Below are 67,196 nucleotides of genomic sequence, written 5' to 3'. Positions count from 1 at the left end.
CCGATACAAAGGAGTGCAAAGTTCGTGAGCACTAAGAGAGAAAAGAGAAGAGTGGCATTTGTGCAAATCTTGTTGCTTCTCTCATATGCAACCGAGCTACCGTCTCTCTTGTGTTGGCGTGACACCGAGCTTATAGTCTTCGTTAGGACCATCTTGTCACTTGCTCACTTCCTTGGTCGCGCTAACCCCATTGTTCTTCCTCGTGTGTGTTTCCGTGTTTCCTTGACATAGATCACCACTTTTGACATTTGACTTTGGATCTTACCCACATTTGACAATAGACTTTTTCGTTGATCTTTTTCGTTTGCTATCCACCCCTTACCCACCACATATAGAGTTCTTAGCCTTTTGCGTGTGCTTTGAGTGTGTGTGTGAGTAACCCCGATACATTTTGGCTTTGCTCTTGACTTGAACCACTTTTCCGATACTTTCTTGATAGGTGAGATACTTGTGTAGTTTTCCTTCCACCATACATATACACCTATCCTAGTGAGAGATACACATGATGACCCCACTAGAGCAAGCCGAGATGAGAGCATACTTCGCCGAGCTAGATGCTCGAGAAGCCCAAATGACACCCAAAGATAAAGCCGAGTGCAACGCATACATCAAACACCTTGAGAGCAAGAGTGACACACCCCATGAGTTGAGTGAGGACACTTTGATTTCTAACAACTTAACCTCTACTCCTCTTGTGTTATCTTCCTCTTTGCTAGGTTGCTCGGACATCGACGACGCCATTGCCATGGAGATGAGGGACTCCACTATATGTGAGATGAGCGACTCCACTATATGTGAGATGAGTGAATCCACTATACATGAGCTTGAGTGCCTCCACCTTGAGGACATGAGTGATACACCGAGTGAGATGAGAGTGGTAGTTGATAGGTCATGTGAGGCCATTTCGATTTCTCACAACTTACCCTCTACCTCTAGTGTGTTCTCTTATGTTTCCTTAGGTTCCATGGATGACGAGACGCCGATCATGGAGACGATGTACATGGTGCATGACGATGATGATATCACACCATGCTTGCTTGAAGATGAACATGGAGGCCACATCGAGCCTACCTCTTCCACAACACCTACCTCATATGAGCGGGACTACAAAGGTACCTATATGGGTGTTGATGATGCCATGATCCCACTAGTGGACATGATGACTTATGAGTGCATGCATGATCTTGATGATACAAATGCTATGTCATATGCTTCATTCATTTTCCCATGTGATGCTTTGCTTGATACCAACATTGTTGATCATGTGGACTTGATTGCTTGTGATAACATGACCATGCCATGCTATGAGTGTTTCAATATATTTCCCATTGCATCCAACTTGTCGAACAATTTCTCTTTCCCATGTGTTGATTGCAATGAGGACATTGATGCTTGTGTTGTGACAACCTTGCCGAACAATTGCTCTTTCCCTAGGTTTGTCGACAACAATGATGAAATTTTGAACATGTTTTGTGCTACATGCTTGCAATATTCTCCCATTAGTGCAACCAAAATGTTGAATACTTGCTCTTTCCAATGCTTGGTTTGCAATGATGTTAATATGCTTGTGAATGAGATTGCCCCCATAGCTCTCTCACATTTTGGAGACTTTGCATATGTCCATGATGAGCATGTTCATGTGTTCACCCCGCATATTCACCATATCTATTATGATGCTTTGCTTAACGCTAATGGTGATGTGCAAAAGAAATGGAACATCATGATGGATGATGTATTCATATACCATGCACACACGTTCTTTGCTTTGGCTATTGTGTGTGTAGGTACACGGAAGACAAGGTCGACCTCGATTGAGCACGAGTTGACCAAAAGAGCTCTTGAGAGCATGATACAAGTGAGCTCCAATGAGTGGTTTTGCCCGCACACTTCCACTACACAAGATCTCTCAATGAGAGCACATCGACACTTTGATAAGGTGACCTCCTTCTACTTGCGCCCTCTTCCTAACTACATTGAACTTTGGCTACGCTTTGATTGCTCCTTTGCTTCTCTTGTGCTATTCATAGGGATCTTGACAAGTGAAGGGACATTCAAGTGCTGGTGTCATCTACCTCCTCTACACATTCATGAAGACTCATCGTCGAGGACGACTCTTTTTCAAGTGGGGGGAGATGATGCAGCCCGACCTACGGTCCTCGCTTCATCATGTGCGCCAACGTCAAGAACCACACTCGAGGCCGAGGTCACGGAGGCATGGAAGAGAAGAAGGAAGAAGAGCGTCCAAGGTAGCCAAGAAGAGAAGGCGCCTGCCACAAGTCAATTCGGGCCAAGGCCCATGTACCCCCTTATTTCCCTAAACTACCCCTCCTTAGTGGCTCCCTATATATAGGCTCCCACTTCCCCCTTCATTAGGTAGGAATGAACTTGAGAGAATTAGGCTCATGCCTCCACCATCCCTTTGGGATTAGGGAAACCCCCTCCTTAGATTACCATAATCTATTGTACAAGGCACTCCTTATATGATTAGTCTCTCAGACTTGTGATTCTACCACCGGTCTCTCACTCGTGTGATTCCACCGATCGTATACCGATCTTCCTCTCGGGGATTCTACCGCGTGTCTCTCCCTTGAGAGATTCTATCGGGATAGTGGTTCGGGCTATCGGGAGTAAACCGGAATTGTATCGGGTTGGTGTGTGTTTGCGTGTGTTCATCGTGTTCATCGCCGTGTTCTTCGTGTTCTTCCTCTCCCCCGCCTTTCCCTCGGTCAATTCGTGAGATCGGGCAACCCACGTGGCCTTAGGCCTCATCAGCGGTAAAAATAAAAATATAGTGACTTTACAATATAGATCATATACAAGAAACAATCTTCGGAACAAGTTTATCTTCAAGGATTTCCCAATATATTGTCTATTGTTAAGCGTTTATTATTTACAGCACGAGTACTATGCTCAGCATAGCTGCCCTTCACGAAGAATTCAGCATCCATCCGAAGAAGTTCATCCATCATATCTTCGGCAACGGGAGTAACAATATCGTCATATTTGCCGAAGTTTCTATTCCTCTTCGACATCTTGGCCAAGCACTTGGGAACAATCGCTTCACGTCCAACTTCGGGTAGCAAATCTTTATTATAATCATAGCAAATCTTGCGCCGGCAGCCCAATTGGGCCCGCACAAAGCCGTGGATCCGAGGAGCATCCCGAAACTTATCCATTAAAGCAGGAAGAGTCTCTGGCATCTTGTTCCGAGGAAACATGGTGCCATAGACCAGAGACAGAGTCCTTGTACAGAAGTCGAGGTAATCGCGAACCTGGAGTGCACGATCTTGAAACCTGACAATCTGGCGAGTTCGTTCAGGTGTACCCCAAAATAATACTCCATGATCCTTGGCAAGACGAAGAAGTACATTGGATCGAGCTTCGACACGTTCATCTTCAGTAGTAGCATCCAAAAAAGAACCTATTTTTTACAAGAACCAGTGAGCAATGAGAAGACAAGCAAAAAGGAAAAGGAAAAGCACGACAATGAAGCACACCTGCCATATCCAAGTTAGCATCTGTCAGCAGTTGAAGCATAGCATTTTCGCGGGATGTAGCCGCAGCAGCTTCAGCAACTGCGGCGTCCTTTTCAGCTATGGCATCTTGAGCTTGTTGAAGCGCAATTTTTTCCCTCTCAGAAGATTTTCGACACTGTTCCATAAGCATAAGGGATTGTTTCTTCATGGATTGAAGCTGTTGTCGAAGTTCTTGCAAACCTTCCGACAAATGTTTGCCTGAAGAACCTTCAAGGGGATTATCATCGGCTAGTATTTTCTTCGAGAAGGAAGACGCAGGTGAAGCATCGGGAGAGCAAGGGTTGGTCGAATAATTATCAAATATTAACTGGAAAAGAAAATTCCAGGATCAATAATAGTACCAAGAGGAATTTCATTGATTTCTCGAAAGTTTACACGGACATTACAAAAGAAGTTCTCTAAAGGGACTAGCAGGGTAATTGTCGCCAAGGATAAAATGGCGACAACAGCAAAAGAAATAGAGAAAGCAAAAGATAGAAAAAACAAAGGCATTCAACTAGACCTCCGGCCTTGACGAACTGGGAGTTGAAGATGGCTTGATCCCGAGATAAGCCAGGATTTTCTTCGTGTTGGGCTTGGCTGCCTTGATTAGAGACCTCCATTTTGATTGCTCTATTTGCTCGGTATCGCCTACCTTCACCCAGTCAACAGTTTGTTGACTGTCGGCGACCAAGGCAATAGTGTTCTCCACAGCAACCTTCATGTTCTCTTGACGCATCTTCAGACCAAGATCTTCTGACGTATTGAATTCCTTGGCAAGGGCAAGGAAAGTCTTCGGCTCCTCTTTCTTTGGGAAGAAGTAGGGGAACAACTTCGACAATCCCGCGTCAGCATTTACCACGCCTTCGCGATCTTGGCCATGGAATTCCAGATAAGATAGTGCATCAAGCAGAGGATCATTGGTGGGATTCTCAAGGTCAAAATCTTGACTTGTTTGACCTGCCATAAAGATTATATATTAGCGACAGCAAGAAAAAACGAAAGACAGCAAGTCTTAAGAAAAATAGAGGGGATCAACAAAGTTACCGAGGAAACGACGATTTTGCGTGTTCAAACGCTTGAGGATCCCCCTTTCACGGCTTAGACTAGCTTCAGCATCATCAAGTTTCTTCTGCAACTCTTCGACACTAGCAGCTCTTGCTTTAGCTTCATCAGCCTCTATTTTTGCTTGGCTAGCTTCAAGTTCGGCTTTCTTGCGAGCCGTTTCACTTTGCTCCAATTCCTGAGCAAGAGTGTCGGCAAGCCTGTTGGCCTCGACAAGTTTTTCTGTCAAAATAGAAAAGAACAGTCAAAAATTGCGACAAGAATAAGAGCAAGAAGATTGGAAACAATGACAGCAAACAAGTTATTACCTTCAATTCTGCTGGCATATTCACGGTACCCAATGAATTGGGATCCAATGCGAATAAGCTCTTTGATCATGGGCTGTCAAAAAAGAATAGAGAAAGAAAATATCGGTACAAGAAAAATATGAGGGCACAAAAAGAAGTAAACAGAGGAAATATAGATACTAGTAGAGAAGTCAAAAACTTACATCATCTAAGAGCGAGTGAGAAGAGCTACCCAATTGAGGGGCGGGCTCGATGATTGTTTCGACCCTTGTCCTTTTTGGCGAAGGAACAAGGGGGCTTGAAGGAGGAGTAGTGGTGCCGACGTTTTGTTGAGGAGGCGAAGATTCTTCTCCTTCAACTGGCGTCTCTGACACAATTACAGTATGTGACGCGCTCGTCCGAGGAGCCACGTCACGAGTTGGCATTTCTTCCTCATCATCACTACAATTAAAGATCAACAACATTACAAGTAAGATGAGACAAAAAAAATTCTACAAGAAATAAGGGGGACATCAAGAAGACTTACGAGCTGACGAGGGATGCAAGATATGGATCATAAGTTGCCTTCTTACGCGAAGGATCAACTTCTTCGGCTTTAGAAGTGCCGGAATCTTCAACGTTTTCCCTTTTCCTGTTGCCTCTTGGAGAAACAGCGGGAGGAGGAGATTGCGCCGATGCAGTGCCTTCGGAAGATCCCGCGGATTTTTGAGAATCCACGGGTTCATTCACAAAAGACGGAGCTTCTTCATTGTCATCAGTGACAATGGCCCTTTCTTCGACTTCTCCACCTTCAGGAAGAGGAGGAAGCGAGACAAGGTCTGGATGATTCTGTGCAAAACAAGACAGGGAAAGATGTCAAAAAAGAAACTACAAAAAAGATAGCAAAGCAATAACAAGACAATAAACAAACATTACCTCGGGAAGAGGATTGGCGGCACTGAAAGGTGTCACACGGCAAGAAGAAGGGACAGCATCTTTTTTGCTGAGAGATGAAATTTTTCGGACAAGTCTCTCTAAATCCTTGACCTCCAAATCCACTGACAGCCGATCGACGTCCTTATCGTCGGCATATTTCCAAAGAGGATATTTGCGGGCCTGAAGCGGCTGCACTCTAGTCCTAAGAAAATATGCAGTGATTTGGATACCCGATAGTTCTTTGCCGCGAGTATTTTGCAACTCGTGGATACGAGCCATCAAGTTTTCTGTCGACGCCCTTTCTTCTTCGTTGGCATCTGCATCCCAGGAACGGCGGCGCAAGATTTTCTCGGCGCCATCAAAAGGAGGGATGTTGTCTTCTGCACATCCATGGTTCTCCTCTTGAATGTACAACCACTTCTTGCGCCACCCTTGAACTGAGTCAGGAAGCTTGACGTCGAAGTAGTCAACAGTGGGTCGAACATAAATTACAACGCCGCCTATATTATAGGCGACACTGGGCGAGCCATTGCGGCGGCAGAAGAAAATGCGCTTCCATAGCGCCCAGTTAGGCTGGACGCCAAGGAAGGCCTCGCAAAGAGTAATAAAGATGGAGATGTGAAGAATGGAGTTTGGCGTGAGGTGGTGGAGTTGCAAACCGTAGACGAAAAGCAATCCACGAAGAAAAGGATGAATGGGGGCGGAGAGACTGATGTCTACGGGTGCTTCTATTCTTGTAGACAGTGTTGGGCCTCCAAGAGCAGAGGTTTGTAGAACAGCAGCAAGTTTCCCTTAAGTGGATCACCCAAGGTTTATCGAACTCAGGGAGGAAGAGGTCAAAGATATCCCTCTCATGCAACCCTGCAACCACAAAACAAGAAGTCTCTTGTGTCCCCAACACACCTAATAGGTGCACTAGTTCGGCGAAGAGATAGTGAAATACAAGTGGTATGAATGAATATGAGCAGTAGTACGGCGCCAGAAAATAGCTTACTGGCGTGAAGTTGATGGTAGTAATATTGCAGAAAGTAAACATGCAGTAGAACAGTAAACAAGCAGCGATAACAGTATTTAGGAACAAGGCCTAGGGATCATACTTTCACTAGTGGACACTCTCAACATTGATCGCATAATAAATAACTCTTTCTCATATGTGCTACATATACTCTTGTTTGATAATGAACACCATTCGTTGCGTAGGATTACACGAACCCTCAATGCCGGAGTTAACAAGCTCCACAACATTCGATATTCATGTTTAAGTAACCTTAGAGCATAATAGATCATTGCAAAATAAACCAAGAACTAACATAGCGCACACACTGTCCACATTACACTATGAAGGAGGAATAGATCACATCAATACTATCATAATGACAATTAACTCCACAATCTACAAGAGATCATGATCATAGCCTACGACAAGAACCACACGGTGCACACACACTAGTCACCTTTACACCATGCAGGAGGAATAGACTACTTTAATAACATCACATGAGTAGCACATAACTAGTAGCGATACAAAGCTCATCATATGGATCTCAATCATGTAAAGCAGCTCATGAGATCATTGTATTGAAGTACATAGGAGAGAGATTAACCACATAGCTACCGGTACAGCCCTTAGCCTCGATAGAGAACTACTCCCTCCTCATGGGAGCAGTAGCGGTGATGAAGATGGCGGTGGAGATGGCAGCGGTGTCGATGGAGAAACCTTCCGGGGGCACTTCCCCGCTCCGGCAGGGTGCCGGAACAGAGACTCCTGTCCCCCGGATCTTGGCTTCGCGATGGCGGCGGCTCCGGAAGGTTTCGCGTACCGTGGCTTCCTCCGTAAGGGTTTTCGATGCGGGGGCTTTATATAGGCGAAAGGGCAGCCTCGGAGGGGGCCCGGGGCCACCACACCATAGGCTGGCGCGGCCGGGGCCCGGGCCGCGCCACCCTATCATCCGGGCCCACAGGGCCCTCCTCCGCGGCTCTCGGGTGTTCTCGGATGCTTCCGGGCAAAATAGGAACCTGGGCGTTGATTTCGTCCAATTCCGAGAATATTTCGTTACTAGGATTTCTGAAACCAAAAACAGCAGAAAACAGGAACTGGCACTTCGGCATCTTGTCAATAGGTTAGTTCCGGAAAACGCACGAATATGACATATAATGTGTATAAAACATGTAGATATCATCAATAAAGTAGCATGGAACATAAGAAATTATCGATACATCGGAGACGTATCAGAGACCACGGATAAGGTGATCGACAAAACTTACCCGGTACCCCATTGGAGGGGTGGGGTAGCTCTCCTCGCTGGGGAAGCGTAATGCCTGGGGTTTCTTGCTGATCCCCAGCTTCTTCAGAAGGTTGACATCTTGGGTGGAAATCTTCGATCTTTCCCACTCTGATGCTCCAAGATCCACGGCGGCCATGGAGGATTCCGGCGTATGGTGCCTCGTCAATCGGCGTGGCGGCATCAACGATGGCGCGGGAATTGCAGTGTGGAGGCAAGGAGCTCAAGAGGCTATGGATCGCAGGAAGAAATTTGCAGATGAGAGCAGAAGGACGGCGCGAGCGGAAGTGTTCAAGGAGGAAGAAGACGACCTTATATAGAAGTGCGGTGAAGCGACGGACCGTTGGATGGAAAAAGTACGTAGCAGATGATGTCCACGTGTATACAAGGGTAAAAAAGTACTTTAACATGGACGAGGTTACGGAGCGTGCCAGAAAAAGTGGAGAACATGTGTCCCCCACTTGCACGACGTGTCAATCAGATAAGGAATATGGACCCACAAGGTAGTGAGAGAAACGGTTCTCGCATATTTCAAAACAGAAATCGTGGCTATCATCAGCAACGACGTCATCAAGGAAAAAGAAAAGCTCGACTATGAAGCTTGCAGAGATTATCGACACGCAAGGATATTTCGGGAGCCTTTGTTCAAATACAAGTTTTTGCCCAAATGCTCGGGGGCTACTTTGGAAAAAATAGAAAATTCGAGTATGACAAGATAGAAATGGCGAGAGCCTATGACCAAATGCAAGCATTTGTTCATAGCCTCGGGGGCTACTCCCATCGGGAGCGCTGGTCGCGCACCCGATAAATAGAAAAATATCGAGAGGGATTATAAATATAGCGGCAAAGATGCTAATCTCTGGAGCCTACACCCAAGCACAAGTTCTTGGCTGTAGCCTCGGGGGCTACTCCCATCGGGAACGCTGTTCGCGTGCCCGATGAATTTTTATCAAAAGGAAAAATAGAAGTGAGTGTATTTCGAGTTACACAGATAACTCTACATATACTCCCATCGGGAAGACAAAATAAGTCATCAAATATGACTCAATAAAATGTGCTATTCCAACAGCCGAAAAGCACTCGACAATATATTCTCAGAGCGCTAAAAGTCGCGAATAAATCTCTGAATGCCGCAAAACTTTGCGAAGGTAAGACCCCGGATCCGTTCTGAGCGGCGTGGCACCGTCTCCGACGGCGGATCGCTACTTTTTTCCGTATCAACGGATACGAAGAAATATCCTAACGGACGCGTTAGGTACCCGATAAAATATGACCGGGACTCGACGGAATGGTAAGACCTTAAGCGGCACCTGTCGAAGTTTACACCAGTATCCCGAGATCATGTCCAGGGACGTGATCTTGAAGTAGGTTTTTGCGGATTGCCACTAGAGCAGTTAACTAGTACCTGATCCGTCAGATGAACTAGCCCCAACTACCGTTATCCCTGTACAAAATAGAATTTGCATATCGAAAGATTATGTAATGAGTAAAAGTTGGAGATTTTCCCTGATTCTTCGATTCAAGAAAAATCTCGGGGGCTACTGACATAGGCATCCCCAATGGGCCTGCCAAAGATGGTACCCGGGGTTTGCTAAAGGCCCAGGACTCGAAGATTTAGAAGACTTGGAAGCCCATTTAGTGTTAAGGAAAGATAGTTTGTATTAGGAAAGATAGAGATTTGTAATCTTACGGGTTGGGTACGAAACCCTCCCGAACTCTATAACTTGTGTATTACGAAACCCTCGGCTCCACCCTCTATATAAGGGGGAGTCGAGGGACAAAGAAAGGATCGAATCTACTGTCAACATAACCCTAGTTTTACAATCGTCGAGTACTTTTCGGCTGAAACCTTCGAGATCTACTTGCCCTCTACTTCTAGCAAAACCCTAGTCTACAATCTGTAGGCATTGACAAGTTAAACCCTTGTCACTAACAAAGTTGCCTTTGAGAACTACTAGCCTGTCGCGCGATGCTATTCAGCGAGCAAGAGAGAAGAACGTTGTTAAAGTGTGTGTGGAGACAGAATGTCAGAGATAGTGTCGGCTTGGAACTCTAAAGCCAATATTAGATTTGAGGGAGTTCATATTCTAACTGAAATGGAGAGGAATAGTAAATTTTTCCAGGGTTTTAATTTAATTTTTGTACACAGAGAAGCTAATAAGGTAGCACACATATGTGCACCAGGGACGGAGCTAGGGGGTGCCAGCTAGGGCCATGGCCCCCCCTATGCTGCAAAATTTTCTGAAAGAGCACCTAAAATACATGTACAATGGTCCCTAAAATTTGTAAATACTACATGTACATCCCCCTTCAAGTAATCTTGTGTTCTATTGGCCCCCTCCAAATATTTTTCCTAGCTCCGTCCCTGATGTGCACTCCATTCTCTTAGTCAAGATGCTCTCTTGAGCAGCTTCGATGTTTGCCCTGGTTTTCTAGATGAGGTTGTTCATCTAGAATTTGTTTCAGCTATGGAAATAAAATCACTAAGGTCGAAGTTAAAAAAAAGGATACACATAAGCAGTTTTGAAATTCAGAGCAATTGATGAACGGTAAATGAAATGCACCGACCACCCATTTCTTTTCTTTTTTCGGTCTGTCACTTCGTACTCTCAGAGAAGCTTCCATGTATCACTGTATGATTGAATATTTCAAACATGCATGCTACAGTAACTACGTAGGTTTGAACATGGGCACAATTTGGATGAACCGAAAAAGGTAAAACATGCTTATTAATAAATTTAATTCCTCTGCAATTACTGCCCTGAAAAATGGGAAACCATACTAACTTGTACATACAAACTACAGAGACCAAAAAACTTAGCTACAACTTTGAACAAATATTTAAACAAAGCCAGTAATCTCAAAACTAGCATGTAAAAAATAGAAAAAGAATAGTAACATAAACCATGACATTGTAGCCTACAAGTCGTGATATTCATATTGTGAACCAGTTAAAAAGCAAAAAAAAAAAACATTAACGTGCTCAACATCCACGATAGAATCCACTGGAACCCTAACAAATAGGGGATTCCATGAAAAATTAGGGGTTCAAAACACTAACACCACCTCCTCTCCTTACCAGTTCTGATCAAAATGTCTACATTAAGCAGGGCCTGAGGGCCATTTGAAACACGACAACCACCTCCTTTAACTAGCAGTCCCCATCAAATAACTCCAGAAAAAAGGAGATCTGAAACGCGACCACCCATCACCTGCTATAACCACCAGTTCTGATCAATGTCTCCCCAGAAAAGAAATAACATTTGAAACATGGTGACAAAATCGCAACACCAAAACACATCTAAATGTCTACTAAAATCTACAAATGAACGGGACATAAAAAAAGTAGGGTTCAAGCTACATGGTCATGGAGTGATTCTTTCACCACCACGATACGACCAAAAGGAACAAATCGAGAATCAAGCGAAGGAGAGAACGAAGGAATATTCAAGCAGCTCAGCTCTCTCTCTCTCTCTCTCTCTCTCTCTCTCTCTCTCTCTCTAGAAAGAAGAAATAGGGTTGGCCCAAGAAAAACGTGGCGGTAGCGACGAACGCTACGAGCGCCAAATAGGATTTGCCACTAGCTTTGCAGCAGCTATGCTCCCGATTGCGTGCATGCTATTTTGTATGGGCTCCTACATACATGGCAGCGCGGGCCGAACAAACGGAAGCTGGGTCAGGAGGAACTGCACAGCAGAGGGAACGACCGATCACAAGATCAATCCCAATTCATTATTTTCAATTGAAACAACCCTAGTAAAAAATGAAACTTGCCTGCCTTTTTATTAGCTTGGACGGTGAACAACACGATTACGTGAATAGCTACTAAACCATTAATCTTGTTACTTATTACAATTGGTAGCATGTGTACTTTCTTTGCTACATATTAGTTATCGCAGATTTGAATGTATCTATACATAAAATGAGCGTAGATATATATATCCAAATCAAAGACACCTAATATGAAACAAAGAGTATCTTTACTATTAAATTGCAATAGGTGACTGCCTGGTGTCACAAACGGGCCAAAGTCTTTTTCTCTAAGCCCGACGTCTCCTGAAAATTCTAGGCCCAATATCTCTAAATACCAATATCTCTAAATGCGGATCTATTCCGTCTCCCCTTACCTAATTTGTATCTGTACTAATAGGCTCCACTTTTGACTTAAGCCCCTCGGTTACGTCCAAAAATAACCGGTCTTGGACGCATCAAAAGATCGGGTCGGATTGCTTTCCTACTTGCCTGGTAGGAAAAACGGGAGCACCTCATGGAAAAACCAAACAACCGGGTTTTCGTAGGTAAACAACTGTTATGTTTCCTTCATATAATGTTGAGTCCCGTGAGAAGACCGGATGTCTCACGTCCGAAAAAAATGTGTGATCCACCGTGTTCAGATTTGATTTGAATATTGGTTGTCTCTGATCAAAGTTATTATCGAATTGACCACGGCCTGGCGTCCTTCTAATCCAGGCTGCTCGCTAGCTCTCCTTTTGCCATGGGATTACACGAGAGACGGGAGTAGTCTCTACATATACAGCTAAGAAGGAGAATATCAAACCGAGTCGATCGAGATTTTGATTAGAACAAGGAATCCTACGTCGACTGCTGCGACAGAGACTTCGAGATCCTCGCGCTCACCTGCCATCACGTCATCTCATGGGCGCCTCCTTTCATCCGTGCTTGCGCTGCTGACGATGACGACGATGGCGGCGGGACGAGCGCGCGGTCGACGGACCACGTCCCAAGGGCCAGCCAGAACGACGGCCACGCCCACGCGAAGCAGACACGCGCGTCCTGCCCACGCTGTGTGGCCGGCATGCACGCAAGGTTTATGTGCTTCTTTTATGACTTGATCTGGAAAATTCAACCAGATCGGTGTTCTTCGACGATTTGATGTATGGACCTCCGTTTGGTGTCTGGGCGCTGCGCAGATCCGTGGCCATCACAGCATGCATGCCCTACAGCATAGAGGCTCCGAGAATGTCACGCTCGTGCTTGCAGGTTGAGGATGATTAAGAAAATAGGACCTGTGGCGACAGTACATCCGCTGATTCAGAAAATAGGAGCTGTGGCGACAGTAGCATCCGCATCAGCTGCTACTTATATTCTACAGTAAAGTGAATCAGTAATTCGGAGTGCTTGATTTGATTAGCCCCATATAATGCTCCCATCGCTGCACGCTGCCGCTGCACCCGATGATCTTGGCAGCATCTAACCGACCTCTACGCACTAAACCGCTACATCATGTTGATGATTTTCCACAAGCCTACTGAATTTCACGCAATTTATCTTATATTTGTTTGGTGACAACTATTTCTTATTTGTTAATCCGTAGCAACGCACGGGTATTGTGCTAGTTACTATATTATCTGAATCTTTTGAGAGAGTGCAGGTGTCACAACACTTTCTTCCTGGCCTCCTTAGCATGCCCTCTGTCACGGATGCTGAGGGTCGTGCCAAGAAGGTACCTGTCGGCCAGTGGCTCGGGGACGACGGAGAAGAGGAACCAAAGGAGGGTGTGCGCCCAGTGTGGCGTGCACCGCGGCTCGTACCCGATGTAGCGCACGGCGGCGCGGGCATATGTCTCCGGGGATGGCGCGAACAGGGACGCCTTCCTGATCGAGGCCATCTTCGTCGCCACGTACATCGGCGCCTGGGGAAATTAACCAGAGAGCATTTAGTGGATGTCACACCGAAGGGGAACATTTCAAACTTTCAGAGGATTATAGCCAGAATATTCAGAGAAACAAAACGAAACTGATATTAAATGCCTTCCCCTAAAACAAGAAGGTCAGTGAACTTGCACACTAATTGAGTGCACTCGCTGTTTCCACAGGTCATGAATCAGCCACCGAACAGATTCAGAAAGTGCCCGTCAGTGTCTATATATCTACTGTAACTGACTCAGGACAGCATGAAAAATCACGTTTTTTGTTGGGCGGGGCCTTGAATTATACATGCAAGTAAGATCACACCAAAGTCCCAGTCCCACTTGTAGTTTATTTTGTGATATTTAGTTTAAAATTTCAAATTATAAATTATAAAGTAAACTATAAGTGAGATCTTGGTGAGATGCATTCATTAATTGGTGGAGTGAAAACGAGAAATATCTTAAGACTATGCCTGAGTAGGAAAAATTAGATGCAGTGAATAAGAAATCTGTTAATTAGGGAAAAACTGGCAGAAACCTTTTTTTTTTGCTTAACTAGTTTATATACAAACACAAACATAAAAACATAGGGAAAGTGAAAGAAAAGCGGAACCTATAAATCATCAAGAATGATTTGCTAGTACCTGACATTGCACATCTATGCCTTTGTTCTTGTACTCGACATGAAGGCTTTTCGAGAATTGATCGACATACCTGAGAAAATGAAGAAAAGAGTAGTCTCAAAACTAGTTCTCAGAAAAGTGAATTAAACTATATAACGTCGCCTTTTCAGTTTGGCTTTGGTTTATAGCCTGTAATTAGCCATTTGAAACCAATGAGTATCCTTTTGCACAAGAGTGAAGTCCATTTTATCCTCGCATGAACTTATCCTAACCCCAAATTCCGACCTTGTTCAAATTACGCCTCCCGAGCTCTTGCAACTATTCATGAATCATGATACTCTTTCTCTCTCACACACTCATTTACCACGTTACCTATTTCTCCCTCCTCCTCCTTGAAACAAAAGGTCCACGTTTTTCACAAACCGTATGTCAACGTGAACTGAAATTTTGGCAGAATAATATCAAAAATATGCTAGCTTTACACTAAATGTTTCAGATTTTCCACAATTTTGAAATTTAAGAATAAATTTGAACTTGGAACTAGATCAACAAGTTTCTCTCGAACAAATTGTTAATTTAAGCTAAAATTTATCAGATTGGTCACTGAATTATGTCAAGGTCATATTTATTTTTGTGTTTGCCAATTGGTTTCATCCAGTTTCCCCAAATAGAAAAGACAACTCTCTTTTTTCTATGAACAAATCATTTTGTTTTACTTTTTTTCTTCAAAATAAACAAGTGTAGTATATATTACATTGGTATTTTAAAACTTATGGGGGATCATAATTTTAGAGAAAGAATATCATGCTACTAAGAAAACTTTGCTAGGTAACTCGAAACGACAACAACAGCGGATGCATATGTTGCATACGATGAAATAATCAAGAGTAATCAAGCTGAAATCGACCAATTTTAGTTGGCCACTGACACACAAGAAGGACTATTGATCTGTCTCCTAGCTGATTGTAATAGCACACATCTCATAAGAGCAGCTGCCACAAATATCTCTACAAAGTCAAGGGCCAAGCTTAATTGCATTGCTGAACTGTGACGATGTCCTGACACGCAGTGGCGGAGCTTGCCAAGGATGGCTGGGGGGCCAAATGCAATTAAGGATTTTTAGGGGGGCCAAACACATAAAAATTCCTAATCTAACCTCTCCCAAAAAAATTTCCTTCAGAGATGTGCCAAATCATTGGGGGGGGGGGGGGGGGGCACCAGCTACGCCAATGTAACGACCCAGATAAGGATGCAAATTTCAAAGTTAAGAGCTAACACACCCTCTATCAACCACCATTCGCATAATAACCGATGTTTTCCGGTTCGAAGGGGAAAAAAGACAAAAGAATAACTATTGATCTGTCTCCTAGATGACTACAATAGCACACATCTCATAAGGGCAGCTGCCACTAATAATATCTCTACAAAGTCAAGGGCCAAGCTTAATTGCACTGCTGAACTGTGACGATGCCCTGACACACGTGCTCACACCTCTAGCTAGCAAGTTAACGACCCAGATAAGATTTAAGTAGGAACTGATGAGTACTCACGCTTTGGTGGCGGCGTAGACGGTGTAGAGCGGAGCAGACGGCATGATCGTGGCAGCGCCGGAGCCAATGTTCACGACGGCGCCCCGCTTGCGCTGCACCATGCCGGACAGCACGGCGTGCGTGACCCGCGTGACGGCCTCGACGTTGAGGCGTATGAGATCCCTCGCGAGCGCTTCATCCACCTCGTGGAAGTAGCGCGCGTACGGGTAGCAGAGGCCGGCGTTGTTGACGAGCACGCCGACGTCGAGGCCGCGGATGGACTCCGCGAGCGCGGCCACGTTCGAGGCGAGCCCGTCGGCGGCGAAGTCGATGACGAAGGTGCGCGTCTGGGCGCCGGGGCGCCTGGCCCCGACCTCCGCGGCGACCGCGGCGAGCTTGTCGGGGCTGCGGCCGACGAGGACGACGCCCAGCCCCGCGGCGGCTAGCTCGAGGGCGAGCGCGCGGCCGATGCCGTCCGTGGCGCCCGTGACGACGGCCCAGGCGCCGTAGCGGGCGCGCAGCGGCTTCGCGGGGCGGAGGAACGCCGCGTAGAGCCACAGCGCGAGGCGCGCCGCGGAGCGCGCTGCGACGAGGAGGCCCGCCGCCGCGAGAGCCTGCGCCCACGCGGGCTGCTGCGCTATTGCACCGGCCATTCGACGGGAAGGAAGCGAGCGCGCGCGGCCGCGTAGGTCGGACGGTTGGGTGGTGGGAAGCTGTGATCGGCGGCTGTATATATAGGTCCCGGCCGGGGAGAGGATAGTGGCTGACCGGCTGGACGCTGAGGAGTTTAGTGGGATCGAGTCATAGATAAGGATGCAAATTTCACAGTTAAACAATCTCTGAAACATGAGTATAGCATTGCACTTATAAATATACTTAGAGCATCTTCACTCGCGCCCCCCTAAAGATTTTTTAATCACGACGTACATTTTTTTGGATCAGTCACACGCCCCAAAGCCTCTTTCCGCCCGACGCGGCCCAATACGCTGTCAGGCACCCAGAGTCCGTCCCCGTCCCCGCTCCACAGGGGACGCTTCAGGCACGTCAGACAGAACGAGAAGAGAGGCGGGGAGTGGCGGATCTGACGCGTCATTGGCATACGAACGACGCCCAACCGTCGCCTAACTTGCAACGAAGTTATTATTGGCGCGCAACGACGATGCAGTTGCCGGGAAGGGGAACCGCCGCAGTGGTAACCGCGTCGATCGACGCGCGAACCGCCAGAATGGAGCGCAAACTCCGCGGAAGAGCAACCGCAGCCCTCTTTGATATCTGCGCTGTCATTAATCCCTGCTCAATAAGACTCCTAGTCTGCACATTTCGATCTCGACCGGCCGGCGCCCTTCATCTCTACGACCGAGCAACCTCTCCTCTCTGACCATGAGCAACCTCTCTTTGCCATCGGACTCCGATAGCGTGGGGAAGCCTAGCAGCTCTAGTTCCCCGCCGACGGACGGCCAGGAGGAGTAGTGGGAGGCCATCGCCGACGACGGCCATGAGGAGGAGGAGGAAGAGGAAGAGGATGGAGATGCCAGGTGGAAACGGTTGGAGGTGGAGGAGGCGGCGGCGGCAGAGGAGGCAAGGGCCCGGGCGAAGGCGAAGGTGGAGGCGCAGCCGGCGAGCACCGACGACGATGAATACACCAAGAACTATTCGTCGGAGGGGGACACAAGCTCCTCGGACGCGTCGAACACCACTACCACTTCGGAAGAGGTGACAAGCAGGAAGCATCTCCGTGAGGACGACGGGGCGGGGCCATGAAAGAAGAAGTAGCTTATAGTTTAAAAATTAGTTTGAACATAATTTTTCACAGTTTTTATGTTTAATTTCTTTTAATATGCTGCACTACTTTGAAAATCTCGATTCTACCTACAAATTTCTTCTCTCCATTTAAATAAAATGCAAAAAAAGAGTTATTTTAATGTTTGGGGGCGTGTTTGGGGGCCGCGGCTAGGCAGCGATGTGCCCCAAACACACACGAAGCGGAGGCGTCCCCAAACGCTCGATCCGACGCTGTTTGGGGGACGCGACTAGAGATGCTCTTATACCCTAACTGTTATATTAACATGTAGACCTTTCCAGCCTATACAACAGAGCAATCATCAGTTGTCGTCAATTGTCAATTTATCACGTGACTCGTCTATGCTTGTTTACCTATTAGTTATGAGTATGAGTTTGTGATTCTACATTTTGAAAATTGGCATGTACTTAATTGCATGTTATTAAATTGAGATACTTGATTTTTTGTTGTCAAATATGCTATCACTGAATGTAGAATTGTAAATAGCGTGTGTACTATTTAATCTTGTAAATACCCGTGTGTATTCATCTACCTTTTGGGTATCTAATGGGCAAAGTTTTATACCCCGTATGGATAGAACTTTGTACCCACTAACTTTGTAGGTAGCCGTATTGCTCTACCCTATCCATACTTTACCCATTATCATCCTTAATCGGAGTGCGACCTAGAACGTTTGCCCTTTCAATGCTGCTTGAATGTGTAACTGAATTTATAGGAAAGTTTGAACGAAAATCAAGAAATCCTGCAAAGAACAGAGATACCGAAGAATTCCAATATTGATTCCAAATGTCGTCCCAGTGGCAGAGCTGAGCGAGCACGCATGCGTGTTGTGTGTGGCGTTGGAAGTTGACGATGCTAGCGGAAGCAATTAAACTGGGTAGTCAAAGTCTCACGGATGGCAGGCAGAAACAATGCACAACCCTCCGCTGCTTCGTGTTCGTGCCACACGAATTACGCAGCACTCTTTGCATGCTGAGCTTCTTTGTGCCGAACAAAGCTCGTGTTACAGGTAGCCCGGTGATGGCAACAGCATGGAAGAATTACGCATCTCGCAGACAAAACCAAGTAGGTGCGTACTCCGTACTTATTACTGTACCAACCAAACCGTACATAATCGCCAAAAGCTTACTTAGATTAATTATATCACAAAGCTCTTGCAACACTACTCACGTTCATCATCTCGCCCACAAGATACCACTACACGTCTACACCACACCAGTGCAGCTGTAAAGGATGAAACTGCTACAGTAGCACAGCATGTATAGTGATGCACCTAGCAAATTCCTATGAAAAGTAAATAAAAATGTAAACAAATTAAAATCTCTTCGAAAGCATGTCTGACATACATTAAGTCCAAACACCTTGGAAAAATATGTGTTCATAAATTATATGTTCTACGGACATGCTTGCTTGGCTATGGGCTCCATAGGGAACCAACACTATCTCATCTTGCTGCACTCTTCTGCTTGCCTTTCTTCATGTCTTTCTTGGAACTGGTTGCCCCGCTGGCTTCTTCCTCTGCCTTCTGCTCAGCCTCCAGCACAGCCAGCTGAAATGGCACACAAGTGAGTTGATATGTAAAGGACCCAATATTTTTATTCTAGACTAGATATTCTGGATTTCCTTAAAAGCAAGGTACTAGCTGCAGCACAAAAAGATCACCTCGTCCAGTATGGGTTTCAGTTCCTTGAATCGAGTCTCGGCAAGATCAAAACCATCCTTGCGAAGCTCCTGGCATCAAGTGTTCAAGATTAAGTACAACATACAACCCACAGCAGGATAAAAGAGAAGCAACGCGAAGTAACCTTTCCAGTGTGTTCAGTGTGCTCGTAGGCAGCCATTTGCCAGTACATATTTGTTCTCTTGTAGAAATCTCTCAGTGATTCTCCCGGCTTCAAAATAAACAAATGAAAATTAATATAGAAAAAACAATTTGGCTTTCAGACTGCAGGTAACAAACAGTTGGCAAAAATGTGGCTCTACAATTATCATCCAAAGGATGACCTTTGTTGCCCTGTGAGAATCCACAAAGAACAGAAAAGATAAAACAATCCTAATAAATTACAGCATTACCGTTGGGGTCCTTTGAGAATCCGAAAGACCGAGGATAACCCTGATTTGTTCTATCCGGGCACGCTTCTCTTTCCTGCGCAGATTCTTACGTTCACCCTTCAGTAGAGACACTGCACCCGACATATCTACATTCTTCTCAGCCTCTTCATCAGACTACACAAGCATGCAGAGAAATCCAATTTATGACCACACAAATGATTGAAAACTATAGTCGCTAAGGAAAAGAAGGATAAACATCAGCATATATCTTAACTCAGCCATGAGATTGACCATATTAGTTAAAAGCATCCCCACTTCTTTTCTAATGTCCAACTAGGTTAATTCATTACAAACCAGAGCTCTCTGACGTTATTGATGGCTTAAAATTTTCATTAATGACTGTACCAACCAAAAGCTACAGCAAAAATAAAATAATTAAGCTGGCAGCTCAAGTTGACCTCTCATGCAAACATGCCTAACTTGACTATAGCATATTGTTCATGAATGACAAGATATAACAATAAACTAACATAGGAGCCTGTACTAAATATTAAAGCAACAAAATACTATAGTATCAGCTCTATGGGAAAAACGTCATGCTATGATGCTCTTAAGGCTTTCGTTACTATTCCTCAAATGGAAAGTGTACCGGTTTCTGGCTGGCTCATCTACTATGTTGTATTTTAGCCTAACTCCTATACTCAACTTAAGTTCTCAAAACGGAACAGCATGGAAATTAGCAGGTTATCTGGGTTTCTGGCAACAATTGTGATGAACATCAAACTAAAATCATTTTCCCTGTTTTCCAAACATTCTTGAAAAAAGTTAATTTCCACATGTCATGAAAATGTAGAACTGATTAAGATCAGATAAATCAGCCACAGTCCACGTTAACTCAGCAAAACTTTAGCAGGAAGCAGGGGAAACCAAGTAATACTGCTCTACATATGCATAGAAACATTAAATCATAGTGCATACCTCTTCATCCTCTTCATCTGTCTGCATAGCATCATCATCACTATCATTTTCATCGTCCTCATCCTCGTCATCATCCTCATCATCAGAAATTTCTAACCATTCAGATTCAGATGCCTACACAAAAACGGAGAGCAAGGATGGGTTCCAATTATTTTGGGAAGAATTATAAAATGGCTAACAGATAATTTTTTGTGTACTCCCAAAAAAATGAACGATATCAAGGGAAAGGCAATATGCAACTCACTGGTATGATACACTTCCACTCATCTAGTTTACTAAGGTTAAGTGAATATAAATCATCAAGAGTAATTTCTCTATCTTTCACTTCCATCATTCCTCCATATAAGTATAGCATATCTTTCCCTACAGCCATTGATGCATTGATACGACCAATGGGTTTAATTGCCTGTCAGTGCCAAAAAATTATGAGCAACAGAAGTATCAGTGGGATGTAAACATCTAAAATGGTTTACAAATAATCATATAAGTTAGGAAATAACCTCTGGGGCTGCTTCTTCTGCTGCTGAATCAGAGATGACATCTGCATTTTCGCTTGAGCCAGCTTTAGTCAAGGATAGACTCTTGGTCAAGTGATTAGAAACTCCATGGACTTCAGATTGACCATCAGTAGCTTCTTCTGAGTCGTTCATGGTAGTATCATCCTCATTACCAATATTGGTTTCTGAATCATTCACTGTTTCTTTTCTTTTGGTATCCTTTGTCTATGCATAGTAAACAACCATCAGCATATACTAATAAAGCATTCAAGACAGCTAAATGTGCCACTAGCTAAGCAAATATTCAGAATTTTATCGAATATTTAAGTTCCAAATATGAGCACGTATACACAATAGCTATACTCTAACCACAAAATTAGTTGTCTATCTCACATTTTACTGAAGGCATTTCTGCAGAGTAAATTACAGTAGACATGGCTGATCACAATATTATCAACGATAAACAGAGATATGGCTGATCACAGTATTACACCAATTTGAGGAATCACCTTATTCTTAGCAGGCTTGTCTTTCCTGAGCTCTAAAGGATACCTGAGACATCCAAGGACAACAATCAGTTCAACATACAAAGGAGATGCAAACAATAAATTAGAAACAACAAACTTTCACATTTAAACTACGAATATGTGAACTGCCAGGGAGTAAATATGTAACCAGTGTCAAACTGTCATTGACACCCAAAATCACTGCATAATTCTTCACAAGAAAAGCATATCCTTGGTGAATTAAAAGTGATGGCAAGAGTACTATGACCGCAAGAACATCACAAGGGGAAGTTCAGTCCAAGAAAATAGTAGTTCACATATTCAATTTATGATACTAAAAGTTGGCCAAAAGCTAAAAGTATGATATGCTCGACTGTGCACCGTTGCTTTGTTAGATGTAGCAGCTGCAGTAGTTTGTTGGACCAAGCTGATGTGCCCAATTTGAAAACATAATACTCACAGAATTCTAAGGTTTCTTTATTTTATTATGCCATAAGAAGAATTCTTCCATTCTATACCCAAAATAGGAACAGACAAATAAGCAGGGCTATAACTAACTTAATTTGAATTTATTCCACAGAGCAACTATTGTCTTAGTCGTTCTTATTAACATTGCCACCGGTTGTTGGTGCCTGCTTTGTCGATTTTCTCTGTAATTAACCTAATTTGCTCGAAAATAATGGAAATATCAAAGGTGCAGAAATGATGCTAAAATGGAGCGTACCAACGGTGATTGTCTAACTGGAATCCGTACAGCTCGTTCATGAACATGCTCATAAGGACATCAGCTACATTCACAGAAATTTGGAGAGAAATTAGCAAAGGCTTCACAACATGGAAATATCCCTTGAGCTTGAAAACTTGAAGTGGCTCTTTTGGTTTGTGGATTTGACCATCTCAGTCAACAAAAAGGGGAACCAAGCGCACCTGATATTTCAAATATGAAGCAGAAGAACCTAAGTAGTTAAGCATAGAGCAAAGTTCAGTTCTAGTTACCTTCAACTTCCATATCTACAACGCCACCGAAAAGGACAGCCCTTTTCTTGTGAACACACATAGAAAACCCGGCTCTGGGACCAGGTGGCATCCCAGTCTTCTTAACCTATCAAGAATTCAGGTCGGAAACAGGTAAATATTTCAGCATTCAGCTGTGATATGCAGATCTTGAAGAAAAACTTAAAACATTGTCAAGATGGCTTAAGTACGTCATGTACATGGGGTACAGAACTCAAGAGAAATGCAAGAACTGACCTTATTCCACTCCCAAGTACGAGGATCAAGAGACCACATATCTGCATGGACTGTCCCTTTTTCTGATGCATTTTTGTCAGAAGAAACTTCTTTAAAATATCCACCATACATATATATCTACAGAAAAAACAACCATTATACTTACATACTGAATCAATAAAGGACACAACATAACAGGTTTATGCCATGCTTATTGAATGTCTATTGACACTTCCCGCAAAAAAGAATGTCTATTGACACAAAAATTGAAGATGCCAGAACTGGTTGCTCGGAGCAAGATTTTGATATTTTTTTAACACATGCAGCACGCAGTGTCCAGATCAGAGCAAAGTATCAACACATTAACTACCTACGTAAAAGAACAGAGGCTTACCTGATCTTGGTAAACAAGAAGTTGAAAGCCACTTCTTGGGCTTGGCCACAGGCACCCAGGGCGAGGCTTAATTTCTTCCCACTAAAATACCAACATTATCAGTAACAGCTTTATGTGTTACTAATACATGCATTATGTTGCACACAATGCTGAATGAAAAACATGGTCTTACTCACCTTGAAATTATCCAAATCAAAAACATGCAGATCATTGTAGTACCTGCAGAAGGATATGGTCAAGCAAATCCATATCATACAATATCATTAATTATTCAACATAATCTACATCACTAGTTCTTTCTGTGTTTACTTGTGGATGACAAACTGTAAGAAGCAAACCCATATCATACAATGTCATTTATTATTCAACATACTCCACATCACTAGTTTTTCTGTGTTTACTTGTGCATGACCAACTGTAAGAATGCTATACAGACTATATTATTACTCAAGTGATCTGCAAGTTGTAACTAGAACATAACTCCACTACTTATAGAGCAATATCCATAACTAAATATGACTGAAGTAACTTGGTCACAAGCTAAACACAGGTCATACAAGTTGACTGCACTAACCTCACTTCCCTAAGGGTGTCATAAAAGCCGCCAAATAGCACAATCTTGTGCTTGTAAAGGACCTGCAGAAAGAAACACAGACCAGCTTACAAATGACTAAAGGGACAAAATATTGATAGTAATAAAATTCAAAATATGGGCCAATTATACTAATTCACTTATTTACTAAGATCAATCCACCAAACGAGATTGCATCACAAACTCATTCTTCCTACAACTTCTAGTGCTACAGGAATAATACTATGCTTGCAGCCTAGTGCTCATAGTGCAGAAAACATTGAGGCAAAAGGGACCATTACAGTTAACAAGTAGTTCCGACATGATTGCACTAACCATTCTATGTCCTGAACGTGCACTTGGGCATCCCTTAGCAAGAATTTGTTCCCATTGATTTGTTTTGAGATCCAGCGTCCAAAAGTCCTGCGGTAGAAAACCAGCCAAGGGATAAGAGATGTACCATATTCATGATTGCTGAATTTCAGATACATACTGTCAGTGGGTACATACTAACAGACAGATATTTACCCTGTGATCGTAAATAAATAGGCAAGAAAGAAACCAGGAAAAAAATAGTATATGTCTAGCAATTTCAAGTCAAAAAACAGGTGACTGTTTAAGAGAAATGTTTAACTTATAGTTTAATAGACATATCACATATAGGATTAGCGTTTCTCTTGGTGCAAGTTTGAAAAACAAGACAAACATAAGTCCTTTCTGAAGTCTGAATCTATTGCCAGTCTATCATTACAGATATGTGAAATGCTTGATGCCAAGAAAACATTCCCAAAATAGTAATTTGAAAATTTACACTAACATTATTTGCTTTCTACCTTGTAATGATGAAAACGTTCTTGGTTTGGTGAAGTAAATTCTCCACCTGAAACATCAAAAGAAAAAATGAATCCAGTAGACTGAAATAGCACCTTTAATTATATAATGTCTTCATGAGTGTAAAGTTATATTACCAAACATGTATACATTATTCTTCCAGGCAACCGTCTGGTGAGCACTTCGTGGAGGTGGACTGTTAGGACTAGATACCAACTTCCACTCATTTTTTTCTACATCGTACCGATAAAGGTCACCATAAACGAAGGTCTGCGAAAACACACAGCCAATATTCAGCACTACTGGAATTGTTTACCTTGAAGAGGGAACTGGTAAAAAGTCCAAGAAAGAGATTAAGCGACCATTGCATTACTGTGAAAGTGCAATGACAGAAAATACAACAGTGTATGAAGGAACACCAAAAATCCTCATGACAGAGCAAGGAAAAACATCAGAATATATTAATCATATCTTCATATCACATGAGATGAACAGTAAAAATCACAGAAGATATGTTCTCCACCTTGCTACCATTGTAGAACTCTCCCCCATACAGGATCAACTCTGTATCTTTCAATGGGTTGATGGTAAGCTGCATTCGATAAGGAATCACGTCAAATTTTGCAACTAAGTCTTCATAAAATTTACTTGCACGGCAGAAAAGGTATCTCGTGTTTACTGTTCATCATTACAGACAATATAAGTAACACAAATTAATTATCATACTTTAATAAATAAAAGAAATGTAAATATCACTTAATAAATAAAGAACTTTTATTTGGGCATAGCTAATTCCCTAATGAAAAAACCTAACAAGTTTGTACTTGGGCAAATCGTAGGTGGAGGAGCCAGGATCCAAAAGTTGTGATGTCAAGCTTTAAAAATATGAAGAATTTTTTTAGAACACCCTTATGTAGACAATTAAACAGGAGAACAAAATATGACACTTTTGGCAACATATTTATGGTAGAATCCATTTGCGATCACACATAATAGGTATGCATAACAGCATCGGTACTAACAAACTGCAATATATCAATTTCAACATACGTAATGAGACAATGATATAAGAAATCATCGCCTATTCTATTGCACAAATCAGTCCTGATAATTTTCATTGCAGAAAATGCTCTCTCAACTGTTGCCATTGCGAACCAGCCGAATCAATGCTAGCTTCACCAAAAAAAAAAACTAGAAAGACAATGTAAATAATTCTAAAGAAAGATAAATCTTTGATTTGTATAGCCCCTAAATAGGTACAAGGATAGATCACGTAGAACAACTAATATTCTGACATTAAAAGGGGAAGGGCCTCGTCCTGGTGTTGAAGTGGATGTCAACGCAGGCACGCGGTACCGTGTCAGTGGACAAACAAACAACGGCATGTCAATTGGACGATCTCCAAATGCGGCCGTGCCTGACCGGTGACCGCCATGGCCGCCCATGCGCCTGATTGCCGGAGGTGGTTGTGCCTATCAGCGAATTCCCGGCGGCGGGCTGGCCTCAACTCCCAGTGTTAGTACTCTACTAGAACCAGAGCGTCAGCCTGCTCCTTCCCATGGCGTCACAATCAATTGGGCTTCCAGGTTGATTTGGGAATTTAAAATCGCACGGATTGGAGATTTAGGAGAGAACAGATTGGGGATTTACACACAACACGGGATTACATGAAACGTTGGTGAACAGATTTGGCCTCCAATGTTCGTTTTGCTAGCCAAGCCAAATAATATTCATAGCACAAGACAAGTGGGCCTGCGTGGTCATTTCTAGAGTTTTTAGAGTTCAGCAGTGGGTATGCATAGCCTGTTGTCTTCGACTAACAAAAAACATGCGTAGTCGCTTGACAACACAGCCACACTGTGTATCACCAAACGATCATCATTTTCCGTCGAATAACTCCCCCATCATTTTTAGTAAAATAAATCGAGTAAAATTCCCATCAGCTCATACATAACCTAAGCACCTAAACAAGATTCACAAGCATGTAAGATTAAGGTTACCCAGTTTGTTTCAACTACAGAACTACCGCGTATGGAAAGCCGAGCAGTGAGCACATTTGAAGGTCAGCAAGGCCTTACCGAGCCATTGGACCGGGGAGACGGTGCAGGGACGTTGTCATCCACATGGACCTCCTTCTTCTTCGCCTCCTCCTTCTGTATGCTTTTCTGCAGTGAAAATAAGAACGCAATGGCGCGGAATCGATCAGATAGTGGCTGCGGGATAAAGTGCAGCAACGCATATGGTAAAGTAAACACTCCAGATTTCCAATTAACGGACTCCATTAGCAGATTCAGAACAGCAGCTGAACCGAACGCAGCAAGCAGGCAGGCAGCACCAAGCACTCGAAAGGCGAGCTGATGGAACTAGACGGGCTGGCGAAGTGAGGCGGAGAGGGAGAGAGAGTACTGACGAGGATGGCGTCGATGTCGTCCTCCTCGCCGACCTTGCCGGCCTCGCGGCGGGCGCGCTTCTCCTCCCCCTTGGCCGTCTTCCGCTCCGTCTTCTCCTTGCCCTTCCCCGGCTTCTTCTGCTTCTTCCCCATCTCTCCGGCTTGTCAAGCTCTCTCTCCCCCTTCTCGGCTGCTTCCCTTCTCTGACGCGGTGGCGGTGGCGGGCGGCGGAGGCGGAGCTAAAACCTTGCGGGGAGAAGGGAAGAGAAGGAAGCTGTGTGGTAACTAGGGTGGCGCCGCCGCCGCACTAATTGGGCCTTCGTGGGCTAATTTCCTATTTTTCAAGACATTGGGCCCAGAAGGCCACCCCTCGTCGAGAAAAAGGAATAGCAAAATACATTTGTCCACGAAAAAAAGAGAGCAAAATCGACAAGCCCTAACCTCGCGTCGGCGGCTAGCCGGAGATGGAGATGGAGATGGGGACGGAGGTGGAGATGGAGATCGATCCCGTCCGCCCGAGCGAATCCAGGGGAGGAAGACCGGCCGAGGAGCCGGAGGAGGCCCTCCCCTTCGTCTCCCGGAAGAAGGTGAAAGTTCCGGAGAAGATTGAGACCGTTCTGGCGGAGGAGTTGGAGGCCCTCGAGGAGGAGCTCTCGCACGCCGCCCGGACCGAGCTTGAGGAAATGAAGCTGATGAAGATCAAGGGCATGGGGCCGCTCGAAATATATGAGGCCTTCCCGATCGGCCACGGGCGGAAGGTGGAGAAGCCGGAGAAGGGGAAGGCCGTGCACGAATGGCAAGCGGAGGCGGAGTTGGAGGAAGCGCTCTCCCTCGCTGTCCGGAGTGGGCTGGCGGCTGAGGAGGTGAGGAAGTTGCTCCGCGTCGCTGTCTTGTCCAATCTAATGGACTACGATGTCCACTCTCTGGCCGTCAAGAGCGGGCTCAAGGATGAGGACGCCGTCTCCCTCGCCAAGAACTTCCTCACCATGTACAGGATTGTATTCAGAGCTCTACACGCTCAGCTCCTTGGATCCTTCGACAGGCGACGGTTTGATCCCGAGCTGTGTCAATGGAAGAGATTCGGTCGCTTCTTCACCGAGAGGAAGAAAAAGGGTCCCGAGGGGATCCCCTTCCTTCTCTTCAAGATCAAGGCGTCCGCCAAGAACGCGAAGGTGACATGGTGGCGGAAGGAGTACGCCCACTTCCCACCGGAGCGGTCAGGGTACACTGGTGTTCTGCGCTTGGCTCGCCTCGTCATCGGTAGAGATGGGTCGCCTCGTCTGGAGGAGGCTGGTGAGGACGGGCAGCCGGGCGCCCTCTCACACGGTAATGGCAAGTACACGTCGTCTGCTCGCAGAGTGGGCGTCCTCAAAGATGGCTGGCTCAGTCCGCTTGACGAGGTCGCCGTGGTCAGGAGGTTGCCCGGCGGCGAGGGGATTTATATCATGTCCTACATGGATGGACTTGGTGTTAAGCTTGGTGAATTTCTGTTTGTGTTACACATGGCATGGACCGTCGCCTTGAGTTTCACGGAGCGAGCATTCTACGTCTCCTCGGAGTTCACGGAGGAGATGCTCTATGCTGTTCCTGGTGTTCATTTTGTAGACATTACCGTCCCCGTGGAGAATCTGATCAAAAAGCTTTACCAGATGTATGAGCAGGAGGAGCAAGATAAGAAGACAATGCTTGAGAAACAAGATCCTGTGGAGATGATGTGCCAACAGGAGGAGTTGGGGCCAAGATTGGAGAACGAAGAGAGGAAGAAGGAGGATCTGCGCAGGAGAAAGGAACATAAACTCCAGCGCAAAAATAAAAGGGAGGCATTTCGTCTTGTAAAGAAGGCAACAAGAATACAAAACGAACAAAGGCAGAATGAAGGATATGACGAAGATTGCGTTAGGTGGCTGGAAGAATCTGATTGGGTGCTGCCATTCGATGAAGTGGCTAAGCCAGGAGAGGCCCAACGAACTTCTTGAGGAGACTATGAAGCCCGTAGAAGAAAAGTAAGTGTGCTAGTCTTATTTCTCCTATGCACCATGATTTTGGTTCACTTGTCTATCATTTTCTATGAACATATCCGGATAAGAACCAAAACCCCGTCAGCTATGAAATTACAGTTTATTAGCATGAAATCTGTTGATGTACATTATGGCCTCCTTTGTCCTTAATAGAACCACAGTGGGGAAATACCACATGCTGATTTACACATAAGATAGTAAAATTATCTGGATCTCACCAAAATCATTGTAGTCTGAAATCTGTCTGTCATCTACGCTTTTGAAATGTCAGTTTTGTAGTCTCTTAGAGGCTTGTGGATTGTGGTATAGGGGTACGGTTGGCTGTACTCCTGGTGGCAAACTCCAGGCTAATAATTTGACGTGCATAGATGCAAGTTATCCCTGAAAGGAAAAAAAATCATAATCCTTACGCTGACGCTTGTGATAGGTGGCTGAATGGTTGTTCCATGTCATTTTTTCGAAAGAAATTCCAGTTTATAGCCTAACAAGAATATAAGATGTTCTACTCCAAACTTCAAAGACTTATGGGTTAACGATGTGACTCAATTGTGTCTGATGTTGACTGCAGTGATCTGCTGAAACTTGGTGAAGGTGGGATCAGGGGATTTTTTTATCGAACAGAAGAATCATTGCCGGCATGACAAATGTCTAGCAAGGTATTTTACTCCGTATTTTGTTTCTGATGCTTACTACTTTGTTATGTTGTTTGGCTTAATTCTTAATCTTTATATAAGAGTAATCACTTATTGTTCTGGCAGCAGGGTCTCTTCCACCGGTTAGACTACTATATTGTTACTTTATTTTAGCTGTTGCTGTAATGAACTTATATTCGTACACATAGTCATTCTAACAATATAATGGATATGGTCTGTTGGTAGTTTCGAACACTATCCGAAACCTTGAGGTGGTGTTGACAATTATTGTGCTGTATTTGGTAATTTGTCGGTGTGCCCCAGTTGTCCTACGATGTTTTGTTTTACCAGGCCTCAATATTATGTCATTAACTCAAGCAAGATTATTTATTTATTTGTTTGTTGAATTTTAAAACCTACAGGTTCATACAAGATTATCTTGTGAATGTTGCCTTATATGAAGAGCGTTAACTAGGTTTCCCTTCATGTTTTTCCCTTCTGCAATAGGCTATTCTTTATCCTATATAAAATAGTAAAAGTGCACTGTGATAACGATGTTCAGCCAATATAACTGAAACATGAAAAACAAGTACTTTTCTCATGTTTTCTTATCATCAACATGTATTGATTTACAGTTTCAGGAAAGCAAAAGACATGATTTGGTTATCAAAGAAATGTCATGTCAAAAGACAAATTTAATGGGAAAAAAAATGTTATTATTTATACAAAATGAAAGCAGAGAATAATAAATTAGAAGACAATAAGTACAATTAAGATTCAACTGTATATATGTGATTTAAGTGAAGTATATATCGTGCTGCTCATCCACTGGATGATTTGGAAGCAACACAACCAGTTCGTTTTCGATGGTGTCCAGCCCTCTGTCGCAAACCTTGTCGCGAGAATCAAGGATGAAGCAGCCATTTGGGCTACAGCCGGCATGCCAGGCCTCAGAGTTGCCCTACCCCAGACCTGGGATGTACACTGATTAACTTGTATCTTTTTGTTCTTTTCCTCTTCGGAGGCCTGTAACACCAAACGTTCTACCTCTTTAATGAAATAAAATGCAAAAGCTCTTTTGTATTTTTCCAAATCCATTTCTCCAGAACCATTGGATGGATAATCATGAAATTTGCTTAAAGGTTTTAAACGCTCAACTTAAAAGTATCCCATTTGAAAGAAACTCTCTTTTAGTGGTTTGTCGTTAAAAAATTGTAATGTGATAAAAAAATGTTTATTGATGTGTACTAATACCCAAGAGTTGTTTCCGATGGCTAGGTATTGGAAATATTTCATTTGAGTGTCTCTGCATCTGTGCAAAGGATTCCAGTAATCTTATTTGGAAGATAAAATGAAGTGTAATATTATAAACTAGTATTTGCATGATAAGAAGCACACATCTTCTCTAGAAATGAGCTTATTCTGAGTATGTCCCCTATGCCCTACTAACATGACTGAAGAAATAACTAGAAGTACTAGTCAGGGTCGTAGGAGGAAGCGCTTGAACCTTAGACACTGGTACGAAATACGCAAACCCACTCATCCATTTGAGGAGATTCTTCCTGAAGAAAAAAAGTGAAGTTCATTCTAATAAACTCGTGATTCTAGCTGCCACCAAGCTTCAGATGATTAATGTAACTGATGCACGGAAGAACAAATATTTGCCAACCCTTTGGTTGGATGCTTAATGAGCATGAGTTTATCACCATTTTTTGAGGCTAGATCGTTTTACACTAGTTCCTATTGGTATTCATGAGAATGTTTATTTGGCACTATGGTGGTGTAACCTTGTATTTTTGCCTAACCATGCTTCCAACCCCATAGAAAAATAGGATTTCTCTGCTCAATTTGCATAATTTTCATGATGTTGTATCTTTTGCCACTAGTTCCTGTTGGTAATTACTAATGAACTTGTTTATTTGGTGCTATGCTGATGGAGCATTTCCTTTTCTACTAACCATGCTCCCAGCCCCACACACAAATAAGTATTGTTTGCATAATTGTCTATAATTTGATGTGTGAATGTATATAATTATTCAGCGCCATTGTTCTGTGTGCCCTATCTTGTTGTGTACTTCTCCAGTAGTTCTGCTTACACATGTTCACACCTGCTTTATTGAGTGAACCTACTTTTGAAACTTGAGATCAAAATAAAGGAGTTGTTAGTTTTTTACTGCTGTACAGTGTTATGGCAACAGTTTTTGGGTCATTGATACGATGTAGTAGCTGAATTACCCTATACTTGTTTACTGCAAATGGTACTCATATATCAGGTAATTCTGGGATGTTTACAGCATCTGTAATGAACAAAATGCCACCAGTTCACAGGTTTGGGATGGTTCTAATGTTAAGCTTACTTTCAGAAGAAACTTTAATGCTTCTTTGATTGAGCAATGGCTCGAACTTGAAACAATTTGTGCCAGCATTAATCTTTCTGATCACTGTGATTCTCTCATTTGTGAACATACTGCAGATGGGCAATACACCACCAGTTCCCTCTATACCTTCATCAGCCATAGGGGGATTACGCCAATTTTCATACCTTCAGTCTGGACTCTGGTGGTTCCTCCCAGGGATTCATATTAACTGTGAATTCTGCAATGAACTCGAATCTATTTCTCATCTGTGATGAATTCCATCTGTGCTGCTGTTCTTTGGAGCATTTGAAAAACCAGAAATGCTATGATTTTTGACAACCAGACTTGGCTATGTGTGAAACAGGTTTGATGGCTGATCCTGAAAACAGTGAGAAAATGACGACTTATCTTCAGGGTGGACATGCTGGTGAAGATGGATCTATTCGCGCAGCATGTCTCGGCAATTCTGCGTGCACCTGTAGCTCTCCCATGGGTATGAAGCTGGTCCCAGTTACTCCGGCCACTGATCTGCAGTGGAGCGGTGATCAGCACGTTCCATGCCAACCTGCTGGTAACCTGAGGATGACGACCTCTCCCATCACACCTGGCTGGTGCAGCGCCTGGGCGCAGCTTCCGCATCAGAAAGGAGTGTTGCTACCAGCTGAAGTCACAAGGGCCAAGCTCCATCAAATCTGTGAGATCTACAGGCTCATCCGCTGATTGTTTTGGGTCCTGAGCTGATGAGTTTGTAATGTTATTTTTCTGAGAGTTGCTCGTTTCCCAGATTAGGTTTTCCTGAACTTTTAGTTTATGTTCTCCTGTCTTTTGTCTCGAATATGTCTAGAACTCTCCTGTTTTCATTAATAAAAATGGGACTGGGGCTATCTTTAGGAGCCCTCTTGCTCTAAAAAATATACCAGGTAATCAGCTAGTACATATGCATCTTCCTTTTTTTGAAGCAAAGCCTATTGGTGCTTATTTATTAAGTGAGAAAAGAGTTATAAACAAAGGAATTAGTTGAGCAAACAAAAGGTATATGGAGCAGAGGAGATTCCATGAGAGATAACAACTGATCGCTAGGATTGACAAAACGAAAATACCATGAATTCATATATGTTGGGCAAACTAGTTACAAACTACATCAACCAGCACATTGCATATTGTCTTAGTAGCGAAAAATATGCATAACCCATATAGAAGTTGTTCCAAGGAAGCCCGAAGAGACCCAGTTGGTCACAAAAAAAAACATCAGCAGTACAGCAAAACAGACCTATGTTGGTGACAACAGAATTTTAGAAAACATATAACTGTCAGTACACCATTCAAGTACTGCTTGTCTGAGACTATGCTAAAATGTTTTGGACTTAGAAGTCTGACAAACTTTCATTCTTACCTAGAGAACCAAGATGTGAACTGCCTCTTTCAGCTCACAAAATCATCTGATAATACGAGGATGTCACATTAAAATAATATGAATCCCAATGAAAGCCTTCAAGAGATTCAGGAGTGGACTCTGAATCTTTGCATATTATGGAAAAAACTGTCAGAAACAACACAAAAGAGTGGAGACAGGCAAAGCTCAGAAGTACTAAAGAATCACTATAGAATTGATCGTCTTGATGTCCCCAAGAGCTACGACTCTCTTGCCATAATCTACCCAGGGTTTTCCGGTAAGGCATGATCAGTCACCTTCTTGAGACCTTGTGCTATTAAACACTCTTTGCCCCAGTCATGTATGATGTATCGCCTTCATGAAGGCACCATCCTCTATGAGACTATGAGAGTGTCATATGCTCCTCCGCATGTTTCTTTTTATCAGGTTGAAGAAATGTCTGCACCACGAGTTGGCGAATAGGCTCCATGAAAAGCAATGCAAACATCCCCAGACCATACAATGCTCCGTCCAAATCTTCTATTCTATGTGCGTAAAGTTGCCAATGAGAGTATGAATTAAGAAACTTTTGCCCAGTCAACTCAAGGGGGAAAAATCTTGTGCGCGCTGGTTAGATTAGTGGGGCAGTCTCTGTCAATATTCTCATAGAAAGACCCCTGTGGTTGTTGGATTAGTGTGGCAGTCTCTGCCCTACCTTGATGAAGTAATCTTATGAGACTGCTTGAAATGACAGGGACATAACTCATTGTGTAATTTTCAATAGCAAGATGCAAACAGTCTTACTCGCTCCTAGCACAACTATATCAAATAATCGATTCACAGGTTTATTTTGAGCAATACCAAAGGTTTTAGTACAGAGATAAGAACACCAGTATAAATTATTGAAGCTATCACGAACTAGGCCTTCGTTTTTCCTTTTTGAGAAACGACCGTGGGCTAACTTGTTAGCGATCATGGCCTTGACCAGGTCTTGTACATGCAGTCTCGTCAGCGCATGCACGTCGCCCACTCCGGCCACCTCGCGCACGACGCGCCACTCTGTAAACTGCACATGTTGTAACACTATAAGTACAGATGCAATACATCGAGCAGCACCTAAGGTGCATTGCTTCGTTCTCTGTTTGTCTTCATGGTATCAGACGCCATCCTCATCTAGCGCCTGCGCCTGCTCTCTTCCGCAGCCCAACTGCGCCGCTGCTACAGCCATGGCAACTCCACCACCTCCCCCACCGCCACCAGGCCGTGGCCTCGCCGGCGTTATCCCTCCCAGTACCCCCTCCTCTAGCCCCCTGCTCACCCCTTCCGCGCTCGCTCAGTCGCTGAACAACGCGGTGATCACCACCGGCGCCGGCGGGTCTGCACCTCCTGCTGTCGCTCTCCCCTCCCCACTCTCCGGCGTGTTCATCAACCAGCACGTCCTGCTGGTCCTGTCGCTGTCGCCGCCCAACTACTCCCAGTGGCGCACCCTCTTCGAGGTCATGTTCCGCAAGTGCGGCGTCGTCGACCACATCGTCGGCCCTCCGCGCCCCCACGACGCCGCGTGGCTGCAAGACGATGCGCACATCGTCTCCTGGCTCTACAACCGCATTAGCCCGGAGATCTTCGGGTTGATCCACCAGCGCGACGCCACCGCCGCCGGCGTCGGCGCGCCATCTCCACCCTGTTCCTGGAAAACAGGGAGCACCAGGCCGTCTTCCTCGCCACCGACTTTCGCCGGATCGAGCAGGGCTCGCTCTCCGTCCTGGCCTACTTCGCTCGGCTCAAGGAGATCGCCGATCGCCTCGCGGACCTCGACGCGCCCGTGGACGACCGCGCCCAGGTTCTGAACATGTTTCGGGGCCTTCACCCTCGTCTGCACTATGCCATCCCAATTCTCACCATGCAGACACCTTTCCCGTCGTTCCTCCGTTGCCGCGCATTCCTGCTCCTCGAGGAGAGCCGCCTCAACATGCAGCAGGGTACCGACTCCAGCGACACGGCGCTTCACGCCGCACGCCAACAGCACGGTGGCCAGACCGGCGGCTCCTACGGGCAGAACTCTGGCAACGCCCCGAGCTACAACAACGGCGGGGGCTCTACCTCCTCCGGCAACAACGGCCGCCGTGGCAGGAACAAAGGGAAGGCCAAGGTTAACGAGGGCGCTGGGCCCTCCAACCACGCCGGCGGTAGCTCCGCACGCGGTCGCCCGCCGCCTGCCCCTGCTCCACCGGCTCCCTCGCACACCCGTGGACCGGCATGGTGCACGCCGGCCCATGCCGTGGCGCCCCCATGCCCCCGGCGCCGGCATCCTCGGCCCTCGCCCGGGACCGCCCCACGCCTTCGCCGGCACCGCTGCACACTATGGCGCCAACCCCTACGGCGTCGCTCCGTACGGACCGGCTCCTTACGGCGCTCCCTCCGGCTCCACCTCTGCTGCACCACCGCCCGCTCCACAGTGGGACCAAGCTGCGCTCATCCAAGCTCTCAACGCCATGAACCTGCAACAGCATCAGCCCGTCCCTGGATCGGACTGGTACCTCGACACAGGTGCTTCCTCGCACATGGCGTCCTCGCCCGGTATGCTCTCTTCCTCACGACCCTGTTCTTCTTCCCGCATTGTTGTTGGCGATGGCTCTTCACCGTCGATGCACGCACACGGGACACTCCTCCATCCAAACCTCCCACTCACCCCTCTCCCTTCGTCGTGTTCTCGTCTCTCCCAACCTCATCAAAAACTTACTCTCTGTTCGTACTTTGTGTCGTGATAACCCAGTCAATGTTGAGTTTGATGATCGTGGTTTTTCTGTAAAGGATCGAAGGACGAAGAAGGTCATCCTCCGATGTGATTCAGACGGGGACCTATACCTCGTCGTCGCACCCTCCACCCACCACGCCTTCGCTGCCGTCGCCCATAACCTCTGGCATCAACGCCTCGGCCACCCCAACCACGACACACTGACGCGCGTGCTTCGCCTCACCGCCCCGGATCTTCCAAGCACGCACCAAAGCACCTGTATCTCCTGTCAGTTCGGCAAAAGCACTAGGCTTCCGTTTTCCGATTCAGACCATGTATCGTTGTTTCCTTTTCAGTTAGTGCACTGTGATGTCTGGACATCCCCTGTTCTCAGTGTGTCAGGTTGTAAATACTACCTTGTTTTGCTTGATGATTATAGCCATTTCGTTTGGACATTCCCGCTACGCTGTAAATCAGATGTCTTGCCTACTATCCGCACCTTTCACATATTTGTTCAGTGTCACTTTAACCTGTCCATTCTGACACTGCAATCTGACAATGGCCGCGAGTTCGACAGTCAGCTCGCGCGCTCCTTTCTCTCCTCCCATGGCATCGTGCTCCGCATGTCTTGTCCCTACACCTCCCCGCAGAATGGCCGCGCCGAGCGTGCCCTCCGCACCCTAAACGACATCTCCCGCACGCTTCTCTTGCATGCTGCCATGCCATACGAGTACTGGGCAGAAGCCCTGAACACTGCCACGTTCTTACTGAATCGCCGGCCATGCCGCCCGCGCCACAACCTGACGCCGTTCTTCCTCCTGTACGGCACACACCCAGACTACACTGCCTTGCGTGTCTTTGGCTCACTGTGCTTTCCAAACACCACGGCCACCACCGCGCACAAACTCGCGCCGCGCTCCGCCGCGTGCATATTCCTAGGCTATTCCCCTGACCACAAAGGCTACCGATGTCTCAATCCGCACACTGGGCGTGTGCTCGTCTCCCGTCATGTCACTTTCGACGAACGCGTCTTCCCGTTTCGTCAACGCGACATCTTCTTCCCCACACCCACTGTCGCTGACGATCTCGACTATGTGCCACCTCCCATCCTTTGCCAGCCCGCACCCGCTGCTCCCTCCAGCATGCCGCCCGGCTCGCCCTCACCACCCTGCACCTCCCCTCCAACTACGGCGGGGTCGCCCACAGCCCCTCCCTCAACCCATCGCTCGCCATTGCCCATGCCCTCACCTAGACCAGCACCACAGCGCCCACTTCGTGTTGCCCCTACAGCTCCCACACACACAATGATCACCCGCGCACAGGCCGGCACGTTTAAACCCAACCCAAAATATGCCCACATCACCACTTCCGACACACCCACCATATCCTATTTACCAAGACTTCGGGCCCAGCGGGTCAGCACAAAACATTTGGTTGGGTCTCAGGCTCTCATCGAGAAAAAAGGAAAAAAAACCGAAAACTAGAGAACCCTAACCTCTCGTCGGCGGCGAGCCGGAGATGGAGGTGGATATGGAGATCGATCCCACCCACACGAGTGAATCTAGGGTACGGCGACCGGCCGAGGAGCTGGAGGAGGCCTTCCCCTTTGTCGCCCGGAAAAGGTTGAAAAATCCGGAGCCCGTTCTGGGATGGCAACTGGCGGAGGAGTTGAAGGATCTGAAAGAGACGCTCTCGCTCGCCGCCCGGACAGAGCGTGAGAACAGCAAGCTGATCGAGGTCGTCGACGGAATGGGACCGCTAGGCATAGAGGAGGCCCTATCGATCGGCTGCCGGAGGAAGGTGCAGAGGCCGGAGGAGGGGATTGGGAAGGCCGTCCAGGAATGGCAACCGGAGGCGGAGTTGGAGGAGGCGCTCTCCCTCGCCGTCCGGAGCGGGCTGATGGCCGACGAGACGAAGAACTTCCTCCGTTTGGCTGCCTGGTCCAACCTAATGGGCTACGATGTTCACTCTCTCGCCATCAAGAAGGGGCTCAAGGGCGAGGACGCCGTCTCCCTAGCCAACAACTTCCTCACGATGTACAGGATCTTATTCATCGCTCTACATGCTGAGCTTCTCGCCTCCTTCGACAGGGTACGGTTTGAGATTCGGTCGCTTCGTCGACGAGAGGAAGAACAAGGGTCCCGAGGCGACCCCCTTCCTTCTCTTCAAGATCAGGGCCTCCGCGAAGAACGCGAAGGTGTCGTGGTGGCGGAAGGAGTACGGCCACTTCCCTCCGGAACGGCAAGGGTACACTGCTGCTCTGCGCGTGGCTCGCCTCGTCGTCGGCAGAGGCGGGTCGTTTCGTCTGGAGGAGGCTGGTGAGGACGGGCAGCCCGGCGCCCTCTCGCACGGTGTGGGCAGTTACAGCTGGCCGGATCCCAGAGTGGGCGTTCTCAGAGATGGCTGGCTCAGCCCGCACAACGAGGTCGCCGTCGTCAGGAGGATGCCCGGCGGCGAGGGGATTTCTATCATGTCCTACGTGGATGAGCTTGGTGTTAAGCTTGGTGAATTTATGTTCGTGTTACACATGGCATGGACCGTCGCCTTGAGCTTCACGGAGCGAGCGTTCCACGTCTCCTCGAGCTTCACAGAGGAGACACTGTATGCCGTTCCTGGCGTCAATTTCATAGACATCACCGTATCCGTGGAGAATCTGATCGAGAAGCTTTACCAGATGTATGAGCAGGAGGAGCAAGATAAGAAGATGCTTGATCAACAAGATCCTCAATAGAGTCAGGATATGATGTGCCAACATGAGGAACTCGGGCTGGTATTAGAGGAGGAAAAGAGGAAGAAAATGGAGTATACGCGGAGGAGAAAGGAAGAGAAACTCCAGCGCAAAGAAAAAAAGAGAGGTGGCTCATCAGATTAAGATGGCAACAAGAATTGGGAAAGAACAAAGGCAGAATGAAGATGAGGAAGATTGCTTTTGCACTCCAGTACTCATGTCTCCGGAAGAATCCGATTGGGTACAGCCACTAGATGAAGAGATGTGGCAAAGCGAGGAGGCCCAAAGAATTTTGTAAGGAGACTAGTTATCAGTTGACGAGAAAGATTTCATTTCCCAACGCAGTATTCACTAATAAAAACTTAGGCTCCATTTGGGAGCTCCATTTTGAACCGCGGTATTCAAAAAACGAAGTATTTGATTTATTTCGCAAGGAATACTGAAGTTTTAGAGAATGCTTCCATTTAGAAAGAAAACAAAATCAGGGCTGAAGTTTCCAATAAAGAAAAAATACAATTTTCGACAATACTTCAGCTTTTTAAACTGCAGTGTACATTGTATTCAATATCCTTATGGGGAAAAAAGATACCCAAAAGAGTTAATAGGGATTTCATTTTATCAAATGGAGTTGCTTTTTTTTCACAAAATAGACCCAAAATAAAAGGTAATACAAGAAATAGAATAGGATACTTTAGTACGTCCTTTGGGGCTAAAAACACTTTTGCTTATCCGCATGAAATGGGAAATACTATGTTATTTCCTCTTCTGATATTACCGCTTCTTACTTTATTCATTGGATTTATAGGAATCTCTTTTGATATTTTCTATTTTTTCAAGGATTTCGGAAAAAAAAGTCTCTTGTTATTTTTTATTCTATCACTGGACAGAATGCAAAGATAAAATTAGTTATTCTTCGTCTACGAATATCCAAATTTTTACACCTAATACTCCATAGATAGTTCGAATTGGATAGCAGCAATAATCAATTTTAGCGCGAATTGTTTGGAGGGGAAGTCTACCCTTTTTGATGCATTCAGCACGTGCAATTTCTTTTCCTCCGAGACGACCCGCTATTTTGACTTTGACTCCCTTTATATCAAAGTATTTAATACTTCAATATTTCACTACCGGAAATAACATCTTTGCCAAGTGGTAAAAATACTCGGCAAAGGCCTCTCGGAGCTCAGCAAACATTCTGCGAGTGTTTGAAAGCACGCAACGCATTGATCCCCTCGGCAAAGGGACACTACCGAGTGTATTTTGCCCGGAACTCGGCAAAGGGCTATCTCCCGTGTGTAATATTACCCCTTCTACAATGTAAAATAGTTTGACGGGCCTGGGACGATGTCCGGTTTGCCAAGTGTTATGGAAAACACTCGGCTAAGTCTAATATGCAAAATCTAAAAACTGCAAAGTTTCGGTCTAGCCGCCGTTCGCATGGCCGGAGCCACGTCCGCATTGCCAGAGCTACTTGCCATCGTTCCCGTCGTCGGAGCCATGCTCGCATCGTCCGAACAATCTTTTGCGTTGCCAAGCCACTATGTCGTCGCCGCCTTCATGTCGTGGTGCACGTGCACGTCGTGGTCGACCGTGTCGCCGCGCACCCGCGCGCGACCTGCGACCGCACCACCATAGGCCGCACCGACACGGACGACGGGAGGAGCCCTACCGCTCCTTTTGTGGCCGTTTCTTTAGTGCATGGAGAACACATACCGTACGTATTATGGAATTGTGTAGACGCACCTACATTGACGTGAATACACAGGCGGCAGCTAAACATAAATAAAGCTCTGCCATGCCGGTTCGTGCTCTTGGTCGACCCCGTGCGATGTTTGGAGTCTCACGCGACACGCGTTGTTGCATGGCCCAACTCCCAAATATCAGAAGACTCCAACTGCATCAGGTCACACGAGTTTGGACCTTGGACTCACGCCGTCCTCATCTTTGTATACGAGAGTTATATAATTATTTCCCTATGCTTCTTATATATATTAGGAATTGAGGTAGTACGGAGTACTATACTTGAAGATCAGAAGCACGCAATACGTGCTGCTAGAGAAGGGCTTAATTAGTTCTGCGTCGATTAGCCGGCTCATACATATGGAGATGAAGACTGCTTCAGGCGGCAGGTAACTAAGTGAGAGCGTACAAGGGTTGTTTATAGGAGTATGTACGTGCTTCTGTTTCGTTTTCGGGTTCTTTTTTCCTGAAGCTGATTGCGTGTTGTGCAGTTAAATATATGTATTGGTATGGCTCTTCCATCGACTTGGACGCTCCTTTCCCATGTCAGTGTAGAGAGAGAGAGACGATTTCTGAGACCACCCGTCTTCCCACCTCATTCTCTGGTGATTCGCGGTTTCCTCCGCCTCAGGCAGCCGTTCCGGTGGCAGGATGTTGGTGAAACCGTGAATCCCGGCTTGTACATAGTGTAGGGCTAGGTAGGGTTTCGGTCAGCAGCGCCATGGAGGTGGAGGTGTTTTCGGTGTGGTGTTTGCTGTTGGCTCGCATCTTCTAAGGTGGCACGCTCTACGGAGCTTTGGTGTGTTGCGGCTGACTTCCCCGAGCTGGTCGGTCTACGGATCTGACGAGATCGTCAGGCCCCGACCGGATCAGGCTACGCGATAGATCCAGAGCTTGAAGGCGAGGGTGAAGATGGTGTTGATGTGCTTCGCGATGACGGAGGCGCCCCTCGGAGTAGGATCCGGTGCTCGGCGACTTCCCGGCTGCCATGGGGCTGGCTCCAATCCAAGGCGAGTTGCCAAGCAGCGGCAACGGCGCGCCACCGACGGCTCCTACGCGTTGCCATAGTCGGGATCCAGAGAGGCACCTCTCTGTAATTTTCTCTTTTTTTCCGTATCTTTCTGTAAGAAGGGAGTTTTAATATTATCTTCACCTTCCGACAAAAAAACATTTATTGGTATGGCTTTTTAATTTATTTTTTCATAGTTTCAGCTTGTATTGCAAAAAAAATTATGTAATCAATTGATTACACAGCTAATCACGATTTTTTACTACATAGCGAAGGCATGGCTTCGCCACTGCCCTTATCCGTACTCCATTACTTGCATATACGCTCTATTGAGTGCTATTACCTCTGTTTAATGTAAGATGTTTTGGCAAGCTAGATTAGTTTACAAGAACATTCTATAAATATAGAATGGTGTAGTGCCTCTGTTTTGAGAAATCATGTTGTGTTAACTTAATATGCTATTGTCATATACCCAGGATCAAACGCCAACGGAAGAATCCAATGAAGATGTTCTTTTTTATTTTCAAACAGAAGGTTGGATCTATAGCATTCAAGAAAAACGAGGTTATTGGACCGAAGATGATGTTCAGACTATGTATTCGTGACGAGTTCGGCACAAGGACATTGGATAAACCTGCACTTGTACTTAAATCAACGGCATTACAACGCGAAATAGAGCTTCGCACGGTGAGGTGGAGGCTTACACGAAAGTATAGCTTTTTGCACAAGGGCTGTTCATGGTGGACTGACAATACCGGAACGATTGCAAGGTTGTGTGCCACAATAAACGATGCACTTCGCAAGTACAGAGCTCGTCGCCTTGAAGCCGGATTGTTCTATTTGGACGGACACCTAAAAACTGCAACATTCACAACTACCAGTCACATGTACGGTGATAGTGAGTTCTTAAGGGATCTGTGGCGAAAGAAAAGATTGGAACACGCTACGAGGAGAAATAACCAGGAATTATGCAATACTTCCGCAAGTGTTCACGAACTCGACATATCCCAAGACACAGACCTTTCTTCATCCATAGTCGTCGATACGTTCAGATTGTGTGGCATGAGGCATGTGTTTTACTTGTTGCTTGTCATCTCCTTAGCTTTGGCGATTGTATATCTATGAAACATCATTGTATTTGGTTATTTAACTTCCTACTATGAAGATTTTGGAGAGTGGAAGACGCCCTCCGCGCGATTCTCCCCGTGAGCGCCACGGGGAAACGCTAACCTCGCCGCACCCCAGCCCTCTCCTCCCTCTCCTCGCCGCTGTCGGAGGGCGCAACCGAGCCAAGCCTCCATGGCAGGGGACCGGGTTCCATGGTGGTCACCGGTGGCCGGTACGAGCGGACCCGACGGTGGCTCGTCGTCGCATAGAGGGGGTGGTGCAGGCCTGCATCGGTGGCATATGAACGATGGTGGGTTGGCGGTGTAAGGCTGCGGGCAGGACGGCGGATGCGGCATCCTCTTCCTCCTGCTGGATGCTATCTAGAGGTGTACTTGTCCTGGCGGCGTGCAGCACATCACACGGCGGCGTAGCCGCGTAGGTGGTGGTGGCAGCGGTGGTAAGGGCTTTGGCAAACATGTAGCAGCGTGGTGCAGGAGCTTTACGAGCCTGATCAGGGCCTGGCCGGGCTGTTCTGATCCTGTTGCCATGTTCGGTTGGCAACCGCCTCCGGCGGTAAAGGGCGGACTCCTCCGATTAGCTGTCACGCGCTTGCCTACCTCCTCCGATCCCCGGACCGGTGTTCTGTTGTTCCTCGTGCAACAGGCTTGGGTTTGCGGATGCCAGGGCGGTGGCCCTGGGTGGCACTCCGGCGAGCACCATGGCGACGGTGATGGCTGCATTGTTTGGTCCGTGTGGGCGGCAATGGATGCATTAGCGGGTGGCTCGGTCGCCTTGGCGGTTCCCAAATCTGGAGTTGGATGTCTGCTCTTGCGCCCTTCGCCCCTCTTCATGACATGGGGGAGTTACCGAGCGAAAGCGTTGTGCTTCGGCACCAACGGTGGTGCTCTTTTCCGTGCCAGCGTTCTAGCTGAAAACCCATGTCCATTTGGACTCGGCGGCACATTGCGTCATTGCTCTACTGAGGGCGTTGTCGTGGAGCTCAAGTGATGTAGGACATCGGAGTTCATACATCGTGCTTAGGTTCGTAGTCGTGTTGTTTTTCCGCCTCTTGGCGTTTTCATTGTGACTTACGTTGTCCAATTATTTTAAAATCTGTTTTGTAAGAGGGTTACCTCACTAGCATGTATCTTTGGGCTATGTTGTGTTTATTTATAAAATGGGGCGCAAGCTTTTTTCGATAAATTAACTTCAATAATATTGAATCCTAACCTTTTGGTTCTTGATCCTGAACGTCTGCGTCTCTCCCGGGGGGGGGCGGGGGGGGGGAGGAGGGAGACACGGGCGACGAACCGTGCCCCCGAGCTCTGCATTCCCGCCTCCCTCACCGCCGTCGGGCGTAGCCAGCGGGCAAAGCCCATCTGGTAGCCAGCGGCGGCAGACCCTCCTCCCTCATGCGCGGGGGTCTCCAACTGGAGCGGCGTGGCGCCCTGGACGGCGTGCTGTTGGCGGCGGTCCGGGCTTCTACGGCGGTTTCCCTGGCCGCGGTGGCTACGCGGGCAGCGCTACGGCCCTTGCGGCAGTAGGTGCTCAAGCTCCAGGCAAGCCGGGGCGGCGGCCCCCAATCGCGGTGGGCGCAGCGGTGAGGCAGGCGGCTAGCTGCTCGGCGTGGTGGTCGCGCGGAGGCCGCAGATCGAGGCCACGCCAAGATCTGTCGGGGCGGCTACCTATGCAGGGCCACGATCTGGGCCAGATTTGGGCCATGTGGGCCGCAACTGCTCGCGCCCGGGACGGAGTCTGCAACCTGGCGAAGGATCGCATTGTCGCTGCTGTTCCTTTGCAGGTCTGGTAGCTACTCGCCTGTTGCCCCACAACCGTGCCGGATTCCGTGCTCGTTCGTCTTCTCCGCAGCTGATTAGTGGCGTGGGGGCTGCTGGCCTGGCATGAATAAAGGTGGTGGTCCTATGGTCTTTCTTGTGCGAAGATAGAGACCTTCCTGAAGTACTCTTGATCTGGCCGGAGTGGTGTGTTCCGGAAAGCTCCGCCGGCGGATGTAACCGCGCTTTTTTTGCCTGGAGTTCGCTGGATCGGTGGTATTCTGTCGGATGCACCCATGCTTTTATTCTGGCCGATTGGTTCTGGAGGAAGCATCGCGAAGCTCTATTCTTTCTTGCCATATGGAAACATGCTCCATGCGAAGTTAGAGGCGGAGAATACCATGAGGGCCAGATTCGAGGACTTGCTATGGAGGTTCAAGTTTTTTAGCGCTATTGAGGGGCTTGTTTGGTATTCTGGGTTTCGCAACAGCAATATGCAAGAGGGGGCGGCAATACAAGTGAAGTCGGAGTCTTACCTTTCAGGATGAAAATCCAAGGTCTAGCCTTAACTGGTTGTGCCTGGCAATGACCTTGTTGGAGGCATTGTTTTGAAAGTGGGGACTATCTTGAGGGTGAAAACCTAAGATCTTCTGATCGGGCGACTATGGTGTTTGTGCACTGTTACCTTCTTGGAGGCGTCGCTTTTGGAGTGCCTGGAGTTTAGGTGTTGTCTTGGTGGTGGTTGTACCGTTGTTGCTAGGGCTGGAATACCGTAGCGGGACTTTTATTTTATGTAATTCTTTTTTTTAGTTGTGTGCATCTCTAATGCTATTAGAGTATCGTGTTGTTGCAGAGACTGGATGTAATTGGTATCTTCTTGATATTAATATATACTCCTTATCGAAAAAACCTTTTGGTTCTATTATAACATTTTCCATATGGGGCGGCTAATATATTTCTCTCAAAGATATACTAATAAACGTTGGGATTGTCATATATTCATGTACACCACTCTGATTCTTCTAGAATTTTTTCGATAAAGATGCTCTATTGCTCAAAACATAGTATTGCGATGATACAATTCAGATGATCTTACACCCAGTCTCTTCATAGATAGAATATACACACAACGGCATAAATTAAACATGAGTAGAAAAAAGGGCGATACAAAGCTCAAGAAGCCATCATAGAACACTATGGCGGTGTTGGACAACCAATCGGGAAGATCACCTCGCCATCCATGTGTAATAAAAATATTGTCGTTGTGGTGGAACGGCAGATGCCTTAGGATGGCTTAATTTGGGGCCGAATGTGCGCTAAAGGATTCGGGGAGGGTTTTGTTAACAGGGAAACTGGAAAAGATGCCGGTATATATTGATGAACTTGGCCCTTCGCCAGAGGTTGAAGAACGTATGGTACAAGACCTGCTCTACACGCTACACAAGCAATCTCTTTCTCTAGTGCTCTGTCTAGTGCTCTGTCTAGCGTCTCCCTCGCGTAGGGGTGTGCCCCCTCTCCTTATATAGGGGAGAGGGTGGCTTACAAGGGAAGAAACCTGTCGAGAGAGCTCCTCGGCAATGCCCTTCGATAGGGGCTTAGGGTTGATGGAATCCTGCAAGCTGACACGAGACATCGGTTTGCAGACAAACGGGGGGAGCGATTTACCCAGGTTCGGGGCCCTCGATGAGGTAAAATCCTTACGTTCTGCTTATCTGTTCTTGATTATGATGAAAAATAGGTTACAATGGGGTGCCGAATAGTTCAGCTGAGATCTCATCGAGATGTTAAGCTTAATGATGGCCTAGCTCAAAGCTTTTGGTGGCTAAGACTGCTCAGATCGATTGTGTCCCTTGGAAGCCCATCTCCTGGCCCTTATAAAGGAGGCCAGGTCCCAAGAGATCTGCACGAGTACGACTAGGTTTACAAGAGTCCTAGTTCTAAACTTTCCTTGTTCGGTTCCTCTCCGTCTTGTTCTTCAAGGGGTCTTCTTTGGCACCGACCTAGTGGCCCACCTTGCCACCGGCTGTCTTCATGGGCCTCCAATTGGGCCGTACAGGATAGGACAATAACAGTTACCCGAAGGGTAATGCCCACGTCAGTAGTCCCCGAGTGTCTAGCCGAAGATATTTCGGGTAGAGACTAAAGCATGCCTTCGTTGAATGTTCTTCTCTTTGATAGTTGTTCTTGTTCTATCGGGTGCGCGTCAGCGCTCCCGATGGGAGTAGCCCCCGAGTCTAAGTGCGGATGCTTGCAATCCGTGTATAGACTCAAGTTGTACCACTCGAATATTTTTTCTCAGCCGAAGGTTTTCTGCAAGTCTCCATAAGTCATCCGATACATTTCCTCACGCAAGGGATAGTGAGTAACGCGCCCAACTTTTGTTGGTTAACTGCCGAGTGCAAAACAACGTTACCCTACACAGAATCAAGTCCCCGGGCATGATCCTGGAGTGCAAAAAACTTTTATCGGGTGCACGACCAGTGCTCCCGATGGGAGTAGCCCCCGAGTCTGAACACGAACGCTTTACGATCGGGTACAGACTCGAGCCGAATATTCTATTCTTCTATTTAAATATATTCTTAAGTCCTCATCCTTTCGAGTGCTCATCTTCTTTTTATCGGGTGCGCGTCAGCGCTCCCGATGGGAGTAGCCCCCGAGTCTAGGCGTGAATGCTTTGCAATCTACGCATAGACTCAAGTTCACTACCCGATAGATTCTTTTATTCCTTCGAATGCTTTCGATTCCCTTCATGATGACACTGATGACATGGTGCTGCTGTGGTGTGATTGATAAGACATGACCTGAAGGGCCCACCCTAGCTCTGCGCAGGCAGTTTTTAGGGAGTGACCGGCATGCGCGCATTAACCTAGGCATCTCCTCGATTTTCATGCGTCGTGGGTTTAATGGGCCGCCGGTTCCGTTTTCCTCTTTACCGCCACGTGTACAGCCAGATCTGACCTGCTTCCCACGATGCTTGTGAAGTTATGGCCACGATCTCATCTCATTTTTACGACATAAATAGCGAGTCCTCCCCGCTTTCACTTTTTACGCCTTTCACTCGCTCATCTTCTTCACCTGCCTCTTCCTGCTCTCTCTGCACTTTCTTCAAGAACTTCCGGCGCCATTGGCAAGAAGAAGGGTGCCGGCACCTCGGACGCGGCCAAAGTCAGCCGTGGTCGGAGCGCCTCCGCCATCTCCAGCCGCGACATCAACAAGCTGTGCAACCTTGGCTTCATCTCCGCATCTGAGGAGGACATTCGTCTTCCAGGTGCGGTCACTCGCCCAAAGCCCCCAAAGGGCTTTACAATCATGTTCGTTGCCTTTCTTTTCCGTGGTCTTTCTCTTCCAGCCCACGAATTCCTCTGATCTCTCCTCTTCTTCTATGGGATCCAGCTCTGGCAGCTGACCCCAAACTCCATCCTCCACCTCTCCATTTTCATCACGGTTTGTGAGGCCTTCCTTGGCATTGACCCCCACTGTGGTCTTTGGAGGAAGATCTTCTACGTGAAGCGTCACAACGACAGCAACGGCCCCCCTGTCGTAGGCAGCGTCGGCTTCGTCGTCAGGCAGGACGTCGACTACCTCGACTATACGATGAAGGAATCGGTTCAGGGGTGGCGCAACAAGTGGTTCTACCTGCGAGACCCTGCGGTTTCCGGGCAGCACCCGAACCTTCCCCCCTTCGAAGACAAGGTAGTGGCCAAGCCGAAGAAGTCTTGGCAAAATGCCCTTTCTCCTGAAGAAAGGGTGATAGCCGACAAATTATTTGACCAAGTCGTCACTCTGAAGAACACGGGAGGCTTGACGATGTGCGGCACTGATACTTCCAATTTGCATCACTATTTTGTATCATAATTTGCTGTTATTCATTGATATATTTCATATTGGGACACAATACTTATGTTATTTCATCTATTTTGCATGTTTCATCATTATTGGAGGATCAAGCACCGGAGCCAGGATTCTGCTGGAAAAAGCACCGTCAGAACGCAATATTTCGGAAGATCAACTGTGGGAGGCAATTTCACGTAAAATCCTATTTTTCCAGATGACGGAGGGAGCCAGAAGGGGGAGAAGAGAGGAGCCAAGGTGGGCCCAGACCCTAGGGCGGCGCGGCCCAAGGCCTGGCCGCGCCACCCTGTGGTCTGGGGGCCCCACAGCCCCTTTCGCCTCCTTATCTTCGCGTACTCCTTCGTCCCGAAAACCTAAGCCACAGAGAGGACCTCACGAAGGGTTACAGCCGCCTCTGCGGGGCGGAGAACACCGGAGAGAAAAGAGCTCTCCGGCGGGCGGGAATCCGCCGGGGAAATTCCCTCCCGGAGGGGGAAATCGACGCCATCGCCATCGTCATCGAGCGGGACATCATCTCCATCATCATCATCATCATCTCCACCATCTACACCGCCATCACCACCGCTGCACCTCGTCACCGCTGTAACAATTTGGGTTAAATCTTGATTGTATGATAGGGGAAACTCTCCCGACATTATTCTCTACTTGTTATAGATGCTATTGAGTGAAACCATTGAACCAAGGTTTATGTTCAGATTGTTATTCATCATCATATCACCTCTGATTGTATTCCATATGATGTCTCGTGAGTAGTTCGTTTAGTTCTTGAGGACATGGGTGAAGTCTAAATGCTAGTAGTGAATTATGGTTGAGTAATATTCAATGTTATGATATTTAAGTTGTGGTGTCATTCTTCTAGTGGTGTCGTGTGAACGTCGACTACACGACACTTCACCATTTATGGGCCTAGGGGAGTGCATCTTGTATTCGGTTGCTAATTGCGGGGTTGCCGGAGTGACGAAACCCGAGCCCCCGTTAGTATATCGATGCAAGAGGGATCGCGGGATCTCGCAGTTTAAGGCTGTGGTTAGATTTATCTTAATTACTTTCTTGTAGTTGCGGATGCTTGCAAGGGGTATAATCACAAGTATGTATTAGTCCTAGGAAGGGCGGTGCATTAGCATAGGTTCACCCACACAACACTTATCAAAACAATGAAGATTATTTAGCCACATGAAGCGAAAGTACTAGACTAAAATCCCCGTGTGTCCTCAAGAACGTTTGGTCATTATAAGTAAACAAACCGGCTTGTCCTTTGTGCTAAAAAGGATTGGGCCACTTGCTGCAATTATTTCTCTCGCATTTTACTTACTCGTACTTTATTCATCTGTTACATCAAAACCCCTTGAATACTTGTTTGTGAGCATTTACGATGAATCCTTCATCGAAACTGCTGCCAACACCTTCTGCTCCTCGTTGGGATCGACATTCTTACTTATCGAAGATACTACGATACACCCCCTATACTTATGGGTCATCAAGACTATTTTCTGGCGCCGTTGCCGGGGAGTGAAGCGCTATTGGTAAGCGGAATTGGTAAGGAAAACCTTTCTTGTTTGTGCTGATTTTATTTCTGCCTGCTGCTATAAATCATTATGGAGAGATCTTCTCTTCAATTTCTATTTGGGAAATCTACTACTACTGCAACGGTAGTGGATGAAGCGCCAGGTAAGGAAGTAGTACCATATAAAATACCTATGAAAATTATTGAACGTGTTATGGATAACCGCTATGAAGGGGATGGAACTGTTCATCCTGGTGATCATTTATTGTTTTTGCATGAATTATGCGGGTTATTCAAATGTGCAGGTATTTCTATGAATGAAGTTAGAAAGAAACTATTCACTATATCGCTGTCTGGTAAAGCGGCGCACTGGTATAAATTGCTGAAGAATGGTGATTCTATTGATTGGGAGGACATTGTGCCTTTATTTTATTCCAAATTTTATCCTCCAAGTGAAATTCACAAAGATCGGAACCGCATATATAATTTATGGCCTCATGATGGAGAGAGTATTGCCCAAGCTTGGGGGAGATTGAAGTCTTTAATGCTCAAATGCCCCATTCATGAGCTTCCTGGTAATGTTATTATTGATAATTTCTATGCAAGACTTTCTTTTCAAGACAAGACCTTGCTCGGATACTTCTTGTTCCGGATCATTTACACGCAACAAAGAAGAGTTTAAAAGGGACCTTCTTGATCGGATCCAGGAGAATACTGAAGGATGGGAAAACGACAAAGATAGAGAATCAGGTATAATTTATGATTATAAATGCATTGAAGCTTTTATGGATACTGATAAATTTCGTAATATGAGTGCTACATATGGTCTTGATTCTCAAGTTGTTGCAAATCTTTATAAAGCTTTTGCCTCTCATTATGAATTGCCTAAGAAGAATTTTGATAAGTACCATGAACCGTATAAAGATAAAGTTGATTCATCTGTAAACAAATGTGTAGTGGTTGAAACTGTTGATAATGTTATTCCTGAAGCTTATATTGAAAAAACTCCTTACCCTGCTAAAATGAAGCAGTACTCTGTCATATCTAGTGCTGTTAATAAAAGTGACAAGAAACCTAAAGAACCTGAAGAACAAATTAAAATTAAACCTGCTGTTGCAATAGTTAAAGATCTTGTGACTGAAAATGTGGAGGATGGTCATATTATTTTCTGTGAAGATGCTTCTAATATTGTTTCACATCCTAATAAACCCAAACAAGTTAGTGTTCCTATGCTATCTGTTAGAATTGGTGATCATTGCTATTATGGTTTATGTGATATTGGTGCAAGTGTTAGTGCTATTCCTTATGAGCTTTACACGGAGATTATGCACGAAATTGGTTCTTGTGAACTTGAAGATATTGATGTGGTTATTCATCCGGCTAATAGAGAAACTATTTCTCCAATTGGTATTGTTCGAGATGTGGAAGTTCTATGTGGTAAGATTAAATATCCTGCTGACTTTTTGGTACTTGGTTACTGTCTGCTAGTGATCATTGTCCTATCATTTTTGGTAGACCTTTTCTAAATACTTGTGGAGCTATTATAGATTGTAAGAAAGAGAAAATTTTGACTAGATTTTCTGGTGAACCTTATGAATTTAACTTTTCTAAATTTACTAAAACTCCTTATAAAGCTGACTTGCCCAGTAATGATTTTAAAATGGAGCAGTGTGCATCTATTGTTCTTGTTCCTAATAATCCTTTGCAGCAACATTTGGAGAATAGTGAAAGTGAAGCTTTTAGGAAAGAAAGAGATGAGCTTGAGGAAATTTTTCTTCGCCAACTGATACGTCCAATTTGCATCACTATTTTGTATCATAATTTGCTGTTATTCATTGATATATTTCATATTGGGACACAATACTTATGTTATTTCATCTATTTTGCATGTTTCATCATCATTGGAGGATCAAACACCGGAGCCGGATTCTGCTGGAAAAAGCACCGTCGAACGCAATATTTAGGAAGATCAAGCTGCGGAAGGGAATTTCACGTAAATTCCTATTTTTCCGGATGACGGAGGGAGCCAAAAGAGGGAGCGAGAGAGGAGCCACTGTGGGCCCGGACCACGGGGCGGCGCGGCCCAAGGCCCGGCCGCGCCACCCTGTGCTCGCAGGGGCCCCACAGCCCTTTCGCCTCCTTTTCTTCGCGTACTCCTTCGTCCCGAAAACCTAAGCCACGGAGGGATCCTCACGAAGGGTTACAGGCCGCCTCGCGGGGCGGAGAACACCAGAGAGAAAAGAGCTCTCCGGCGGGCGAGGAATCCGCGGGGAAATTCCCTCCCGGAGGGGGAAATCGACGCCATCGCCATCGTCATCGAGCGGGACATCATCTCCATCATCATCATCGTCATCTCCACCATCTACACCGCCATCACCACCGCTGCACCTCGTCATCGCTGTAGCAATTCGGGTTAAATCTTGATTGTTTGATAGGGGAAACTCTCCCGGTGTTATTCTATACTTGTTGTAGATGCTATTGAGTGAAACCATTGAACCAAGGTTTATGTTCAGATTGTTATTCATCACCATATCACCTCTGATTGTATTCCATATGATGTCTCGTGAGTAGTTCGTTTAGTTCTTGAGGACATGGGTGAAGTCTAAATGCTAGTAGTGAATTATGGTTGAGTAATATTCAATGTTATGATATTTAAGTTGTGGTGTCATTCTTCTAGTGGTGTCGTGTGAACGTCGACTACACGACACTTCACCATTTATGGGCCTAGGGGAGTGCATCTTGTATTCGGTTGCTAATTGCGGGGTTGCCGGAGTGACGAAACCTAAGCCCCCGTTAGTATATCGATGCGGGAGGGATCGCAGGATCTCGCAGTTTAAGGTCTGTGGTTAGATTTATCTTAATTACTTTCTTGTAGTTGCGGATGCTTGCAAGGGGTATAATCACAAGTATGTATTAGTCCTAGGAAGGGCGGTGCATTAGCATAGGTTCACCCACACAACACTTATCAAAACAATGAAGATTAATCAGCTGTATGTAGCGAAAGCACTAGACTAAAATCCCCGTGTGTCCTCAGGAACGTTTGGTCATTATAAGTAATCAAACCGGCTTGTCCTTTGTGCTAAAAAGGATTGGGCCACTCGCTGCAATTATTTCTCTCGCATTTTATTTACTTGTACTTTATTTATCTGAAATATCAGAACCCCCTGAATACTTGTCCGTGAGCATTTACGGTGAATCCTTCATCGAAACTGCTGCCAACACCTTACGCTCCTCGTTGGGATCGACATTCTTACTTATCGAAGATACTACGATACACCCCCTATACTTGTGGGTCATCAAGAATATTTTCTGGCGCCGTTGCCGGGAGTGAAGCGCTATTGGTAAGTGGAATTGGTAAGGAAAACCTTTACTTGTTGTGCTGATTTTATTTCACTCTCGTTGCTATAAATCATTATGGAGAGATCTTCTCTTCAATTTCTATTTGGGAAATCTACTACTACTGCAACGGTAGTGGATGAAGCGCCAGGTGAGGAAGTAGTACCATATAAAATACCTATGAAAATTATTGAACGTGTTATGGATAACCGCTATGAAGGGGATGGAAGCTGTCCATCCTGGTGATCATTTACTTGTTTTTGCATGAATTATGCGGGTTATTCAAATGTGCAGGTATTTCTATGAATGAAGTTAGGAAGAAACTATTCACTATATCGCTGTCCGGTAAAGCGGCGCACTGGTATAAATTGCTGAAGAATGGTGATTCTATTGATTGGGAGGACATTGTGCCTTTATTCTATTCCAAATTTTATCCTCCAAGTGAAATTCATAAAGATCGGAACCGCATATATAATTTCTGGCCTCACGATGGAGAGAGTATTGCCCAAGCTTGGGGGAGATTGAAGTCTTTAATGCTCAAATGCCCCATTCATGAGCTTCCTGGTAATGTTATTATTGATAATTTCTATGCAAGACTTTCTTTTCAAGACAAGACCTTGCTGGATACTTCTTGTTCGGATCATTTACACGCAACAAAGAAGAGTTTAAAAGGGACCTTCTTGATCGGATCCAAGAAAATGCCGAAGGATGGGAGAACGACAAAGATAGAGAATCAGGTATAATTTATGATTATAAATGCATTGAAGCTTTTATGGATACTGATAAATTTCGTAATATGAGTGCTACATATGGTCTTGATTCCCAAGTTGTTGCAAATCTTTATAGAGCTTTTGCCTCTCATTATGAACTGCCTAAGAAGAATTTTGATAAGTATCATGAACCGTATAAAGATAAAATTGATTCATCCGTAAACAAATGTGTAGTGGTTGAAACTGTTGATAATGTTATTCCTGAAGCTTACATCGAAAAAACTCCTTTCCCTGCTAAAATGAAGGAGTACTCTGTCATATCTAGTGCGGTTAATAAAAGTGAAAAGAAACCTAAAGAACCTGAAGAACAAATTAAAATTGAACCTCTGTTGTTGCAATAGTTAAAGATCTTGTGACTGAAAATGTGGAGGATGGTCATATTATTTTCTGTGAAGATGCTTCTAATATTGTTTCACATCCTAATAAATCCAAACAAGTTAGTGTTCCTATGCTATCTCGTTAGAATTGGTGATCATTGCTATTATGGTTTATGTGATATTGGTGCAAGTGTTAGTGCTATTCCTTATGAGCTTTACACGGAGATTATGCACGAAATTGGTTCTTGTGAACTTGAAGATATTGATGTGGTTATTCATCTGGCTAATAGAGAAACTATTTCTCCAATTGGTATTGTTCGGGATGTGGAAGTTCTATGTGGTAAGATTAAATATCCTGCTGACTTTTTGGTACTTGGTTCTGCTGCTAGTGATCATTGTCCTATCATTTTTGGTAGACCTTTTCTAAATACTTGTGGAGCTATTATAGATTGTAAGAAAGAGAAAATTTTGACTAGATTTGTCTGGTGAACCTTATGAATTTAACTTTTCTAAATTTACCAAAACTCCTTATAAAACCGACTTGCCTAGTAATGATTTTAAAATGGAGCAAGTGTGCATCTATTGTTCTTGTTCCTAATAATCCTTTGCAGCAACATTTGGAGAATAGTGAAAGTGAAGCTTTTAGGAAAGAAAGAGATGAGCTTGAGGAAATTTTTCGTCGCCAACCTATTCTCAAGCATGATTTACCGGTGGAAGATTTGGGTACAACACCGCCACCAAAGGAAGATCCTGTTTTCGATTTAAAGCCTTTACCTGATAATCTTAAATATGCTCATATTGATGATAAGAAAATATATCCTGTTATTATTAGTTCTAAGCTTTCGAAATTGAGGAAGAAAGGTTATTGGAAATATTGAAGAAACACCGAGGAGCTATTGGCTATACTCTTGATGATTTGAAAGGGATTTCTCCTTCTATTTGCCAACATGCTATTAATATGGAAGAAGACGCAAAGCCTGTTGTTGAACATCAACGTCGTCTGATTCCGAAGATGAAGGAAGTGGTAAGAAACGAGGTATTAAAACTCCTTGAAGCTGGTATTATATATCCTATTGCTGATAGTAGATGGGTTAGTCCTGTTCATTGTGTTCCTAAGAAAGGAGGAATGACTGTTGTGCCTAATGATAATGATGAGCTTATTCCTCAAAGAATAGTTGTAGGTTATAGAATGTGCATTGATTTTCGTAAAGTTAATAAAGTTACTAAGAAAGATCATTACCCTTTACCCTTTATTGATCAAATGTTAGAGAGGTTGTCTAAAAATACTCATTTTTGCTTTCTTGATGGTTATTCCGGGTTTTCACAAATTGCTCGTTAAAGCTAAAGATCAAGAGAAAACCACGTTTACTTGTCCTTATGGAACTTATGCTTATAGGCGTATGCCTTTTGGTTTATGTAATGCCCCTGCTACTTTTCAAAGATGCATGTCTGCTATTTTTCATGGTTTTTGCGAAAGTATTGTAGAGGTGTTCATGGATGATTTTTCTGTCTATGGAAATTCTTTTGATAATTGCTCACGAAATCTCGATAAAGTTTTGCAGAGATGTGAAGAAACTAACCTTGTTCTTAATTGGGAGAAATGCCACTTTATGGTTAATGAAGGAATTGTATTGGGACATAAAATTTCCGAGAGAGGTATTGAAGTTGATAGAGCTAAAGTTGAAGCAATTGAGAAGATGCCCTATCCGAGGGATGTTAAAGGTATTCGTAGTGTTCTTGGTCATGCTTGGGTTTTATAGGAGATTTATTAAAGATTTCTCTAAAATTTCAAAGCCTCTTACTAATCTTCTTCAAAAAGATGTACCTTTTGTCTTTGATGATGATTGTAAGGAAGCTTTTGAAACTCTAAAGAAAGCCTTAACAAGCTGCTCCCGTAGTCGAACCTCCTGATTGGAATTTGCCTTTTGAAATTATGTGTGATGCTAGTGATTTTGTTGTAGGCGCTGTTCTTGGACAGCGAGTAGATAAAAAATTAAATGTTATTCATTATGCTAGTAAGACTCTTGATGCTTGCTCAAAGAAATTATGCTACAACTGAAAAAGAATTGTTAGCAGTAGTCTTTGCTTGTGATAAGTTTAGACCCTATATTGTTGATTCGAAAGTTACAATTCATACCGATCATGCTTGCAATTAGATACCTTATGACAAAGAAAGATGCTAAGCCAAGGCTTATTAGATGGGTACTTCGTTGCAAGAATTTGATTTACATATTATAGATAGGAAAGGTGTCGATAATCCTGTTGCTTGATAATTTGTCTAGATTGGAAAATATTGCTTATGATCCTGTTCTGTTAATGATAGTTTTCCAAATGAACAATTGGCTGTAATAAAGGTGAGCTCGCGAGAGAGCCCTTGGTATGCAGATTATGCTAACTTTATTGTTTCGAAGTATTTGCCTCCAACCTTTTCAGCTCAGCAAAGGAGGAAATTCTTTTATGACTTGAGGCATTATTTTTGGGATGACCCACACTTATATAAAGAAGGAGTGGATGGTATTATGCGAAGATGTGTTCCTGAATATGAACAACGGGAGATATTGAATAAATGTCATGGAAGTGTTTATGGAGGACATCACGCTGGAGATAGAACCGCGCAAAAGGTTCTGCAATCAGGTTTTTATTGGCCAACACTCTTCAAAGATGCAAGGAAATTTATTTTATCTTGTGATGAATGTCAAAGAGTTGGTAATATCTCTAGACGCAATGAAATGCCTATGAATTATACTCTTGTTATTGAACCATTCGATTGTTGGGGATTCGACTTCATGGGTCCTTTCCCTTCTTCCGACGGTAACACTCATATACTTGTCGCTGTTGATTATGTTACTAAATGGGTAGAAGCTATACCTACAAAAAGTGCTGATGGTGAGACCTCTATAAAAATGCTTGTAGATATTATATTTCCTAGATTTGGAGTACCTAGATATATTATGACTGATGGAGGTTCTCATTTTATTCATGGAGGTTTTAGAAAAACTCTTGCTAAGTATGGTATTAATCATAGAATTGCTTACGCTTATCACCCTCAAACTAGTGGTCAAGTAGAGTTATCAAATAGAGAGATTAAAGCTATCTTAGGTAAGACTCGTTAATAAATCTAGAAAGAATTGGCCTAGCAAATTGAAAGAAGCACTATGGGCTTATAGAACTGCTTATAAAAATCCTATGGGAATGTCACCTTATAAAATGGTTTATGGAAAAGCTTGTCATTTACCTCTAGAACTAGAGCACAAAGCTTATTGGGCTGTTAGAGAATTAAATAAAGACCCTAAATTAGCCTAGGTAATAAGAGGTTGTTGCAATTAAGTTCTCTAGATGAATGGAGAAGTGAAGCTTATGAAAATGCTAAACTCTTTAAAGAAAAAGTTAAGAAGTGGCATGATAGAAGGATCATTAAAAGAGAATTTAATGTTGGAGATCAAGTTCTATTGTATCGGTCTCGTCTCGGATTCTTTGCGGGGAAATTACTCTCAAAGTGGGAAGGACCATATGTTGTTGAGGAGGTGTATCGTTCGGGAGCAATTAAAATTAGCTCTCTCCAAGGCAATGCCACACAAGTGGTGAATGGACAAAGACTCAAGCATTATATCTCGGGCGATTCTTATAATGTTGATGTTGATATTATTCAAGTGGAAACACCGGAGGCCTTCATCAAAGGACAAATTGACGATCCGCCGGAACTGGACTTTGAATAGGTAACAGTACAGGTAATAAAAAGTCCGCGTTTACCTTTCCGAACATTATTTCTGCTGTTTTTAGGAAATATGAAAAATTACGAGTTCGAAACGGAGTGGAAAGGACGCACGAGGGGGTGCCACCATAGGCCGGCGCGGCCTGACCTGGGCCCGCGCCGACCTATGGTCTGGCCGCCTCGTTGCCCCTTTCCGACTCGTTTTCGACCTGGAATCTTCCTTTTGTCGTAAAAATATTTTCTATATAATCCCCCGGACCCCTGGAGGTCCGTAATATCGTTTTCTCGTCGTGTTTTGTTTCGAGCTGTTTTCTGCCAGATTTGTTTTGATCAAGAAGCACCATGGCCTCCAACAACAAGGACAAGGAACCTTTGAAGGAAAATATTCAAGATCCGGAGCTGAAGAAAGAAGATGCACGAGATGATGAGGAAGAAGTGGAGGAAGCTTCGCAGGAACACCAGCAAGCCACCATTGCAAGTATTGGCGTGATATCAAATCCATCCGATGTCAAGAGGAGTGCACGAATCACTACCGGAGGAGCGGTTCCACGTCATTACTTGGCTCCAAGGACATCTTCTCCGAGCCATTACAACCCTTACCGCAATCTAATCTACGATCGTCAAACTGAAATAACTCCCAAGGTAGTGTTGCCGAGTAATTGGGATATAAATCGTTCTGACAATGCAGGAGAGATGAAATCTGAAGCTGAAGGATGGGGAAACAATTCTAAGAGTTGGGATTCACCACCGGATATCATTATGAGCCGCGTTGAGCACAACTCGGAGATGATTCGCAACCTCACCTATGAGATTGAAGGTTTACAGGAGCTTGTCGAGAAGCTTGTCGAGAAGAATCCATCACCACCATCACCGAAGGAGTAATTCATCATCGGTATTGGCATCCCCTTGGTTTGTTCCAAGCTTGGGGGAGTGCCGCGGTATCACATCACCACCTTTATCTTTTACTATCAAGTAGTGTCATATCATGAGTAGGGAAGTTATTATATAGAATAGTATGCAATGTGGAAGTATCTCTCTTAGTTAGTTATCTATGTATCCGTTGGTGTGAGTTATTGTTATGGAATATTAATGAGAAGTCTTATCATTTACTTTTTGCACACCTTATTTTAGTTTGCAATCTCTATTATATGATTACTCTTGACATGAGTATGAATATCACTTTGGGAGCATCAAGTAAATCTATTTGGTTTTGGCAAACTTAGCATTGGTCAATAGCAACAACACCCTTATGTTTAATTAGAAGAGAGAAATACACTTAGATACATTACTCTATTATCTCTATGCTTAGTATTCTAAAATTAAAATTGCTTGTGCTTATGAGAAAGATGCATGATTGTTTCTATCATATGTATATTTGTTTGTTTCCCTCAACTTTATGCTTGCTATCAAACCTTGCTAGCCGAAGACCTGTATCGAGAGGGAATGCTTCTCATACATCCATAACCTTAGACCAAACCTTTGCCATTTGTGTCCACCATATCTACCTACTACATGGTATTTTCTGCCATTCCAAGTAAATACTTCATGTGCTACCTTTAAATAATTCAAACTATACTACTCCTTATTTGTGTCAATGTTTAATAGCTCATGAGGAAGTATGTGGTGTTTTATCTTTCAATCTTGTTGGGCAACTTTCACCAATGGACTAGCGGCACATCCGCTTATCCAATAACTTTGCAATAAGAGCTGGCAACGGGATTCCCAGTCCCAAGGTAATTAATCAAAATAGACACTCCTCCATGGTTTGTGATTGTTGGACGGCACCCGAAGGATTCGGTTAGCCATGGCTTGAGAAAGCAAAGGTGGGGAGGAGTGTCAACATAATAAAACTGAAATTAAAAGGCACTCCTTCATGGTATGAGATTGTTGGCAGGCACCCGAGGATTCGGTTAGCCATGGTTTGTGAAAGGAAGGTTGGAAGGAGTGCCACCCAAAAATAAAATAAAATGGGAGCCGCTCTTTGAGAGTTTGTTTGGCAAGGGGGTTAGAGTGCCCGCTACCATTCGTTGACAACAACAAACACCTCTTAAAATCTTACTTTTATTCTCTTTATATGATTTCAAAACTTGAAAAGCTCTAGCACATGATTTAATCCCTGCTTCCCTCTGCGAAGGGCCTATCTTTTACTTTTATGTTGAGTCAGCAAACCTATTCCCCTCTATCTCAAGCAAGCAATTGAGTTGTTGTGAACCAATCATTTATGCTATGATTCAGCTAATCATGTCTTTTATACTTTCTTGTTTAGTACCAATTTTATCTGAATGAATATGACTTTGAAGTTATCAATGATTATGAAGAGATTGTCATGCTTAAATATGAAGGCTCAGCTATAAATTCTAATATGAAAGCTTTGCTTAGAAGAATAATCCGTTAGTAGTTCTCTGACCAAGAACAAAGTTTGCCATCATCAATTATGATTTCTTATGCACCTTTACTTGTGATTTCTCTTTACTTATTTCGAGATGAGTTATATGAGGAAGTTGTTTACTAGAATGTCTTGTGCAAATGAATATGATGCTTCTTGTCCGTATTTTATTTATCGACTCTTCACTCCATAAACATGTGGTCTTGTTTATCGAGCTCAGTTTCGCTTGGGGACAAGCGAGGTCTAAGCTTGGGGGGAGTTGATACGTCCAATTTGCATCACTATTTTGTATCATAATTTGCTTGTTATTCATTGATATATTTCATATTGGGACACAATACTTATGTTATTTCATCTATTTTGCATGTTTCATCATCATTGGAGGATCAAACACCGGAGCCAGGATTCTGCTGGAAAAAGCACCGTCAGAACGCAATATTTAGGAAGATCAACTGCGGAAGGGAATTTCACGTAAATTCCTATTTTTCCAGATGACGGAGGGAGCCAAAAGAGGGAGCAGAGAGGAGCCATCGTGGGCCCGGACCACGGGCGGCGCGGCCCAAGGCACGGCCGCGCCACCCTGTGCTCCGGGGGCCCCACAGCCCCTTTCGCCTCCTTTTCTTCGCGTACTCCTTCGTCCCGAAAACCTAAGCCACGGAGGGATCCTCACGAAGGGTTACGGCCGCCTCGCGGGGCGGAGAACACCGAGAGAGAAAGAGCTCTCCGGCGGGCGAGGAATCCGCCGGGGAAATTCCCTCCCGGAGGGGAAATCGACGCCATCGCCATCGTCATCGAGCGGGACATCATCTCCATCATCATCATCATCATCTCCACCATCTACACCGCCATCACCACCGCTGCACCTCGTCATCGCTGTAGCAATTCGGGTTAAATCTTGATTGTTTGATAGGGAAAACTCTCCCGGTGTTATTCTATACTTGTTGTAGATGCTATTGAGTGAAACCATTGAACCAAGGTTTATGTTCAGATTGTTATTCATCACCATATCACCTCTGATTGTATTCCATATGATGTCTCGTGAGTAGTTCGTTTAGTTCTTGAGGACATGGGTGAAGTCTAAATGCTAGTAGTGAATTATGGTTGAGTAATATTCAATGTTATGATATTTAAGTTGTGGTGTCATTCTTCTAGTGGTGTCGTGTGAACGTCGACTACACGACACTTCACCATTTATGGGCCTAGGGGAGTGCATCTTGTATTCGGTTGCTAATTGCGGGGTTGCCGGAGTGACAGAAACCTAAGCCCCCGTTAGTATATCGATGCGGGAGGGATCGCGGGATCTCGAGTTTAAGGCTGTGGTTAGATTTATCTTAATTACTTTCTTGTAGTTGCGGATGCTTGCAAGGGGTATAATCACAAGTATGTATTAGTCCTAGGAAGGGCGGTGCATTAGCATAGGTTCACCCACACAACACTTATCAAAACAATGAAGATTAATCAGCTGTATGTAGCGAAAGCACTAGACTAAAATCCCCGTGTGTCCTCAGGAACGTTTGGTCATTATAAGTAATCAAACCGGCTTGTCCTTTGTGCTAAAAAGGATTGGGCCACTCGCTGCAATTATTTCTCTCGCATTTTATTTACTTGTACTTTATTTATCTGAAATATCAGAACCCCCTGAATACTTGTCTGTGAGCATTTACAGTGAATCCTTCATCGAAACTGCTGCCAACACCTTCTGCTCCTCGTTGGGATCGACATTCTTACTTATCGAAGATACTACGATACACCCCCTATACTTGTGGGTCATCACCAACCTATTCTCAAGCATGATTTACCGGTGGAAGATTTGGGTACAACACCGCCACCAAAGGAAGATCCTGTTTTTGATTTAAAGCCTTTACCTGATAATCTTAAATATGCTCATATTGATGATAAGAAAATATATCCTGTTATTATTAGTTCTAAGCTTTCAGAGATTGAGGAAGAAAGGTTATTGGAAATATTGAAGAAACACCGAGGAGCTATTGGCTATACTCTTGATGATTTGAAAGGGATTTCTCCTTCCATTTGCCAACATGCTATTAATATGGAAGAAGATGCGAAGCCTGTTGTTGAACATCAACGTCGTCTAATTCCGAAGATGAAAGAGGTGGTAAGGAACAAGGTATTAAAACTTCTTGAAGCTGGTATTATATATCCTATTGCTGATAGTAGATGGGTTAGTCCTGTGCATTGTGTTCCTAAGAAAGGAGGAATGACTGTTGTGCCTAATGATAATGATGAGCTTATTCCTCAAAGAGTAGTTGTAGGGTATAGAATGTGCATTGATTTTCGAAAAGTTAATAAAGTTACTAAGAAATATCATTACCCTTTACCCTTTATTGATCAAATGCTAGAAAGGTTATCTAAAAATACTCATTTTTGCTTTCTTGATGGTTATTCTGTTTTTTCACAAATTGCTGTTAAAGCTAAAGATCAAGAGAAAACCACGTTTACTTGTCCTTATGGAACTTATGCTTATAGGCGTATGCCTTTTGGTTTATGTAATGCTCCTGCTACTTTTCAAAGATGCATGTCTGCTATTTTTCATGGTTTTGCGAAAGTATTGTAGAGGTATTCATGGATGATTTTTCTGTCTATGGGAATTCTTTTGATAATTGCCTGCGAAACCTCGATAAAGTTTTGCGAGATGTGAAGAAACTAACCTTGTTCTTAATTGGGAGAAATGCCACTTTATGGTTAATGAAGGAATTGTATTGGGACATAAAATTTCCGAGAGAGGTATTGAAGTTGATAGAGCTAAAGTTGAAGCAATTGAGAAGATGCCCTATCCGAGGGATGTTAAAGGTATTCGTAGTGTTCTTGGTCATGCTTGGGTTTTATAGGAGATTTATTAAAGATTTCTCTAAAATTTCAAAGCCTCTTACTAATCTTCTTCAAAAAGATGTACCTTTTGTTTTTGATGATGATTGTAAGGAAGCTTTTGAAACTCTAAAGAAAGCCTTAACAAGCTGCTCCCGTAGTCGAACCTCCTGATTGGAATTTGCCTTTTGAAATTATGTGTGATGCTAGTGATTTGGCTGTAGGCGCTGTTCGTGGACAGCGGGGAGATAAAAAATTAAATGTTATTCATTATGCTAGTAAGACTCTTGATGCTTGCTCAAATAAATTATGCTACAACCGAAAAGGAATTGTTAGCTGTAGTCTTTGCTTGTGATAAGTTTAGACCCTATATTGTTGATTCAAAAGTTACAATTCATACTGATCATGCTGCAATTAGATACCTTATGACAAAGAAAGATGCTAAGCCAAGGCTTATTAGATGGGTGCTCCTGTTGCAAGAATTTGATTTACATATTATAGATAGGAAAGGTGCTGATAATCTTGTTGCTGATAATTTGTCTAGATTGGAAAATATTGCTTATGATCCTGTTCTCGTTAATGATAGTTTTCCAAATGAACAATTGGTCTGTAATAAAGGTGAGCTCGCGAGAGAGCCCTTGGTATGCAGATTATGCTAACTTTATTGTTTCGAAGTATTTGCCTCCAACCCTTTCAGCTCAGCAAAGGAGGAAATTCTTTTATGACTTGAGGCATTATTTTTGGGATGACCCACACTTATATAAAGAAGGAGTGGATGGTATTATGCGAAGATGTGTTCCTGAATATGAACAACGGGAGATATTGAGTAAATGTCATGGTAGTGTTTATGGAGGACATCACGCTGGAGATAGAACCGCGCAAAAGGTTCTACAATCAGGTTTTTATTGGCCAACACTCTTCAAAGATGCAAGGAAATTTATTTTATCTTGTGATGAATGTCAAAGAGTTGGTAATATCTCTAGACGCAATGAAATGCCTATGAATTATACTCTTGTTATTGAACCATTCGATTGCTGGGGATTCGACTTCATGGGTCCTTTCCCCTCTTCAGAAGGTAACACTCATATACTTGTCGCTGTTGATTATGTTACTAAATGGGTAGAAGCTATACCTACAAAAAGTGCTGATGGTGAGACCTCTATAAAAATGCTTGTAGATGTTATATTTCCTAGATTTGGAGTACCTAGATATATTATGACTGATGGAGGTTCTCATTTTATTCATGGAGGTTTTAGAAAAACTCTTGCTAAGTATGGTATTAATCATAGAATTGCTTCTGCTTATCACCCTCAAACTAGTGGTCAAGTAGAATTATCAAATAGAGAGATTAAAGCTATCTTAGGAAAGACTGTTAATAAATCTAGGAAGAATTGGGCTAGTAAGTTGAAAGAAGCACTATGGGCTTATAGAACTGCTTATAAAAATCCTATGGGAATGTCACCTTATAAAATGGTTTATGGAAAAGCTTGTCATTTACCTTTAGAACTAGAGCACAAAGCTTATTGGGCTGTTAGAGAACTAAATAAAGATCCGAAACTAGCCGGTAATAAGAGGTTGTTACAATTAAGTTCTCTAGATGAATGGAGAAGTGAAGCTTATGAAAATGCTAAACTCTTTAAAGAAAAAGTTAAGAAGTGGCATGATAGAAGGATCATCAAAAGAGAGTTTAATACTGGGGATAAAGTCCTATTGTATCGGTCTCGTCTCAGATTCTTTGCAGGGAAATTACTCTCGAAGTGGGAAGGACCATATGTTGTTGAGGAGGTATATCGTTCAGGAGCAATTAAAATTAGCTCTCTCCAAGGCAATGCCACACAAGTGGTGAATGGACAAAGACTCAAGCATTATATCTCGGGTGATTCTTATAATGTTGATGTTGATATTATTCAAGTGGAAACACCGGAGGCTTTCATCAAAGGACAAATTGACGAGTCCGCGGAACTGGACTTTGAATAGGTAACAGTACAGGTAATAAAAAGTCCGCGTTTACCTTTCGGAACATTATTTCTGCTGTTTTTAGGAAATATGAAAAATTATGAGTTCAAAACGGAGTGGAAAGGACGCACGAGGGCGTGCCACCATAGGCCGGCGCAGCCTGACCTGGGCCCGCGCCGACCTATGGTCTGGCCGCCTCGTTGCCCCTTTCCGACTCTGGTTCGATCTGGAACCTTCCTTTTGTCGTAAAAATATTTGCTATATAATCCCCCGGACCCCTGGAGGTCCGTAATATCGTTTTCTCGTCGTGTTTTGTTTCGAGCTGTTTTCTGCCAGATTTGTTTTGATCTAGAAGCACCATGGTCTCCAACAACAAAGACAAGGGGCCTTGGAGGGAAGAGATGGATGAAAGGATCAATAAGGAGAAGGAGAAGATAGCATCGGCAAAAGGAGAGTGGGAAACTACGAGGAGTAAGCCAATCTTGGTGGGATCGGTTAACACTTGGGCGTTCTTTTTCTCATAACTTGCGGGGAGCTCTTCCGCTCTGCTCCGGACCTCGACTCTTTCCCTTGTGTGGAGGAAGCAATACGGGTTGTCGATGAGTTTTGTGATCAATATCGTGCTCTCAAAAGGGAAGTGGAGATACTTCGGGAGGAGAACCGGCGACTTCGCGGAATGCTTGGAATATTACTCAAACCTCAGCACAAGGCCGTCACCGCCACACTCGGGTAACAATGAGTCTCTTCAGGTTTTGGTGCAGAATTACAAGATTGAGAAGTTGAAGCTGAAGGAGATCCTTATGAAGCGCGAGAGGAATCCATCACCACCATCACCGAAGGAGTAATTCATCATCGGTATTGGCATCCCCTTGGTTTGTTCCAAGCTTGGGGGAGTGCCGCGGTATCACATCATCACTACCTTTATCTTTTACTATCAAGTAGTGTCATATCATGAGTAGGGAAGTTATCATATGGAATAGTATGCAATGTGGAAGTATCTCTCTTAGTTAGTTATCTATGTATCCGTTGGTGTGAGTTATCGTTATGGAATATTAATGAGAAGTCTTATCATTTACTTTTTGCACACCTTATTTTAGTTTGCAATCTCCATTATATGATTACTCTTGACATGAGTATTGATATCACTTTGGGAGCATCAAGTAAATCTATTTGGTTTTGGCAAACTTAGCATTGGTCAATAGCAACAACATCTTGATGTTTAATTAAAAGAAAGAAATACACTTAGATATATTACTACTATCTCTATGCTTAGTATTCTGAAGTTAAAATTGCTTGTTCTTATGAGAAAGATGCATGATTGTTCTATCATATGTATATTTGTTTGTTTCCCTCAACCTTTATGCTTGCTATCAAACCTTGCTAGCCAAAGACCTGTATCGAGAGGAGATGCTTCTCATACATCCATAACCTTAGACCAAACCTATGCCATTTGTGTCCACCATACCTACCTACTACATGGTATTTTCTGCCATTCCAAGTAAATACTTCATGTGCTACCTTTAAACAATTCAAACTATACTACCCCTTATTTGTGTCAATGTTCTATAGTTCATGAGGAAGTATGTGGTGTTTTATCTTTCAATCTTGTTGGGCGGACTTTCACCAATGGACTAGCGGCACATCCGCTTCTCCAATAATTTTGCAATAAGAGCTGGCAACGGGGTTCCCAGCCCCAATTAATAACTTTCATTAATAATTCTCTTCACATGTTTTGCTCTGATTTATCAGTAAGCAACTTAATTTTGCAATAGACACTCCTCCATGGTATGTGAATGTTGGAAGGCACCCGAGGATTCGGTTAGCCATGGATTGAGAAAGCCAAGGTTGGGGGAGTGTCATCCTTAATAAAACTAAAATACATGTGTAAACAAAAGAGAAGGGGATGATCTACCTTGTCTGGTAGAGATGCCGTCCCTCATGGGAGCCGCT

The 67,196-nt window shown here is 44.5% G+C and overlaps 3 protein-coding genes across 5 annotated transcripts; 1 reads left to right on the top strand and 2 right to left on the bottom strand.

Annotated features, from left to right (window-relative positions):
- Positions 1-13,428: 13,428 nt before the first annotated feature.
- Positions 13,429-17,347, bottom strand: LOC124671804 (very-long-chain 3-oxoacyl-CoA reductase 1-like). Its single transcript, XM_047208131.1, has 4 exons — positions 17,246-17,347; positions 15,888-16,705; positions 14,359-14,428; positions 13,429-13,717 (listed from the first exon to the last, which is right to left on the bottom strand). The coding sequence occupies exons 1-4, from the start codon at positions 17,345-17,347 to the stop codon at positions 13,460-13,462; spliced, it is 1,248 nt and encodes a 415-aa protein (XP_047064087.1). The 3' UTR covers positions 13,429-13,459.
- A 1,431-nt stretch (positions 17,348-18,778) lies between these two features.
- On the bottom strand, positions 18,779-27,320 carry LOC124677272 (kelch domain-containing protein 4). The gene is made up of 20 exons (XM_047213277.1): positions 27,137-27,320; positions 26,805-26,891; positions 25,250-25,318; positions 24,864-24,996; positions 24,729-24,775; positions 24,232-24,318; positions 23,899-23,960; positions 23,501-23,543; positions 23,325-23,405; positions 22,952-23,068; positions 22,697-22,802; positions 22,425-22,488; positions 21,704-21,746; positions 21,198-21,419; positions 20,942-21,103; positions 20,698-20,811; positions 19,741-19,893; positions 19,473-19,559; positions 19,330-19,398; positions 18,779-19,216 (listed from the first exon to the last, which is right to left on the bottom strand). Exons 1-20 carry the CDS (start codon positions 27,266-27,268, stop codon positions 19,112-19,114), a joined length of 1,983 nt encoding a protein of 660 aa, XP_047069233.1. The 5' UTR covers positions 27,269-27,320; the 3' UTR covers positions 18,779-19,111.
- A 221-nt stretch (positions 27,321-27,541) lies between these two features.
- On the top strand, positions 27,542-32,969 carry LOC124675662. Of its 3 annotated transcripts, none has more exons than XM_047211734.1 (3): positions 27,542-29,118; positions 29,702-29,789; positions 32,487-32,969. In XM_047211734.1, exon 1 carries the CDS (start codon positions 27,580-27,582, stop codon positions 29,089-29,091), a length of 1,512 nt encoding a protein of 503 aa, XP_047067690.1. In that variant the 5' UTR covers positions 27,542-27,579; the 3' UTR covers positions 29,092-29,118; positions 29,702-29,789; positions 32,487-32,969. The 3 variants fall into 3 exon arrangements, with proteins under 3 accessions (XP_047067690.1, XP_047067689.1, XP_047067691.1); XM_047211733.1 differs by having other exon boundaries at positions 32,239-32,969; XM_047211735.1 differs by lacking the exon at positions 32,487-32,969 and adding an exon at positions 29,895-30,010.
- Positions 32,970-67,196: the final 34,227 nt, after the last annotated feature.

This window comes from Lolium rigidum, chromosome 7 (genome assembly GCF_022539505.1).
Source record: "Lolium rigidum isolate FL_2022 chromosome 7, APGP_CSIRO_Lrig_0.1, whole genome shotgun sequence".
NCBI lineage: Eukaryota > Viridiplantae > Streptophyta > Magnoliopsida > Poales > Poaceae > Lolium > Lolium rigidum.
This window is presented reverse-complemented; position numbering and strand designations above follow the sequence as displayed.

Bases quoted from the DNA above. Each gene is read 5' to 3' on its own strand.
- LOC124671804 (XM_047208131.1), bottom strand. From the start codon at position 17,347: ATGGCCTCCCACTACTCCTCCTGGCCGTCCGTCGGCGGGGAACTAGAG. The intron at 16,706-17,245 runs GTCAGAGAGGAG...CTCATGTTTCAG, and splicing joins GCAAAGAGAGGTTGCTCATG to AGATTGTTTAACTGTGAAAT. The intron at 13,718-14,358 runs GTACTAGCAAAT...TAATTTCCCCAG, and splicing joins GCATAGATGTGCAATGTCAG to GCGCCGATGTACGTGGCGAC.
- LOC124677272 (XM_047213277.1), bottom strand. From the start codon at position 27,268: ATGGGGAAGAAGCAGAAGAAGCCGGGGAAGGGCAAGGAGAAGACGGAG. The intron at 24,776-24,863 runs GTAATATAACTT...TTGATGTTTCAG, and splicing joins GAATAATGTATACATGTTTG to GTGGAGAATTTACTTCACCA. The intron at 21,747-22,424 runs GTACGCTCCATT...TGGATGTCTCAG, and splicing joins CAGTTAGACAATCACCGTTG to GTATCCTTTAGAGCTCAGGA.
- LOC124675662 (XM_047211734.1), top strand. From the start codon at position 27,580: ATGGAGATGGAGATGGGGACGGAGGTGGAGATGGAGATCGATCCCGTC.